The sequence below is a fragment of the Pinus tabuliformis genome, chromosome 7 (genome assembly GCF_031772625.1).
Source record: "Pinus tabuliformis cultivar Carrire ecotype Pingquan chromosome 7, CPIR1, whole genome shotgun sequence".
In the NCBI taxonomy this organism is placed as follows: domain Eukaryota; kingdom Viridiplantae; phylum Streptophyta; class Pinopsida; order Pinales; family Pinaceae; genus Pinus; species Pinus tabuliformis.
In genome coordinates this window covers 664,695,816-664,767,904 of record NC_142293.1, presented here as the reverse complement: position 1 = coordinate 664,767,904, position 72,089 = coordinate 664,695,816, and the positions used below count along the sequence as shown (strand labels likewise).

General features: G+C 38.7%; 1 protein-coding gene across 1 annotated transcript; it reads right to left on the bottom strand.

Moving 5' to 3' along the window:
* Positions 1–16,726: 16,726 nt before the first annotated feature.
* Positions 16,727–50,046, bottom strand: LOC149249198 (GTP-binding nuclear protein Ran1B-like). The gene is made up of 6 exons (XM_089452288.1): positions 49,844–50,046; positions 47,360–47,458; positions 17,359–17,448; positions 17,070–17,249; positions 16,903–16,980; positions 16,727–16,796 (listed from the first exon to the last, which is right to left on the bottom strand). The coding sequence occupies exons 1-6, from the start codon at positions 50,044–50,046 to the stop codon at positions 16,727–16,729; spliced, it is 720 nt and encodes a 239-aa protein (XP_089308414.1).
* Between the last annotated feature and the right edge of the window lie 22,043 nt (positions 50,047–72,089).

Here is a 72,089-nt window from a genome sequence, read left to right as displayed (position 1 = left end):
ACAAAAGTAAAAAGGGTGACAATAAGAATAATAGAAGAAAATAGTTTTCGATTAACCACAATGAATACTATTTGTAATTGACTATATTCTTATTATTCATATTTCTATCATTCAACACTATTGCATTGTCCCTTTACATTCAAAATTTATATTTCATCATTAAAGTTATTATCATCACAACAAAATGAGGCAACTAAGCAAATTTAAAATTAAAACATACAGATTAATCTGAGACATATTAGAATATTTAAAATGATTATATTAATATTAGATGAATTTATGTATTATTTATAAAATTAATCATATGTTCGTTAGGTTTTCTTTGGCCACACATGACTGAAACCAACCTATATCCATCTTAACTCCAGATCTATCAAGCACCGAGAGGGATCAAATCTCTCGAGGTGTAAACATTTCCTCAAGTTTTTCACTCAAAAAAAAGGTTTGCACCTCAAGAGATGTGATCCCTCTCGTGGCTTGATAGATCCAAAGTTAAGATGGAACTAGGATGGCTTTATTTTAAAATTGAGGAAATTACAAATATTTTTGAAAGTAACTTTTCATTAAAATAATAATTCTTTACTTTCAATTACATAAATTGATATAAAACTAGCTTGGATCTATCTTAATTTTAGATCTTAATTTTGGATTTACCAAGGGAAGAGGGGATCAAATCTCTTTTCACTTTAAAAAAGGTTTTTATATGAAGAGATTTTATGCCTCTGACACTTGGTAAATTAGGAGTAATATGATTGAATTATTAATTATTAATTATAATTATAATTATTAATTTTATATTTCACTTTACTTATTTTTATTTTTATAATTTACCCCAACTTTATTTTTCTTAACGTTTTTCACATTAAATTTTATTTTATGGAGTTTCCTCAAATTAGATGTTAAAATTGATTTTCAGCTAAAACAAATTGGCTATATTTTTTAATATTAAAAGTTATTTTTAATTTTCCCCATGGTGTATATTAGTTGATGATAGAATGAGTTGTTTAGGAATTTCTTATGATGTTATTGGTTTAAACTCTGATTAGGTGAGTGTGCCACGTGTGAGGCAATGTGAGTACACTTGGAAGTGATTGTGGTAGTGGATAGAATCAATCCCTAAGTACAAACATGCTATAGTTGTTTATTCTCTCATATACAAAAAAATAACAATAATAATAAAATCTTATTTTTCTAATTTTATTGAATTAATTATTTATCAAAATTATGTTTTATTAAAAACACATGATTTTATTGGAAGTAGTTTAGGTGATGGAAATAAAGGAAACTAATTATCTTGTAAGCATTTTCTAAATTGTATCTCCACTCAAACACTCTCATAGAAAAAAAAGAGTCTTGACCCCAACCATCAAGCAAGCCACCCAATGTCACCTTGGTGGTCTTCTCTCACTCTTTAGACTACAAGAAGGATATCCTTATCTAGGGGGTAACCCTTAAATATCAATCTAAGATAGGTCATTGAGTAATGAAAGGAAGTTCCTTAACGATGATTAGTGATTTGACACTACTCACTCTCAAAGTAAAAGGTCAGGAATATGTGTGCGAATAGTCAAACAAACCATGAATTATTAACAAATTTTGAATGATTTTAATTACACAACTATGCTTATTCATGCAACCAAATTATAATTGTAAAATGAAAGATAAAGCTTGCTCAATTAATCGTATAGCATGAGATGCTACTGAAGCATATATATATAATGGCACAATAAAAATAGAAAATGAATCATAAATTGTTTATACAAGTAAGGCATTAGATCATTCATTCATCGTATTCATGAGCATTGGAGATTGAGAGTTCGTTATCATCATCAAGAGACCATTCCATAATTAAGAGATCATACACCAACAATATTAACTATGTTTGGGACAACAAAGATATATGTGTTTGCGATGATAAATAAAGGAAATATTCAAACTTGTCGTTGTTACTAAGAACAATGAAAACAACAAAGTTGAATGTGGACTACGTTTGCATGAAGGAAATCTGGTAGTGGCACTAAGTGAACATTCTTTGATCAAAGTTCATACCCTCTCTTTAACACTACCACTTTGCAAGATGAAGAAGAAATGTGAAATATATGTGCAACCAACTAAATAAGTTGGAAAGGTTGCAACATATATGGGTGGTCATGTCGTGTTGCAAAAGGAGGTGTTGGCCCACTCACCTTTTCGATAATTTGTCAACCTTTGAATTTGATGCCCTATGAATGTGATCAAATGATATGACCCTAAATATTCTAATAAGCTCCATAATTTTAATCATCCTTTGATCCAATAAAGAAGTGTACAAGGAAGTATAACCTTTCACCAAATCTAAAACAACCTTTGAATCCCCTATGACTTGTAAGTTTAGATTGTTGAAGTGACACAATTAAAATGACTAACATAAATGACTAATTCATATTATTGTATTTTTTGTTAGGTAGTTAAAAAAAAGTTCCTAAACTAAGTAGTCATTTATGTTAGTCATTTTTAGTAGTATTACTTATTAGCTATTCATATATTTTAACTAGTGATTAAAATAGTCATTTATGTTAGTCGTTTTTAATTGGGTCTCTTAATATTGCTAATTTTTGGTAGTATTTCACTTGGAAAAGTTGTGGTGACTAATTTTTTTAGTCACCTAGTCACTAATTTCACCATTTTCTACTAGTGTAATCAAACATACAATTTCAATGTCTTACCATGTAAGCTACATACTTGAGTTTTATTTTACCTTGTGTTAGGGTCCTATAATAGGATTCATAATTTTTAATTGGCTATGGTTAGTCTTGTAATATTGTACATACTTTTGCTTTCTGCAAAATGTTTTCCATATTAAAAATTAAAAAAATGTAAAGAGGGTATGTCCTAAAAGAATAATCAAAGGACAAAAAGAAAAAGAAAAGTGAAAAAAAAATGAAAAATATGAACCACAAACATAAACAGATCATGAAAGTGTGCAAATTCAAGTGCCACTACTTTTACTTTTATGTGCAAAATAATGGTTGTGTGCAACTTATCATAAATGCCACAGCCCATGATAGTCAAATAGCTTAATCTTGACTAATTCATGATTTAAATTGCATGTTTATAGATAGAGAATAAAGATCTAGCCAAACTTTTTAACCTTGGTAGATCAATAGTTAGGTAGAGAAATAAAAATGTGCTCATAAGCTTAATCTGATCCATTGGAAGTTATAAGGTTAGAAGTAGATAGTTTACTTGTAAAAAGAAAAGGAAAGAAAGGGTCTGCTAGCTTAAATGCACCCATTAAAATGAAGAAAAAATGTTAAGATAAGTAAAGGGTAGGTAGAAGAAAGGTTGCAGATGTACAAGGTTGTTAAATCACAAGCACATTTATCATGCTTAATCTTATGTTGCAGTGTGTAGGAGAATTTATGAGAGTGAAAAGATGTTCACAATCTTACTTGATTAACGTCCCTCATTTCATTTCACCCCCACATATTTGCTTACTAATTTCCCCATTATCCCATCATTTATTATGAAAATATCCTTTTCCCTTCATTTTGACCCTTACTCCTTGGTTTCATAGATTTTCCTGGAAAATAACCCTTCAAAGGTCTTCCCCCTACTCAAAACCCCTTTTCCCTAGTGTGAAACCTATTCCCCATTGAAAAAATCACCTTCCCCCTTATTAATTTCCATAGTTTACCCCAAAAAAACCCATAAAAAAAAACCCCTATTATAAGTTTTTATCCCCCCCACATTATTTAATTAACTCCTCAAAGTTATATTTCTTCAACATAAACCCATTAACCCACCAACCCTTGGTGCAGTTAAAGACACTACTACATGTAGGGGGGCTTTAAGACAATATTTGAGTCAATTGTCTTAACTTAAGACAAAAAGAAACTTGTGTATTGTCTTAAATATTGTCTCTAAGCGGGTGTCTCAAAATATAATGTATCAAAAATTTGTCTCTATTAAGACAATATAGAACACATATTATTATTGTCTCTATAAAGACAAGAATTATTGTCTATTAAGAGACATTTTGATTTGTCTCTCTAGAGACAATTTCATTTGTCTCTCTAGAGACAACTTTATTTGTGTCTCTTTAGAGACAATTACATTTTTGTCTTTTTAGAGACAATAGCCGAGATTAAAAACATATTGTCTCTATAGAGACAATATGTCCATAATTCAAACTATTGTCTCTCTAGAGACAATATAAAAAACTATTTAAAAAAAATAAATGTCCATAATTGTCTCTCTAGAGACAAGATAAAAAATTATTTAAAAATAAATAAATAAAATCATTTTGAATGTTCTTTCAAAGTAGTTTCACATTCAAAGTTCACAAATAGTACTCGTGTATAAGAGAAACCACCATAGAAATTGATGTCTGATAGAAACCAGCGCATATGGGTTATTAATTACGCCGTAAGGCGTTCCCCTTTGAAATCAACTCTCCTTTTTCCCACCTGTCATTATTGTGGACCATAAGATTATGTGTTAGACGATTGAAAGAGGTTCAACCGTTCGATCAGGGAAAGTAGTTAATTAGTTGTTCGATAAGGGAAAGTTGTTATAACGGCTCATACTGTAAGGGTTGTTATAGCCCAGGTAGCCGACTGAGCTTATGTTATTTCATCTTTATATTCCCTGTCCTCATGTTATTTAATCAGAAATTCCATTTTGTTGGCCTTGCGGTTGGCCCTGCAATCACGATGCAACAAAGTTCGAGTACAAAGAGGGTCCCAAGGGGCCTGAAAACTAGTGGAAGCTCAACAACAAATGCTGGCCCTACGGTCACGAGATGCAGTAGTCTCCAATCGATGTTTCTCTCAGTCTCCGATCGATGTTGTGAAGAGCAACGCCACATTTTGTTGGGAGATCAGCCCGCTACAGAGAAGCTATGACCTTGCACTTGCAACCTTCGTCAACAAGGGCCATGACATCATGGTTACTAATGCATATTTCTTTTAAATATTTTGCCATCTATAGAGGTTTCAAGTTGATTCACTCTTACACCTATGGTTCTGTTGCATTCGATTCACTCTTACACCTATGGTTGTGTTGCATCAGGTGAACAGGACGGAATACCCAACAGACAGATAAATGTTGAAAGATGCATACTAAATCAATGTCATTTGCATACGAAAAGCTTCACATTGTATCAATGCCATTGGCACCACCTGACGGAGTACACTATCGATCAATGGAGAGTAGTACAATCTCAAAACCCTCTTTTCGATCATTTCTACACTAAATTATACTCTACAATTTCACGGTTTCTCAACAGTTTGGAATTGAAACAAGTATCCACTCGAAATCCATCTGGTGCACAACCAGAGGACGGAAAAATTGCTAATTGATGTTTAATGAGATGTAGAATTTAGAAGATTCCTAATTCTAATAATAGTCAGATGAAATGACTTAGTTAGAGAAAGAAACTCTGAAAAGAAAGGATTCCTTCAAGAATTAGTGTTACATTTATTACAGCAAATCTCTTGCATGACAATAAGAATATAAATGTCATTGCATTAAAAATGGAGAACCAGTGTGTATGTAATTAAGTGTCAACTTAATTGTAGATGTATTAACACAGACAATAACAGAACCTCAAAGACCGCTAAACAAGAACATTTCAAAAAAAGCATCAAACTGCTGAAACAACATCCTCTTAGGAAACCTAACTGAGGAATTCGGGCAAGAGGGTGTTGGTAATTTGGATGGAACATCATTCAAAGGGTGTTGGTATTTTGGATGGAACATCATTCGAAACTATCAGGAGTGATCTTAATTCCATTGCAAGCAGAGTATCTACTGGGAATGGACCCAAACTGGAGGTCAAACCCACATCCGACGAGGGTGCGACTCATGGCAGCAACCCGCAATTTGGGGTTGAGTCCTTTAATGACCACTAAATTAAAACAGTGTTGAAAGCACAGTAGTTAGGGAAGGTAGTTATTACCTTGGATGGGGAAACCTGGGTAAATTGTCTCAAGCCGAGCCAGAGGTATCAAGACAGAGGGTTAGCAGACTCGACCCTAATAGCAAGGGAAAAACTGCCATCAAACAGAAACCCAAAAGAGTAAGAAATAGTCTAAGGGAAGTCATTACACAATACCATCCTAAGGTGGTATCAGAACGCCATTCATCCTCTATGAATTTACCAAGCAACTGGTGGCTTTACCCAGCAACATAATTTATGAAATTAGGAAACATATACACATCTAAACAACCCTTGTGACAAATAGTGTCACTATCACTCAAACAATTAAAGTGTTCATTCAATTATGACCAAAGGGCATAAAAGTCCTTAATAAATTTGACCTCAGACAGTTCTGGTACAAACCCTCATCAGACACCATGTGTGTGGAGCTGTAGGGTTAAAAAAAAAACAAAGCGCAGCAAAAGAATTAACTAGATACAAGTCAAAGGGATTGGAGATAATTCTCCCATGAAACCGACACAGGCACATAGCTTCTGAGGGCCGTCAATCAGTCGAACTGTAACAACAAAACAAATCCATATGGATGCCACCCTGGGAGAGTGGAAGCAGCTTGACTGAATGACTACCTGAGCTGGCAAGTTGGTAGTTGCCCTGCTAACCTAAAGATGCAAGAAGGGTTGCAAGTTAGATAATAGAGATATATCCAAAAATAAATAAAAGAAAAAAAAAAGCTAGATACGCAGATACCAATGAAGGCAACTGCTAACCCCATTACTTGTGACAAGCGGTATTTGAAGAAACCGCATACAGGAAGACAATGTATGAGGGACCGCAAATTGGCTCTCAAGTGGTATCCAGAGTGAGGAAGAGTGGAGGGATCGTGGTGTATCAAATGAACAGAGGCCTCACGCTCCTCCCACCGGAGGAAAACCACAATGTGACAAGCAGGTTGCAGAGCCTCAATACGCAGTGAGGAATTGAGGAAATGAACCTTGTGCGCAGCAATTTGACCTCGGACAGTTCTGGTACAAACCCTCATCATACACCATGTGTGTGGACCTATAAGGTAAAAAAAAAAACAAAGCGCAGAAAAAGAATTGACTAGATACAAGTCAAAAGGACTCGAGAAAATACTCCCATGAAATTGACACAGGACCATAGCTTCTGAGGGCAGTCAATGACATGAACTGTAACAACAAAACAAAACCATATGGATGCCAACCTAGTAGTGTATGGTTGCAAGTTAGATACTATAGATATATCCAAAAATAAATGAAGGAACAAAAGAAGCTAGATAAGTATATACCAATGAAGGGAACTCTGTTAACCCCATTACTTGTGACAAGTGGTATTTGAAAAAACCCCATACAGGAAGACAGTGTATGAGGGACCGCAAATTGGAGCTCAAGTGGTATCAGGAGTGAGGAGTGGTGTATCAAACAAATAGAGGCCTCACGCTCCTCCTGCCGGAGGAAAACCACAATGTGACAAGCAAGTTGCAGAGCCTCGATACACAGTGAGGAATTGAGGAAATGAACCTTGTGCGCAGCAACCCGGCAGCCAAGACTCTAACTCCTTTGCAAATGGTCCTAGTCATCAGATGAAGGTAGAATGAGGCCATCTTTGGATCATCTCCGCGTGGCGGTAACAGAGGTGCACACCTGGGGATAAGCAAGCCTCGAGGCGCGAGGTTCACCCAGTACAATAAGGGTTAATACGACATTCATATTAGACTGTGAACGCAATAAAAACCAACGTTTAAATATTAAAATAAATCAATACAATAAAAACCAAATTTTAAACACTAAAATAAAACAATCACATCTTTGCTTATGGAGCCAATCTGTGTCTAACCCATGAATATCAATGTCCTTTCAAAACTTGATATAATTCAATGTTGCAGTACAACGGGCATGACTCACCATATGAAAAATCCACGTTTCGAAAATGGAATCGGGGAGGCTGCCCAAAGTCTGAGTGCATTTATCACACTAACTGTTCACACGCCTTGGTTGGGGAATATAATACAGCTACATAGGAGCAGTACGCTAACAAACAATGTTATACAAACTTCCCGCAGCTATTATCATTCAGCGTATGATGTAAATTTATACATTTAATTATTCTTTCACTTACATAAAATCACCAACTCACACATTGTAATAAATAAATAGATAAAACTTAATTTTCTTACATAATGCGTAATATATTTCCCGTTAATTATTAAAAATAGAAATCTATTTTTAATAGATCATATTTAAAAAAAAAGTTTGTTCATATTATTGTTAAATAAATTTATCATATTCAAAATGGATTGTGAGTATTGACGTTGATTATTAAAAATAGAAATCTATTTTTAATATATCATATTTTTTTTTAAAAAGTTTGATGATATTATTGTTAAATAAATTTATCATATTCAAAATGGTTTTAAAGTTTGTAGATAGTTTTACTCTTATATGAATTTATATTTAATATTTGAGAAATAAATTTATGGATATGTGGACATTTAGGTAGCAAGATACTTGAAACGGTTTTTTTATATTTAGATTTTTGAGATTTTTTTATTGTAAATAATAACAAATTTTATATTATATTTTTGTCCATCATGTAATAATAAAAAATTCATATATTATTTTTTTCAATATTTTTTTATGACTATTTTAAATTAAAAATGGTTATAACATTTTAAGTACTATAGATCAATGTTAAAGAATTTGTGTGTTTTTTTTCACTTCCAAACAAAAAAAAATTGAATATCTATAAGATGTATACTTCCAAATAATTTCCCATATTAGTTTTTAATCCAAATTCGAACTTGATAACTATGCTTAATTTAATACTAATAATAATCCATACACTCATAATCATGTGTTTGGTTCATTAATTTTTAAGAAATCTAAACTCTTCTGACGATAAAGTGGGAAGTTACCTAACAAGATTCTTGGTGTTAAGAGAATCAATTTTATTATAATATCAAATTTTAAATTCACAAAATTATTTTTCTTTTCAATTTTTTTTTCAAATTATTTGGTTAAACTTTAAAATAAAGAAGATTCTCATAACATTATTCAATTCATACATTATTATTATTTTATTTTAATAATGATAAATCAACATATGCATAAATAAATAATTATTAATTATGAACACCAATTAATTGTTATTGCAAATTAATTAAAAAACTATTTAATTATAATATTTCATCGTTTTTAATTGTAATAAATTTTATTATTTATAAAACATATTTTTCTTACTTAAAACCATATCATTTTATTAATTTGCAGAGATATCCCAAAAACATTTTCAAGGAGAGAATGAAATTGGGACAAATATATGACCAAACACATTAGCCTATAATATATGATGTATTCAGTGTTTTATTGTTGCTTGAACTACGTGCAACCCCCCTCCACCCCCCACCACCATAGTGCAGTTAGCCAGGGTGTAAGGGTCGATTCTAGGAATTGACCCTCACCCCTTGGGCCCGTTGGGATGGGGGGTTGGGGCGGAATTTTTTTCCTGAAAAATAACATATGATAAAAAATAAACACCAGTAAAGAAACAAAATTGCATAAAATTTTGACTTTTTCCTTCTATGTTATTGTTTCTTATTCCATTACCTTACGACGTTTCTTTTGCAACATGTGGTGCAAATGCTAGTATTACCTTTATTTAGCAAGAGGGGATTCAATTCATTACTAAATTTACGCCCAAGTTTTACTTTGTGTTCCAACAAAACCTGGCACCCCTGTAAATCTGTAGGTTTACTCTGCCAATTAAATAATAACAAGCTGTGTGTGTGGAGCGCTCAGTCCAGCATTCACATTTCCACACCAGTAATTACCAACATCACAATGCAGCATTCCATGCCTGACGTGGTTTTCTTCCAACAGACATGAAGACAAGCAACACTTCAGAAAATATTGCTCGAGCATTAAACATGTCAAACCAACAGCAGATAAAATGTGATGCTCAAGCAATAAAACGGTATAGAACTATTTCCTTCAAAGCCAAAGTTACCCAGCATTGGTGCACTGCCCCGGGAAAACGATGTAAATATTTGAATTACTATGGTAGAAACAAAATGAACTTGTTATTAATATTTGATTAAAAGTTAAATATAATTTGGTGAATTGTGAAAATGTAAAAGTGTTTCCTGAAAGAAGGTAAATCCTCAAGGAGGAAGTTGTCCTCTTGAGGTGGGAAAAAAAACGGTTGCTGAGGAAGAAACGCTAACTACCTTCCCTAACTGGAGGGTTTCCAAGGAAAAGGGGAGAAGAGAGGAAAAATTTTGTGCTGTAGTGACAGGCAAAAGAAGAGACTCTAGGAAAAAAAAAAAGTGGCTAAGTCTGGTGATGACCAGATAGCCCTGCTCGTTGTACGAGCAACTTGGGCAAGACTGAGGTATGGCAAGAAGCAAGGGGGGAGATTCTGGTCTTGAAGGACAAATCTCATGGTTGGGCGGTTTGACAGACGACAGACCCAGTTTTGGGTGACTATTAGAATATGACATTCTATCCAAGGAACTCCAGACCCCGTGTTTTGTTTCGGGAGTCAGCCAGAAACGACATTTCAACCAAAATAATTTCAGGTACGAAGTAATCCCTAGAATTGATACTAACTTGGTAATTTTATAATGTTATTCTTAGCTTTCCTCTTTCTTGTTATATTATGAAAGGAGGGTGAGAGAATTCCTACAGGGAATTGGACTGTGCGAGGGTATAACAGGGAGGGCAAGATTTTATTTCTGTCTTTCATTTTTCTTTTCTCTTAAAAAAAATACATATGGTTCGGGAAGTTAAGTGTGAGCGAGGGCTGCTGGGAAAACCCTTTCAAAGATTACAGAAAACGGAAAACAGTTAATGCAGAGACTCATTATAATTACAGAATTCTTGGAACTAAAATGTCATTGCAATGAAAATGATTATATTTCATAAATCATCAGAGAGTTCAACAGTTATCTGTTCTATGTCCAATTCCTATATAAGCCATGAAACGTAGCAAAACAAGAAAGCTCATTTCCGGAAACTCGAACCCGAAACATTTACAGAGTCAAAATTATAGACAGTCTCAAAGAAAAACACTAAGGAACAAAGTCGTAACCGCGAGGGTATGTCGGCTCCAGGACCAGAGTTACACATTCATATTAGCATGCAGGTAAAAGAATCTTTAAGTCGGCACTGTAACCATAAATATTTATATATATAACATAGCCAGGCAGTTATACAGAAGTCACGGCTCCACAAGGGAACAAGAAAAACAAAGAATACATACAAGTGTGGGCCTGGAATCGAGTTCAGGTAGTACTCCTGTGACTCATGTGAACAATAACCCTGTAGTGAGATGCCAGATGAATATTCTTTGCCCAAATACTTAAAACAGTAAGGCATAAAAATCGTAATTAACATGCGGTAAGCATCTTACTGTATAATGGTGATAAGAAAACGAACAGGAAAACTAAGCATTGTGCAAAGTAGTATATATATTCAGATAAAATTATGGAAAAACATTGTCATGATTATAAGTGACTCCCTCCATAGTTCAGGAACCCTAACCAGGGCAAATGAAAAAGAGGCTCTCACCTCTTCAAACCAACCAAGCTCGGGTCGTAAAGACCCTGACCCTCCATAGAAGAACAAAAGCATGAATATACAAATTGTACTTAGACAGCCTTAGAAAACTGTAGGAAGTCACAATAAAATGGTTCGGGGATACAACCCACATAGTTTGATAACCGTGGAAATAAATTACATAAATGCATGCATCAGCGAGCTCGAAGGCCCGACAAATTCAACAAAAGAAAACAGAGTTATCAATTCACAGCCACATCGCGCGAAGGATTCCCAATCCTTGCATTAGCCAGGCTAAATTATCAGGCTTAAACCCTACCAAAACCCTTATACAGTAACCAAGAGGAGAATCCGTAAGGGGTCTAGGCCAGAGGGCCAAATCTATATGTCATTAAACTCAGAAGAGTAAAAAAAAAAAACCAATAGAACCCTATACTCAGAGTAATTAAATCATCAATTCCTGTAGTAACACACTTATGTTGAAGAATAGTAAGCAGATACAATCGGGTGTGAACTCACCTGTTCGCCGCAGCTCTGAGAAGGCAAGACCCTGAAGACAGGCAGCTTCACCGCGCCTGTGCATAGCGTACTTTGGGAAGAGACCTTCATACCTCGCCACAAACAACAAAAATACGCTGAGGGTAAGTTAGAAACTTCGGATTGTTCATAACACATCTGAATATGGTAAGGGCATAGGAAAAAAAAAAACATAACATATAAACCTTATAGATAGCACATTAAGCCTTACCGCAAGGTAGCCACTGTAAAAGGCTCAATCCAGCTCGCTTTGAATCAGTAGCAGGCATGAGAACCACGACCATGCATCAATTAGAGAAGGTTTGGTATGAATGCAGTGCTCAAAGGAGGATGGAACTGTAACAGGTCGAGGGGGAAATGTATCTGGAACCATTGATATTATGTTTCATCGAGTATGGTGCACACCGAGATAGCTCTGCCCTCGGATGGGAATTCCCTCTTTTCCACCGTCGATGTGGGGAGACACCGGAGGGCGCGGAAGCAGAGGATACCAAAACCTTACCTCCATCACGTGACAGCGTCGGTAGGAGTAAATTCCCAGAGCCAGGTGTATCAAACCAGTGCAACCAGCAATTAATCCGGCAGATAACACTCTGCCCCCACAGAATACTTCCTATTTGCTCACATAAGGACAAGATATCCAATCCATGACCTTCGTGAATGTGAATTTTGTGTGTAGGTGTTAATGGGGTTAGCCTTTTTATGAATAAGGTGCATGAAATAGTATCTTAGATGTGATTAAAGTTTTAAAAAAAAATATTACGTAGATTTACCGTGGATACATTACAATTGGCATGAATATAAGTGATAAATATATAAAAGTGAGGAATGACAATTGATGTCGGAATACTCCTATAAAATCTAAATCACACCAGCATTAATACAGAGCAGAAAATGCTTTCCTCCAAGACCACGTGAGTTGTGATGCCCTGAGATAAATGTAAATATTTGATTTTACTGTGGTAATTGGTAAATTGATTTGACTATTATTATCTGTTTGATTTAATAATATTTCCTGTGGTTATTTTTTCTTAAAAATAAATTTTTTCTTGAAAAGCTGGCAACTTCCCAAGAAGGTGGTTGTTGTGTGTCCCGATATACCCTAACTGCTTTCCTAACGGGGTTTTTTCCAGAGGAAAGGAGGCAGGAAGGGGTTCTGCGTTGTAGGGATAGGCAGAGGGAAAGAAACACACAAACAAACAAAAAGCTAAGTCTAGTGAGGACCAGATAGCCACGCACGAAGGTACAGCAACTTGTTGAGGGCAGTGGTCCGACAAGGGAGCTAGGGGGGAGATTTTGGTCCTAGAGGACGAATCTCAAGGTTGGGTGGCATATTGGAAGTGGGAGAAATAGAGGAGGCCCGACTCTAGAGTACTTGTAAGTTACAGCAGTTCAGGTAAGTGAGTAAACATTTATAAGTAATTTTGTAAGGACATTAGAAAAAGGTAAATGTACTGTATAGAATTAACAACTACTATTAGAAAACTCAAGAACTTGCTGCTGCCACCGAGGTGGTGATAATTGAAAAAAAAAACATACATAGGATGTATTCCCCTGTTGTTTAATAAATGTTTGTTTAAAAAAAAAAATCATAGTAGCAGTGATAATCGAAACCTCCACGAAGGTGGGAGAGTGCTATGGACGCTACTAAGCAGTTGTAGTTGACAACTGTTGTCGGACTATTCCTAAATACAGGGGGACTGTATAGTAGAGGTTATGTTGGGAAAAGAACTGTTACAGCGTCCTTATTAAACACCATTAGCAAATGAGTCATGCAAGATTTAGTGCAATAATTAATAGAAATACATGTTTCATAGAATTCTATAAGCTCCTTGCCGCGAATGAAAATGGAGTTAAGCACTAAGGTTTCCAAAACAAAACAAAACAAAAAGGGAAATAAATTCAGGTTGATTCCTTCCTGGAATCCGCCCTGGGTTTGACAACTTTAGCATTGGAACCCTTGTGAGACGTGTCGGATTGGAAATTCGTGGACTCTGAGAGTATAAGCCCCGGGAATGGGGAGTAAAACAAAAAGATAAACCCTCTGCAAATTAGGACCAGCAGTAAACATTTTACCTACAAAATAAGTGATGTTTAATAATCTGGAATTCCAGTGGAAAAATTCCTCCAAACGAAAAAGGGAAATCTCCACTACCAGGAACGGGTGAGGTCCCAATTCTGTGGTTTACATTGCATGCACCCACATTAAAAATCGTTGGGTCTAGGAGAGTGTTGAACTCATGGGCAAGGGGTCTCGGGTCTTGGCCGCACTGATACATGGTAACCGGAAGATAGGTTACAGTGGTTTTGGGTGGCAGGGCCGTAACCCTCGAAAACCCTAATGTGGGGCCAAACCCCCAAACTGATTAAAAACAGTAAATACATCTGGTTGGATTAAGCAGAAAGCACAACAAATGACATAGTTAACACTGAAAATCAATTCTTCAGGTTGAAACGTAAAGCTGGAAACCGAATAAATATATATATATACTATTGTACAAAGCCACAAATTTAGGAAGTTGAAAACAGCTCTAAACAATCAAATAGAACTAGAATCTGAGCGATAAATCATTTCAATGAAGGCATAATACATGTTCAATATTTCATCAAAAATTTCCATGTTCAGTTCCAAGTCTAGTAGACAAATAAATGGAGCGCACAATACATATTACATTATCAAAAGTTGGGCCATGAAAATGGAGAAACCGCCCAGGGACATAAGTTAATTCCAAGCAGACCTGGTATAAGTAAACAATCAGAATAGCATGCACAGCCAGCGCAGCTCAGAGAAAGAAAACCATGAGGAACAAAGCCTCATATTCATTTAACTAAAAAAACAGAAGCCCTCTCGGGGATAACTTTACCAGAACCTGAAATCGGGCCACCTATCCACGAGCTCTGGCAAGCGGTAGACACAAATCAGGTGCAATAGCCTGTAGACTAGGTCCAGATGCCATTCCTACAAACAAAAGCAAGTGGAATTTCATCATACCGATGGAAGCCAGGATGGTTATCTGCTCACCACTCCGTCCAATGCCATCCGCAACCCAGACAGAAGGTGTGGGGGTACTTGCGTGCGAGCAAAACACTGTGGTTAAAGAATTGTAAATACTTATCCTGTATATGATGGGTCTATCTGCAAATCAAAGGAAACTGTCCAATAATTACCTGGTCTATAAATTCTGGTAGTGGGATTAGGTTCTGAAACCTCGCACACATGTTCTCTGCAACCAAATCATAGAGCCGAGACTGTCAAGCCCTCAGATGAGGCAGGAGGCGGAACAAGTTCCAGGTTTTCCCACAGAAGACTGGGACTACAACCCGGCGCCAAGAGTAGTGTAAGTCGGCAAGCATCCATGGCAGCCATAGGATCGCCTGTCTTGTCTTGTAGTCGTCAATACATGAAGGATCCTGAGGTGGCAGCTAGAGACTGCCCACGCCATGTACCCGGGGTGGGACAGACAAGTTAATGCTCAATTAATGTTAACCCAAATCAATGTGTATCAAACAACACAAAAACCACAGCATCACTAATTTCATAGCCCTAGGGGATTACACGAATCATTGGGTTGAGATCGTGTCAATTGCTAACAGGTTCGAGTCATGGAGATCTGTGTGGGAATCATCGCAGTCCTGTCCAACCAGTTGGGTAGTTGTACAGCTATAGGGCTTGTTTCATGCATGTTTTAAAGTGAGCCATTATGTGAGCGTACATAAGAATAGGAATTGCGGACCTATCAACCGTATAGAGAATAACTCATGTATTGACAATTATGTACACATGATACAGGACCGTCAACCTTATAAAGCATGTCTATGTGTTGGTAATTATATAGCTGTGTATATGTATATATTAAAAAAAAAAATACAGCAGGATATATGACATGAACTTAACATGGCCACCCATATATAAATGCAATGTCCAGCCAGCATATTTAATTATTGTCAACTTTTCAACAGCGTGCCATCTTATAAAGCTTTAATATCTACTTCAAATGGGAGTCAAAAGTTTGGATTTAAGATGCTACCTTAGCTTTGATAAGCATTCCATCTCTCAGTTTTACTATAGTTAAAGAAGAATTTGTAGATTGTTGAATGGAAACGACTTTAGATTTAGACAATGCGAATCTTTATGCAGAAACCAATCGAGAGCCCAATTAATGAAATGGCAATACCTTTATGTGTTCGACAAACAACATACCCACAAGAATACCCAAGCAGGCTTGATAGCCACAGTTATCAACTATGTAAACCAATTTAGAGTTAGAATAAATCCTCAGACATAGCTAGAATTTTCAGAGAAAGTTTTAACAAGCCAAAATATATTACAAGCAACAATCATCGCAACTAGCATTTCCCCCAACAGTACACAATGAAAGGCACTTGAACATTCTTGAAGTATTTGAAGAGTACAAAAAGTTCTTGTGAAAAATTTGCAAGAGTATATAATGGAAAAAACTGTCTTAGCATATAAAAATAGCTTTGTAATGGAGTTGAACTAAGATAGCTTAGCCAACTCCACCGATGAAAACATCTGCACAGTACCCAAATCACATATAGAGAGATGTGATAATGCTATTCTAATCCCCAAATACAAATCAGAATTAAATGTTGGAACTCAAGAGCAAACACCAATGATACAAAACTAATTGAATCTGCCAATCCCTAAATATGCAAAAGCATCTTAACAAAGCTATTCAAAAGCATCATCATCGTCATCTGGAAGGGGTTGGGCCATAGCTGCTACAAGTTCTGCCTCGTACCTGACAACATAAAATATTGTAAGCCAAAGTTTCAATCTTTTAGAAATGGAACAAATTATTTCAATAAAATTTAACAAAAAAAATAAGAAAATAGCATTCTACTTACTGCTGCTGGGTTGCAAGGTCTATCTGAACCTCAGGAGGAGCAAGAGAAGGTGACTCCACAAAATGAAGGTTTGGATCCCTATAAAAATAACCCATTATAGAATCAATGCAAATTTTTTAATATAACATTCATATTAGGGAGCATCAGAAACTAGATTAAAGGCTCACCCTGAGAGCTTCTGTGCCAAGTACAGAAATGGCTTCTCAAAGTTGAAGTTACTTTTTGCCGATATCTCATAGTACTGAAGATTCTTCTTTCTATGAAAAGTAACTTGCTTAGCTTTCACTTGCCTATTTTTCACATCAACCTTGTTTCCACAAAGAACAATAGGAATGTTCTCACACACCCTGAAATTCACAAAGATATTTAACTAATCGGTTCAGGTAGTTGTGCCACCACACAATTAAGGAACCTTCATTTCTACTTAGAGATCCAACCCCTTTGAAAAAGAGATACCTGCAAAGATCTCTGTGCCACGTTGGGACATTCTTGTAAGTCAATCGTGCAGTAACATCAAACATGATAACTTCACATTGCCCATGAATACTACAACAAACAAAATCCCAATCAGTAAATAAGAAGGAAACAAATAAATGTTTAGGCAGACCCGAAATTAGACTAGTGAACGGAATCAACTCAAGACCAGCATTACTCAGTAATGGCTTGCAGCCTTTAGGCCGAGCCCCTTTCTTTAAGAGACATAGGTGTATATAATTAGAAAAAATAAAAATAAAACAACGTCTGCTTGCCGCAAACTGTATCGAACCTAATCTAAGGCAAAGATTATTGCAGGTTGTGTTAAGATGTGGTAGAGAATTTCCTCTGTAATAAGGAAGGCCAGAAAGTGGAGTGGCGCAGCTGGAGACCCGCTCTATGGACATTATCTAAGCCAAATGGAACACCCAAAAAGGAAAACTGGGTTTGGAATAGAATGGAACAGCAGGTTGGTAGGGTTATTATCTTGTCCGTGTTTTAACTCTTTCCAGCATACAAGTATTAATAACCTGGAAGCAATCAGGAATTAATTCAAAAGAACACTGTAATTGAGGGGCAGGGTTCAGACCCTCTCAACAAGGGAGGTTGTAAGCTTAGGGGATAAGACCCTCTTCAGTCAATTACATAAAACATCATATAAACTATATAGGAATGTGCAGCTAAACCAAACAAAAAATATGACATAGATAAAAGTTGTGCAATACTATGAACTCATAAAACAAAAACAAGTACAAATTCTTGTACAGAAAGGCCGTGATGCGGTAACCTTTAAACAAGCACAAATGAGGAAAAAATATTCTGTCGTTAAAATCAGTATACCCTCACAATAAATTATAGTCCAGTAAACAAGGAGCCTAATATGCCGTGAGCAAAATAAGCACAGGTGTGCGTTAAAATATATATACAGTTACAATTGTCCAAGCAGAGGAATTGCAGTCAGACATCCAAATTCAAGAGTCTAAAATTACTTTTGTCATGTCCATGGTAACTGGAGCTTGGAGGGAACGAATAACCCTCCCCACCCTCGTTCAATCAAAAATAAAGGTGAACTAGAGGGTTACCCTCCTCTAAACACAAGAAAAACTCTAAAGCAAAATAGACATAGCCGCGGCCGGTAGGATTCCCCATACCTGGAACTCGGAACAGAACAGGGGTGGGGTTTTCCTTAGTCTTTAGGTTGTGTGAGAAACGGGTGCCTAATCTGTACAAGGAGCAACCCAAATACCACATGTTAGACAACAATAGAAGTAATGCAAACCACAGTAAAAAAAAAACTCAAGGAATTTTTCCTCGTGCTTGCCAAGACACTTACCACTAAAGAAAACTCTAGCCAATGAATGAACAACACTCGTTCCAGTGCTGTAGGAGGACCCCATTGTTGAATAACCCTATAGACGCGTGATATATGAGCATAATCGAGAATTTTATCAATAAATCGAAAAGAACACGTAGCCAAAAGGTTACAGAAGGAACAAGACTTTGTGCAGTTATCTACTTGAAGGGTTTGGAAACGAATCCTCCGGCATTTGAACAAGATCTGCGAGCTAGGCTCTCCAAGATGGAACGCATGGACTGAACCAGAGCAAAGTCGTAGAGAAAGTTCCCAAAAAAATGATCCCATCACCCAAGGCAAGCGTTAGTTTAGGCAGCAACCCGTGGAGACGATCTGTCACCGTTGGATTATGAAGCGTGCCCTCCACCGTTGATGCAAGGCGAAAACACTGGACAGCCTGCTGGCCTCATACAGTACGAAGCAGAGCATGAGATAATTCTCACAGTAATGGATAAGGGGTGCCACGTGATGGCTAAAGGGAAAATGTAAAGTTACCCCCGGAACCATTGTCGCGTGGTTAACATGCATCCAAACCATATTACAGAGGTTTTTATTAAAGTTAAAAAGTAGTACACCAATCCCTTAAACCATACCCGTATGACAATTGATGTGCATAAAGTGACATAAGGTAAATGAATCATAGGAAATTGTATATATAATTCGAAAGGGTAATCCCAGGTATGTAAAACCTTATGTATATGTATATATATATAAATATATATATATATATATTCTTGAGAAATGGGGTTATGACAGTACATCATGAGATTGTGGTCTTAACCAGATGTCTGGTGAGGCCAGAGCCTAGTTTGCCTCGTAACCACTTTAGAGGCCAAAAAAGAAATCCAAACGCTTTGACTATAGGTTTTCCAAAAGCCAATGCGGATAAGGAAACGTCAACATTAAATGCTTTATCCTACTTCTATATGATATTTTCCTGGGGAGCTTACGCTTTCATAATAAATTTTATTGCAATACATGTTTTGCTATGTATCGTCACTCGTTGTTCAGGTTGTGGCGTTGGGGAATTACATAATTCATATTGTGCTGACTAAGATTTTCTATGTGGAAATAATCCTTATACCCTCTCTTGGAGTGTTGTGTTTATTAAATTGGCGAAAACATTGGTTGCATTAGTGGCAAATATATGAAGGCAAATCTAGTTAATCCTCCTCCATATGCTTAAAGCAATCAACGGTGAACATTTTCGCATCCTCAAGATCAACGAAACCTCAGAAGCATCATATGCATGATGTTTATGCTAAGACGAGCCCCAAAATGTGATTTAGTCAAAGTCCAGAGTACTTGCAAAAGTTGAATCAAAACCGCCATTAGCGTCAAAAATAGACTCAACAAAACCACTTATAGGAATTCGCTAAGAAAAAGTAAATAAGAGAGACAAAACTAGTGATAATATATATATATATATATATATATATATATATATATATATATATTGTTGTTTTATAAACCCCGCCAATTTGCTAAATTCCAAATTATTTATCTGGTATATTGGTGAATTCTCCACGTAGAATGATACAAGTAATAAACATCACAACGCTGATGTCATTAAGAGATATATGATAATAAGGCAGAGAGAAAAGAGGTGTCGGGCACATGGGAGAATGTGAAAGACGAGAGACGGAGAGGTTGCTTTAAGGCAAGACGAGTTTTTAAAGAAAAAAACTTAATAGGTTGCATGTGTTAACCTTAATGCATTAAGGTTATTAAAATTAGTGCTTATATTTAACGAAAGTGATAATATACATATACATTAATATTAAAACAATATAATGGACACCATGTAATTCATATAACTCATTAACATAAAGCATATAATGAGTTGAGGTTATAATTAATATTTATGGTTGACTATAATTTTTTATTAGAAAAAATAGGATTTATAGGATGTGTTATTATGAAAATATATTTAAATTAAATTTTAAAATTATAAGTAAAGGTTTATATATATATATATATATATATATATATATATATGAGTGTTATTTTATATTATATAAAACATGTATTAAGTGTAGTATAAAAATGACTCACCAAGTTTTAAGGAACGAGAAGGAAGTTAAATAATGTGGATTTAGTCATTTAATAACTTAGATAATAGAGCTTAAATTTGTTTAATTATTATTAAAGTATTATGTTGAAATGAGTAATAAAAATTGAATTTTTTATTTAATATAAAAATATTATGTTGAAATTGATAAGTTGTTATTTTACTTTATTATTTATTGGAAGTGTGAAATATTTATATTATTATTTTTTTTAATATATTGTGTGTGTGGTATTTTCAGTTAATAAGAAATTTAAGTGTAAATTGATTATCGATAAAGAATTTATTGTAAAACATATTAGGCATACCAAATCATTCATGGATGGTAATGGTGGTAGTGGTTCCAAGCATTTCAAACTATAAACTAAAGATTTAACGAGTGAAAATTAAGGTGGAAGAATCCCTAGTCTAACTTGAAGATGGATGAATCTATTATAAGAGATATCAAGTGGGAACTTGATGAGATAAGCCAAGATTCACAATGAAAATCATGCAAGTGATGGATAAATTAGTAGGGGACAACAAGCACATCATTTCAATTGTGGGGACTTGAACCCAAGCTGCTCTAGTAAGAGCCAAGTATCTTGACCTACTGGGCTACAATGGAAGCATAACAATGGATTAAGCCTTCATGCAGGTGGATTAAGCATAACCTAAGACTTAAATAAGGATGACCTCATGTATGTGTTCCATTTGGATAAGCACAATATTTATAGTGATCATGGAATTTTAACATGATATTGATGATTTAAATGATTGTACAAACGATAATATCTTAACATTGAATTTGACTCAAATGTCCTTGGGGAAGGAAGAATATTCAACAAGAGGTTAAGGCTCAAGATGATGAGACTCATTTGAAATTTAATGATGTACTTAGATGAGTATACCTATGATGTAATGGTTAACTTCCTAATAGAAAGAACAAGAAATGTATATTGAAAAATTAATTGGTACCTTGATGAAAACATGACACTAATAGTACTCATGGGATAACATAATCCTGTTCAGAGTTGGACCACATCCTCACATAGATCCTAGAGGGATGTTGAACTGTTTATACAAGTAAATGGAATTAATCCATGATAAGAATGCTTATAGTGTATTGTTGTTCTATATTTGATAAATATTGAGATGATTCTCATATTAACAATGTTTCGTGATATGATGGTATGTGGTAAATGTATATAGTTCTAATGAGAGGTTAACAATGTATATGTGGTGCTTATTTATTTATTTGTTATGATAATGATGTTGAATTCTCATGATGGATATGATATGCATAGGGATCATGATGTAAATTGACATGTGGTTCATTTATTATGAGATGTCATGATATATCCTTGATGCTAATATGTTGATGTTATAACTTATGAGAGTATTTTATGATGTGAAACATGGGGTAACTGCATGCAAATTTTATGACATTCAAGAGTATGCAGATCTTTACTATTCAAAATGTTGTGATAAAAATCACTTTATGTTATTAGGATGAAATGGAAGTGTTGGCATTTGGACTATTTCTCTGATACTATGATTATAACTAATGCATTGATTGCATGTTGAGATGTGGTGATTGACAGGAAATCCACGAATGGGATGTGAGGGCCGATTTATTTGATGATCTCGTGGGTGCCCATACCTGTGAGGGAGAATATGTAACACCATATGAACTGGGGACAACCGAAATCAACGCTACATATGCTAGTGGTTCTTTTGTATTGTATAGCTCTTGATGGATAGCTCTTGAGGGGCTATGGGATCATCTTGAGAGGGGTAGCTGATGGTTCCCTATGCTAGGTCAAGTTCTTGCAATGGATTAAAGATCAACTTTGTTGGAAATAATACTGAGAGGGGGGGTGAATCAGTATTATCAAGTCAAAAATTGCTTTTTTTTTAAATCAGAGGATATACGCTACTTCAGTTAATTAAACCCACGTGTATACGCAACTATGCATAAGGAAACCCGCGTATAAAAAGCAAACTTTTAATTTACTTTATCTTTCTGATGTTGATTGTTAATCTGTGTTTCAGAATCAAATAACCAGTAACCAGAAACAGTAAAACAGAGCAGAAAGACAATCGCACACAAGAACACAAGATATAAGGTGGAAACCCAATGTGGGTGAAAACCACCTACTGCAATTTGTCTCTATCTTCCTTTAAATTAGAAACTTCTTTTACAATGTACTGGTGCAGTCCTTTACCAGTACGCAGGCTGCAACCTGCAGAGAGCTACAACCCTCTCTCGTTCTCCATCTTCTCTTGGAAGGGAGCTACAACCCCCTTAGCTCCTGCACTAGCCAAGATGCTAGTATGTATGTGTTGGCCTACAGAAGGCTACAACCTTCTCTTTCTTCCAGGGACCATGTTTCATAAATTTTCAGACTAGATCCATGAAATTCAATCAAACATCAAGAATTTCTATGTTGGGTCCCTATAATACTAGTGATTACCCCATTACTATTGTATTTATACCCCTTATTTATATTTGTGTGCCCCTATTACCCCCATATTGTTATTTCTGTGCCCCATAGAATCCCTCTATTGTTATTTTTGTGGCTTTATATTATTATTGTTAGGTCGGTTGGATTATATTGTGACTCCTTAGACTCCTATCTATAGAAAGGAGGTTTTGTCATTTGAATCATCCAAGAATTGTTCATTTATGTAATGTAAAGGAGGTTGCCCCCACGAAGAGGCTGAATTCTAAGGCATTGATCTATCTTTTCTATCTTTTCTTGAGCTGGTTTCATAACATTTGGTATCAGAGCTTTGGATTCTAGGGTTTCGCTGCTCCAAACAGGTCATCGTGGAATTTTCGCTATACCGTTTTTCTGTGACGTTTCATAAGTCACAAAAAAAACCCATTTGAGAAGAAATCGCGTTGAACCTTGGGTCTGAATTTTAGAGCTTTTCGCGTGATATTTACGGAGATATGATCTGAGGAAGTTGGTCTTTTTGTAGACTCCTGAATTACATTCAAAACAGGTGACCTGGGGAAAATCGTCATAACTTTCTCTCTGGGAATCAGATTGAAATTTCATAAGAAGGTACAGAAATAGGACAAACTTTAGTTTCTTGTATACCTTTTTCAGAACCAAAGATCGAAAATTATACACGTGGCACTTCATACAAGTTCGCTCTTCTGGAAAGGTCTATAATCAGGTCATCTTGGGAGATTGTGCATAACTCTTTCTTGGAGAATCCAATTTGAATCAGACTGGTGGCATTGGAAAGAGGACACAGAGAGATACTACAGGTCACAAATTTAGAACTAGATGATTGGAAAGTACAGAGATACATCAGAGGCAATATCGAGCTCCTACATAGTGAAAAACGGTGTGTAGATTTTTTTAAATTTTTGCTTAAGCTTGGTTTGAAAATTTATTTTGAAGGAATTCAAAGGGCATAGTAGAGCATTATTATCAGTAACTGATGCCCTAAGGAAAGAAAATGCAAACACCTAGCAAGGAACCTGAAAGCTCTAGCATGACTCATGAAGAAGAGGAAGAAATGCTACATGATATATCAAAGTTACAAGAACAAGTGCAACAAATGTCACGCTCACAAAAGTTAACAGAAGCTAAGATAAATGGCGTGGAAGCTAAGATGAATGGCATGGAAGCTAAGATGGACAATTTGAAGATAGATTTGAACACAAATTTGAAGACAGGCATGGCAGATTTGAAGACAGATTTGACAAATTTTCTACAAGAAATACTTACTAATGGTGAAAAGGTAGTAAAGGAAACTCATGATGAGAACAAAAGAAATGTTAATCATGATTCCATAGACGCTAATGTTGGATCGAAGAATCACCATATTCCAAAAATCGATATGAGGAAGTTTGATGGCAAGGATCCCGCCACATGGATATTACAGATGGAGCAATTCTTCGATCTCAATAATGTGCAAAACGCACAAAAGGTACGTATGGCAACTATATATTTGGAACCAAATCAGTTTATATGGTATCAATGGCTTTGTTCTCGTAAACAATTTATCATTTGGGCAATTTTTTACGGAAGAATTGATAGCACATTACGAGGATACAAAAAGCAACACTTTTTTTAGCCAATTGATAAGTCTCAAACAAAAGGGTTCAATAATGGAGCACATTGAGGAGTTCCAAAAATTGAACATAAGGGTAAAAGATATTCCAGAGGAGCATAGGATTGATGTGTTCATAGGGTCTTTAAAGGATAATATCCAACATGATGTTCGCCTTTGGGAACCTGATTCATTAGAGAAGGCATTCAGGTTAGCAAGAAAAATGGAAAGCAAAATTATGGCAACTAGGAAGCATACCACTCAAAACTATAAAGACGGAAGTGTTGTTGCCCCTAGTCTTCCACAACCTACAAGGTTGACACCACAACAATTGGAAGAAAAAAGAGCAAAAGGGCTTTGTTACAATTGTGATAGAAAATACACAAAAGGTCATAAGTGTGCTGAGAAGAAATTATTCTACATAGATTGTGGAGAGGAAGAAGAAAAGGAGCAAGAAAGGTCAAAAGAAGAGGATATATCCGACCATATTTTGTAATGCATTGGCGGGAATTACCACTCCTCAAACCATCAAGATAGAAGGACAAATCACGAAGAAAAAGGTAATAATGTTGATTGATTCAGGAAGCACCCACAATTTTATTCATTGTAGGGTAGCAAAAGAATTGAATTGCTTCCTATATCCAGCACCAGAGTGTCAAGTGATGATTGCAAATGGAGGAACAATAAATTGCTCTGGAAAGTGCCATAATATCAAGCTATCCATGGGAGAATATGTATTGACTAGCCCAATGCTTTCCATTCCAATGGGAGGTGGTGATGTTGTACTAGGAGTCCAATGGCTACAATCCTTGGGTACAATAGCTTTTAATTTTCAAGAACTTTTCATCAAATTTTCTACGGAAGGAAAGGAAGTTGAATTAAGGGGTATTGCAGGAAAACCAGGAAAGATAATCAGCGTTAATGGCAAGACAAAGCTTCTAAAAAAGGAGCAAAGAGGTGTAATTGCACAATTATGTTCTCCAGATTTTTCCACATTGGAATAATCTATTTCTCCAGATCTCCAAAAAGTCCTGGACAATCATTCCAAGGTATTTGAGACTCCCAAAGGTCTCCCACCTATGCGTGATCATGATCATGCTATTCATCTGATTCCAGGAAGTGTTCCTCCAAACATCAAGCCGTACAGATATCCCTATGTCCAAAAAAGTGAAATTGAACGTATGGTTGCAGAAATGCTAGAGGCTGGTATAATTCAACCGAGTCAAAGTTCTTTCTCAGCTCCAGTAGTATTGGTGCACAAGAAGGATGGATCATGGCGCATGTGTCCGGATTATAGGGAGCTCAACAAGCTCACTATTAAAGATAAGTTCCCCATTCCTGTCATTGATGAATTACTAGATGAATTGCATGGATCAATTTACTTCACCAAGTTGGATCTTCGTTCGGGATATCATCAAATCAGAATGAAGATTGAAGACATTCCGAAAACGGCATTTAGAACTCATGAGGGTCATTATGAATTTTTGGTCATGCCTTTTGGCCTTACCAATGCACCTTCAACATTTCAAGGTTTGATGAATTCAATTTTCAAACCATTCCTTAGAAAATTTGTGTTAGTATTTTTTGATGATATACTAATCTACAGCAAGTCTTGGAAGGATCATGTTGAACATGTTGACAAGGTGCTACAACTATTGGAGGAGAAACAATTATATGCAAAAAGATCCAAATGTTTCTTTGGAGTCCAGGAGGTGGAATATTTGGGTCATATTGTATCTCATGAAGGAGTTAAGGTAGACCCTAGAAAAATTAAAGCCATTAAGGAATGGAAAATCCCCACATCCATAAAGCATCTGCGAGGATTTCTTGGGTTGACAGGGTATTATCGCAAGTTTGTTAAGAATTATGGGAGAATAGCAGCACCTCTAACAACATTATTGAAGAAAGATTCATTTTCATGGACTCCGGAAGCAACAAAGGCCTTTGAACATCTTAAAGAGGCAATGTGCCAAGCACCGGTCTTAGCTACACCGGACTTCACAAAAACCTTTATTGTGGAATGTGATGCTTCAGGAAATGGAATTGGTGTTGTTCTAATGCAAGATGAAAGACCCATTGCTTTTGAAAGTCGTCCAATCAAGGGAAAGTTTTTAAGCAAAGCTATTTATGAGAAGGAAATGTTGGCAATACTCCATGCACTTAAGAAATGGCGACCCTACCTAATGGGAAGACACTTCAAGGTAAAAACGGATCATGATAGCCTTAAATACTTTTTAGAACAAAGATTATCCTCTGAAGAGCAACAAAAGTGGGTCACAAAGATGTTGGGTTATGACTTTGAAATCATCTACAAAAAAGGGAAGCAAAATGTGGTGGCAGATGCACTCTCAAGAAAGGATGAGGATGTGGAAGCATTGTTGTGTGCCATTTCTATTATCCAACCAGATTGGATAAACGAAGCAAGGGAGGAATGGAAGAATGACGAAGAAGTGTGGGCACTTATTCGAAAGCTACAACAAGATTCCAGTACTTCTGATACATTTAGCTGGAAAAATGATTCATTATGGTACAAAGATCGCTTATACCTCTGTAAGAATTCCCAGCTAAAACAAAAGATTCTTATGGAATTGCACACTTCTCCCTTAGGAGGGCACTCAGGATTTTTAAAAACTTACCACAGGGTTAAGAAGGAATTTTTTTGGGATGGCCTTAAATCAGATATTCAAAAGTTTGTGGCGGAATGTTTGGTTTGCCAACAAAATAAAGTTGAAACAATTAAGACACCGGGTCTATTACAACCTTTATCCATTCCAAGCCAACATTGGGAGGAGGTTTCAATGGATTTTATCACAGGTTTACCCAAGTCTGAGGGAAAGAGTGTCATCATGGTGGTAGTTGACAGACTTACCAAGTATGCACACTTTTGTGCATTATCACATCCATTTAAAGCCAGTACAGTTTCTACTGCATTTATGGAAACAATTCAAAAGCTACATGGAAACCCAAAGATTATTGTAAGTGACAGAGATCCCATTTTCACTGGAAATTTTTGGACATAATTATTTTCTTGTCTTGGTACTCAGTTAGCTCATAGCTCATCTTATCATCCTCAATCTGATGGGCAAACTGAGATAGTAAACAAATGTTTGGAAGGATATCTTCGTTGCTTTGTATCTGATAAACAGACACAATGGGTCAAATGGTTGCCTCTGGCTGAATGGTGGTATAACACTTCCTTCCATACAGCAACAAAAATGACCCCATTTATGGCACTTTATGGGTATCAACCACCATCCATCACATCATATTTAAGAGAAAATTCTAAGGTTCAGGCAGTGGAACATCACATCGAACATCAAAAACAAGTCCTCCAACTCTTAAAGGATAACCTCGTGTTGGCACAAAATAGAATGAAACAACAGGCAGATCAACATCGCAATGAAAGAAGTTTTGATGTAGGTGATTGGGTATTCCTATGGCTACAACCATATAAGAAAATGTCCCTAAAGCAAGCTAAGAAGGATAATAAATTATCACCAAAGTATTATGGTCCGTACAAGGTGTTGCAAAAGATTGGTACTATGGCATACAAATTGGAGCTTCCTGCAGCTTCTCGATTGCACCCAGTTTTCCATGTTTCATGTTTAAAGAAGGTTATAGGCGACAAGCTCCCAATTCAAATAATATTGCCAGAACTTGACGAGGAAGGAAAAATTATATTGGAACAGGAAGCAGTCACAGAAACAAGAACTCGACAGCTACGAAATCGATCAATTTCAGAGTATCTTATCAAGTGGAAGAACTTATCCGCTGAAGATTCCACATGGGAGGATGAGAATTTTATGCAGAAGTATCTAGAACTACTCAAGCGTTGAGGACAACACTTTTTTTAAGGAGAGGGGCATGTTGGGTCCCTATAATACTAGTGATTACCCCATTGCTATTGTAGTTATACCCCTTATTTATATTGTTGTGCCCCTATTACCCCCATATTGTTATTTCTGTGCCCCATAGAAACCCTCTATTGTTATTTTTGTGGCTTTATATTATTATTGTTAGGTCGGCTGGATTATATTGTGACTCCTTAGACTCCTATATATAGAAAGGAGGTTTTGTCATTTGAATCATCCAAGGATTGTTCATTTATGTAATGTAAAGGAGGTTGCCCCCTCGAAGAGGCTGAATTCTAAGGCATTGATCTATCTTTTCTATCTTTTCTTGAGCTGGTTTCATAACATTCTGCATCAAACAATCTCCTTTTCATCAATTAGCGCTGAATCAAGTAGACACTTCTTTGACAGTTGTACCCAAATCACAGTAACACCAACTACACACCAAATTCTGAACCCAAAAAACTGCAGCAATAAACAGAAGCAGCAAGATCACAACTCAAAATATATACGCTACTTTAATAGCCTGAAACCTGCGTGCATATGCTTCTTCGTATGGAACAACCTGCGTATACGCTGTTTTCATTCACTGAACCAGCGTGTATATGCGCCTTTGCTTCACTGAACCTGCGTACAGATCTATAAAGGATAATTCGCTCTTTCAGATATTCAAACACTAATTAACCCAGATTATCAGATTTATAGATCAAGCAAGCGCCACATATAACAAATCAAAATCATTCAAAGATACTATCATTCAAGCTTAAAGATTATGATCCATCAATAGAACTTATCCTTCTCTTTGCGCTCAGGTTCCTCCTTCATTCAGATCCAGATCTACACCATAACCCAATTACCAGTATTCTAGATCTAGCACTTTATCATATATTCAATAATAATTTAGATGATCCTTTGCCACATGATCTCCTTCCTCTTTTATAGTCTTAGGCCTTCCACAATACCACGATCCAAAACCATAATAAACAATACCAAGGACCCAATACCTGGGGTCAACACTTCTGATGAGATACCATGGTCCAAAACCATAGGTTCAAATACAAAGGACTAACTACCATGGACCAAAAGTAAGTTCTCCAACATATACGCACTTTTCCGTGCATGAAATTGTGTGTATACGCATACGTGCCTTTGAAATGTCTAACCCGCGTGTATACGCGTCTTCATCTAGATGAACCTGCATATATGTCTTTTCCTTCATTCTGAAAGCCTAAACTGAGATCTGTTACCAAAGAGAGTTGCCATCAAGGACAACACCTGTGCCATAGCTCCAAACCTGTCCCATAATGCCAAAAATCTCCCCCTGTGGACTTGATTGCAACCCCAAAATCCTCAAAGTCATTCTCCCCCTTTGTCTTCAAGGGAAAAGGGTTGTGCTCCCCCTGAGTACATAATTTCTGCCCAGTTGTGCTGACCATGCTCCCCCTGACTGTAGGCAAGATCTGCAAAAATATGTTCTTCAAGCAGAACCATGACTTATACATCATAAAAGACCTTCCTATCACCAAAAGACTCAATACATACATCCATCACCCAACCAAGTGGGGATACATCAGAAATTTACATATGACAACCAAGTTCATTACATGTTCATCCCAGCCACAGTGGGGAAACCAAAATAGGTTGTTACATGACCTTGACACCATAAAAGAGATACATGACATAGAGACAAAATATCTAGAACAAGACTTATAGCAGCAGCATCTATCAATCACCATTCAGATCAGCAACCAAGATTTCCTTCTGTTCTCCCTCTGCCTTTGTTCCACCTGAACTCAACAATAGTTGTGAACTAGAACCAAAAGCTTCTAAGATAATGCCAACAATGCATCATTAGAAGTTTATCTGCTCCCCCTGAACCTGTGTCGGATGGTCTCTATTAGACCCATATCAAAATATCTTCAACCAGAGCCTGTCCCTACTGATATCCATCAAACCTCCATATGCGCGACTATCTCTGCACAAACCGGCGTATGTACGCAGATCCTCCTCATGAAACTCGCGTACACCCATTTTTCTCTAAAAACATACAAGTTTAACAGCAAGATTATGCATCAACTACTCCCAGCTTCTGTCTGAGATATTCAAAATTTTCCCTGGGCAGTGGTTTAGTGAGAATATCAGCAACTTGTTCCTTAGAAGGAACATACTCCAATTTGACCTTTTGTTTCAACACTTGTTCCCGGAGAAAGTGATACTTGATCAGTATGTGCTTGGTCTTTGAATGCATGACTGGGTTCTTTGAAATGTTGATTACACTTGTATTATCACATAAGATGGAGATAGGTGGTGTACAAGTGATTTGAAAATCCTGCAAGGTTTGCATCATCCAAAGGAGTTGAGTGCAGCAAGATGCATCAGCCACATAATCCGCTTCAGATGTAGATAAAGCAATCGAACTCTATTTCTTGTTGAACCAAGATACTAATCTGGAACCCATGAAGAATGCACCACCACTTGTGCTCTTCCTGTCATCCACACTTCCAGCCCAATCTGCATATGTATAAGCATGAAGTGTGAGATCTGTATCTCTAGGATACCATAAGCCATAGTTTTGAGTTCCTTGAAGGTACTTGAAGATTCTCTTAACTGCCTGAAGATGAGTTTCCTTAGGATTTGCTTGAAATCTTCCAACTATTCCCACTGCGTGCATGATGTCTGGTCGGGTACCTATCAAATAAAGTAGACTTCCAATCATAGATCTATAGGTTGGTTGATGCACTGCTGCTGATTCATCATTTGCACTAAGGCTGCATCCCGTAACCATGGGGGTCTAGTTTTGCATCTTCCATGCCATATTTCTTTAAGATCTGCTTGAGATACTTGGTTTGAGACAAAAAGATACCACCTTCATTTTGTTGGATTTGCAATCCAAGAAAATATGACAGTTCTCCAAGCAAAGACATTTCGAATTCTTTTTGCATCACCAAGGAAAAGCTTTGACTCATAGCTTCTTCATTGCTACCAAAGATAATATCATCTACATACACAACAAGTATTAGCAATTTTTCATTTTCAATTTTTATATAAAGATTGCTATCTGCTGACCCTTTTGAAAAACCTTGTTGATGAAGGTATTTGTCCAAACGATAGTACCAAGCCCTTGGAGCTTGTTTAAGACCATAGAGGGCCTTCTTAAGTCTGCATACAAGATTTGGATCATTCCCAAGAATGAAACCATCTGGCTGCTCAATGTACACTTCTTCTTCTAAGTCTCCATTCAGAAAGGCGGATTTCATGTCCATTTGAAATACCTTGAATTTTTGAAAGCTTGAGAGAGCAAGGAACATTCGGATGGCCTAAAGTCTAGCAACGGGAACAAACATTTCTTCAAAGTCTATTCCTTCTTGTTGAGCATACCCTTTATAGACAAGTCTGGCTTTGTTTCTAATAACTTCCCCATTTTCATTCAACTTGTTCTTGAAGATCCATTTTGTTCCTATGACATTCTTATCCTTTGGTCTAGGGACCAACTCCCAAGTGTTGTTCTTTTCGATCTGCTCAAGTTCTTCATCCATTGCCTTGACCCAGCATTCATCTTTGCATGCCTCTTTTACATTTTGAGGTTCAGTGGAGGAGAGCAATGCCAAATAGCTTGAGGCTTCCGCAATTGTTCTTCTTGTTTGTACACCTGCCTCTTTCTGCCCCAAAATCTGAGATTCTGGATGATTCTTCTGAACATACCTGGATGGAGTCTTCTCTTCTATCCTTATCTGTTCTTCTGGTGCATCTTGAGGTTCTTCTTCATCATCAGTCTGATTTGGAGAGTAGTCTTCATCCTCTTCGATATTTTCATAATTTACTTGCCTAGGAATGTATCCTTTTTCATCAACCACTACATCAATGTTGTCAACAATTCTTCCAAGCCTTTTATTGTAACACTTATATGCTTTGTTATGGGGAGAATAACCAAGGAAAATGCCTTCATCTGCTCTAGGTTCAAGTTTGCCAAGCTGTTCATCATTATTCTTAATATAGCATTTGCTTCCAAAAATTTTGAAATGCTTTACCGAAGGAGTCTCACCATACCAGAGCTCATGAGGAGTTTGAGTGTTGTTCACTCGGACATTTGTTTTGTTGAGAATAACAACTGCAGCAAATGCAGCTTCACCCTAGAAGGTTGCGGGAGTTCCAAACTCCTCAAGCATAGCACGATCCATTTGTTGAACTGTTATGTTCATCCTTTCCACCACTCCATTTTACTGAGGAGTCCTAGCTGTAGAGAATTCCCTTCTTATTCCATGTTCTTCACAGAAATCGAAAAATTCATTTGAGGTAAATTCCCCACCTCTGTCAGATCTGAGGCACTTAATTTTGTGATCTGATTCGTTTTCATCCAAGGCTTTGAAAGATTTGAATTTTTCGAATGCTTTGTCCTTGTGTTTCATAAGTCCTAACCAAACCATCCTGGAGAAGTCGTCAATGAATAATATAAAGTATTCTTCTCCTCAAGGTGACCTTGTCCTAAATGGACCACATACATCTGTATGGACTAGTTCAAGAGGCCTGCTGGATGATCCTTCCTTCTCAGGGAAGTTGATTCTAGTTTGCTTACCAAACTGACATGATTTGCATATGGTGTTGTCTGGAATTTTGATATCTGGAAGACCACGAACTGCTTGGTATTTGCATGCTTTCCTTATTTGTGAAAAGCTTAGATGCCCCAACCTCCGGTGCCATAACTAGTGTTCATCATCCTTGCTCAAATAGCATTGTTGTTGTCCTTCTTCAAATATGTATAAGTTATTTGGAGTTCTTCTGCCTTTGATCACTGTTTTTCCTGTATCAAGATCACGAACACTACATCCATTTGATCGAAATATTACCTCGATTCCTTGATCACCCATCTGACTGACACTCAGAAGATTATGCTTCAAACCATCAACATACAAAACATTTCCAGCTTTCACCTTTTCTTTCAACTGAGCAGTGCCTTTTCCTTTTATGACTGCAGGGGTATCATTTCCAAAAGAAACTTTCTTTCCCTTTTCTAAAACACTATATGATTCAAGTTTTTCTTTATCATCTGTCATATGCTTCGAACATCCATTGTCGATGTACCATTGATTTTCTTGTCCTTCTGCATATAAAGCTATCCCACATCTTTCCCGTTGCAGTTCCTTCATTCTCCATGTTCTGGCACTTGAGGTTTGTTCCTTCTGAGTTGTCTTCCAAAACCTGCTCCTGCATTCAGAATCTTCATGACCGAAGTTATTACAAATATAACATTCAATTTAATTTTCAAGGTCTGAAAAGTTGTTATAGGTCCTTTTCGTGATTCCAGTCATACTTCTTTGTTTTTGAGCTTCTCTAGTCATGATTGTCTTATAGGTAACACATTGAGCAGCTTTGTGGCCAAAGTTATGGCAAGAGAAACATTTCCCATTGAAGAAACTCCTGTGATTTTCAAATCTACCAACCAAATGATTGTAGTTCCTATTGGCATCCATTCTTGAGGAAAATTGAGAAGGTTTTACCTGTGGCTGGTTGTAGCTTCTGTTTGTCCTTAAAGTAGATTGTCCCCGATTTTCCTGATAGTCTTTATTCATTCTTGAGGAAAATTGTCCCTGATTTACCTGATGATTTCTATTAGGCCTTTGCTCGCTCCTCCTTGCTGCATCAAGATAACTTTTGGAAGTGTATGCTTGTGATGCTTCTCCATTGTATCCCAGACCTGTCTTGATTAGTGGAGAACGCTGCACATTGATAATCTCATCCAGAGTTTTAGATCCTTTAACGAATTTAAGATTAAGAGCTTTTGTTTTCTCAATCTCTTTTCTAAGACCAACAATTTCACATTCCAATTTTTCATGATGTTTTTCCCTTTCAACTAGTTGACATTGTAGAGAATCAATAATCATATTTTTCTCTTCTAAACAAACTTTGAGTTTAGAGATTTCTTCATAAAAACTTCGTCATCTATAGCATCCATGTAATCATCATCTTCAAAAGCCATTAAAAGTTTATAATTATTACCTCGTTCATCTTCATCACTATTTGATAGTCCATCGCTATCTTCATGAGTGTAATAGCTTTTCTTATTTGCATTTTGTTTCTTGTTCCATCTAACAGGTTCCTTCCCCTTGTCAATCTTATCCTTATGAGGACATTTGGCAGCATAGTGACCTACTCTTCCACAAGCAAAGCATTTGAAAGGTAACTTACCTCGGAATCTTCCACCGCCCCGTTGAAGGTTCTTGACAAAATTTGATTCTTCTTCTTCTTCTGACACATGTCTTGATTCATAGTAGTCTCCTTTGCCTAAAGCCTTGAAAGTAGCTTCTCTCCTATCTGATGGCCCTCCTTTCTTCATTTCATAAGCAGTTAGAATTCCGTGTAGCTGTGACATTGTAAGATTTTGTAGATTCTCTTTTTCTTCTATTGCAGAAACTTTAGATTCAAACCTAGGGGACAAAGATCTTAGAACTTTTTCAACCACAACAGCCTCTTTTATTTCTTCACCCAAGTTTTTCATACAATTAACAATCTCATCTACATGAATGAAATAGTTAGCCACACTTTCATCATTGTACATTCTGAGATTTTCATACTGAATTCTGAGGGTTTGAAGTTTTGCACGTTTTACCTAATCATCTCCTTCATAGCTTAGAACAATCTTGTCCCATATTTCTTTTGCGGATTTATATTGCATAACCTTGACAAATTCCGATTGAGATAGACATCCTAATAGAGTATTGACCGCATTTTCATTTGTTTCATATTTCTTCTTCTCAACCGGATCTGTAGGAGTTGTTGATGGAAAAGTATACCCTGTATCTATGATATCCCAGACTTCTATACCAAGAGATTGAAGATAGGCAGTAACTCTTACCTTCCAATATACGAAGTTTGTTCCATCAAAAATCGATGGCCTGATTGATGCTTCCCTCTTGTAGTTGCTCATGATGAAAGATCTTCCTTCAAGCGATCAAGCTTCTTCTGAAGGACCTGCTCTGATTCCAATTGTTGGAAATAATATTGAGAGGGGGGTGAATCAGTATTATCAAGTCCAAAATTCCTTTTTTTTTTAAATCAGAGGATATACACTACTTCAGTTAATTAAACCCACGTATATACGCAACTATGCATAAGGAAACCTGCGTATACAAAGCAAACTTTTAATTTACTCTATCTTTCTGATGTTGATTGTAAATCTGTGTTTCAGAATCAAATAACCAGTAACTAGAAACAGTAAAATAGAGCAGAAAGACAATCGCACACAAGAACACAAGATATGAGGTGGAAACCCAATGTGGGTGAAAACCACCTACTGCAATTCGTCTCTATCTTCCTTTAAATTAGAAACTTCTATTACAATGTACTGGTGCAGTCCTTTACCAGTACGCAGGCTGCAACCTGCAGAGAGCTACAACCCTCTCTCGTTCTCCATCTTCCCCTGGAAGGGAGCTACAACCCCCTTAGCTCTTGCACTAGCCAAGATGCTAGTATGTAGGTGCTGGCCTACAGAAGGCTACAACCTTCTCTTTCTTCCAGGGACCACGTTTCATAAATTTTCAGACTGGATCCATGAAATTCAATCAAACATCAAGAATTTATGCATCAAACAATCTCCTTTTCATCAATTAGCATTGAATCAAGTAGACACTTCTCTGACAGCTGTACCCAAATCACAGTAACACCAACTACACACCCAATTCTGAACCCAAAAAACTGCAGCAATAAACAGAAGTAGCAAGATCACAACTCAAACTATATACGCTACTTTAATAGCCTGAAACCTGCGTGCATACGCTTCTTTGTATGGAACAACCTGCATATACGTTGTTTTCATTCACTGAAACAACGTGTATATGCGCCTTTGCTTCACTGAACCTACATACAGATCTATAAAGGATAATTCGCTCTTTCAGATATTCAAACACTAATTAACCCAGATTATCAGATTTATAGATCAAGCAAGCACCACATATAACAGATCAAAATCATTCAAAGATACTATCATTCAAGCTTAAAGATTATGATCCATCAATAGAACTTATCCTTCTCTTTGCGCTCAGGTTCCTCCTTCATTCAGATCCAAATCTGCACCATAACCCAATTACCAGTATTCAAGATCTAGCACTTTATCAGATATTCAATAATAATTCAAATGATCTTTTGCCACATGATCTCCTTCCTCTTTTATAGTCTTAGGCCTTCCACAATACCACGGTCCAAAACCATAATAAACAATACCAAGGACCCAATACCTCGGGTCAACACTTCTGACGAGATACCATAGTCCAAAACCATAGGTTCAAATACCAAGGACTAACTACCACGGACCAAAAGTAAGTTCTCCAACATATACGGTCTTTTCCGTGCATGAAAGTGCGTGTATACGCATACGTGCCTTTGAAACGTCTAACCCGCGTGTATACGCGTCTTCATCTAGATGAACCTGCGTATATGTCTTTTCCTTCATTCTGAAAGCCTGAACTGAGATCTGTTACCAAAGAGAGTTGCCATCAAGGACAACACTTGTGCCATAGCTCCAAACCTATGCCATAATGCCAACAAACTTTTGCTGCAAAGTCTCACAAGGAATATGATTATGCAATAACTGCACCTAAAGAATTGGAAGTCAAAGTCTAAGACTCATTATAAAGAAGCGGTTCAACAATAACCACTAAGTTTTGAATGGGATCTAAAATTTGACTTTCTCAAAATTGAATGAAGTTGGAACCACTCTTAAACAACTCGAAACAATTAATGTTAATATCAAAAATTTAAGTAAAAGCTGACGTTATCCTTATCTTTCCTTTTCAAAAAGGAAAGATAAGGAGAATGTCAACTTTTACTTTAACTTTAAAAATTAAATATTACCATTAATTACTAGGGTTAGGTTTTGTAGGGCCCTCGAGTTAATAAATTTTTTTTTCCTTATCAGTATTTTTTATTAAAAAATTATTATTTGGTGGTCATTAGCTATGTTGCATTACATTCTTCAGAATTGGTTAGTTTATTAGAGAACTAGTGAATTTGGTGTTTTAAGTTCAGTAATACAAGACCGACCTTAGCCAATCTGAACCACCAAACTAGACTAGTACAACTCTAAAACCATTGGGACCAACCAATTCCACTAGTTCTAGGCTAGTTCCAATAAGAGTTTTCCCTTTTCATCTTCCTCTGAAGTCGTTTTGTTGGATCCTTTTAAGAATGGTGATTTGGAAAGAACCATAAACTGTCGAATTGTTGTGAGCACCTAAGATCATAAGTAGTTAAGCCTTGGCAAACAGAAATTTACAAGGACCTAGTACAGACATCCCAAAAGATATTTAGTGAGGATGTGCATGCAAGGAACTATTACAGACCTCCAAAGATACTTAGTGAGGACGTGCATGACCAAAAAGCATAAAAAAAAAATATCCACCCTCAAAAACCATGCCCAAAACATTGAAGTGTGGTGCAAAACAAATTTCTGGTAGGCTATTAATGCTACCAACAATCATTCGCTCTCTAATTTCACGAGAAGCTCCTAATCAAGCTACCTCCTCCACTATGGTTATACAAGTTCTTGCAACTGTGTGAGCTACAAGAAATTAAAACTACCTTCGAATATCCACCAATTTAGGGGACTTGACTTCTCTTCATGCCCCAACTATTTTGGGTTGATTGATCAGTTAACTAGATGATCACCAAGTTTGACTAAAGTCCCACTGCTTAAATGACCTTCCACTAGTTCCTCCAAAAGTTAGAACTAGTTTAACTGAAAACAACCTGAGATAATTGACCTTTATTGCCACAAGTTAGCAATCGCATATGTAGAACTGAACTCTAACTCCTCCAACTCGAATTTATTGAGTAAACTAGGTGACACAAGCCATGTCACAGAAGTTAACATCATCCAAGTTGTCTGTTGATGTGGAAATTTGAATTTTTTCAATTTAATCAAGGAAAAATCAAATTGAGAATTTCTTGCTGCATTTTTCAACACATAGTTCATTGGAATGTATCACTTTCACTATGAACTTGGCATAGTTCACAGGTTAAGTTCATAAGGTTTTGGGATGATGTGGTTCTATGTGTTGTGTATATAAATAATAGGTGTCCAACTCTTGCTATTAGAAACAAGACTCCCTATGAAATGCGGTATGGCCACATTCCTTCTGTGAGGCATCCCAAGGTTTTTGGTTCCTCATATTATGCCTTCATACCTAAGGAACAGATAAAAAAACTCAGTGCAAGGAGTCACAAATGTATCTTCTTTGGGTACTCATACCTCCAAAGCATACCATCTCTATGATGAAGTGAATAAGAAGTTTATAATATCTAGAGATGTGATCTTTCTTGAGTCTTCCAAGATTGACAATGTTGTTGAGTGGTAGCTTAATTGTTCAGATATATTCGAACATGAAAAGTATTTTCAAGAGTTTGATAGTGAGATTCCACATCTCCTTCTCTTAGCTCTATAATTTCTATGAAGAGCCTTGAAGAAATCAGGTTGAAGGAAATTCCTTCACCTGCTTTGTCAGGAAAGAGCTAAGAGACTATTAGCAGCAGGTAGCCAAATTTGACAATCGGTGAGGGTACATGCAAGATACAAATCAAGGATTAATGCAAAGGAGTAATGTAGAGGGGTGTATTGACTACATACATATCATCAAACATCTTTCTTCCCACTTAGGATGCCTTGCATTGTGCCTGGTTAGTCATAAGATCATGTTGGTCACAACTTCAGTAGCTTAAATAAACAAGTGGTAATACTCTTCATCTTCTAAGCTATGTAATAAACAAGTGAAAGGGAGCAAGACACATAGATAAAACACATGAAATGACTGTCAGTTCTTGCAACCATGAATTTCATTGAAGACGGACTGATACGACAATGATAAGAAAACTTTTAAGCTACATTAAGAGGTGTATTTCAAAGACATGCTTTGTTTTCCATACCTAGCCTCCAAAGGGTTATGCATCAGATGGAGTCTTCATGCGGTCCTAATATTCTATCATACCTTGGGTTTCTTAGTCTACTTATTTTTCTCCTCAGCTCCTTGATAGTCATCTATCATGTCATCTTTCTTCGTGGGCCTACTTGGGACAAGGCCTCTATACTGTCTCTGCTGCTCAATGACTTTATTCATTTCCTTGTGGTTTTGTTTTTCTTATAACATAATAATTCCTGGCTTCTGAAAAATGATAAGATCCCTTAGGGCTACTACCTTAGAGGGGTGCCCAAGTCCCCTGATGTTCCAAGATAATATTTTCATCATTGGATATGTGGTATGCGGGGAGGTGCTCGCCCCCCTTGGTCCTTGTTGATTGCTTTTTTGTCATGTTGCCCCAGGATATAAGTTTCTATGGGTGTATGCATTCCCATTGCTATGTCCTTTTGTGCGTTCTCATCCCTGTGCTGCTTAGCAGATTTCCTACCTGGGCCAGATTTCTTGGAGGGTTCACTAGAACCCCCGTGATCTTTAGATGAGCTTCTAATGATTCTGTGTAGGGGAGGATCAAGAAGAGGCTGAGAGGAAATAGTAAGATGCAATGAGGATTCGATAGTGTCTTGGTGTTGGCTTTCAGGGAGAGGGGGCTCCTGGGGATTAGGAGGAGAGTGGGGGGATGAGGGGTCTTCTTCCTCCAAAGATTTGAAGGGGTTTGATGTAGAGGGTAATGGCTAAGTCAAGATGGGAGGGGGGGAGAAGGATGCAGCTTGGATTTCTAGGGGAGGCTTTGGTTTTGGGCCAGACTATTTGGGGTTTGCTTTCTTTTTTTTGACTTGTTCCCATGTGTCTTCACTGGCTTCAGCATTTTCATTCATTTCATTTTCTTTTAGTTTACTACACCTGTTATAAAAATGACCATATTCATGGCATACCTCACATTTGAATGGGAGTTTTTTGTAGTCCAGCTGTTGAATATGGGTCCATTGGTCCACTTTGATCTTGAATGCTTCTGAAAGGCCCTTTCCTAAGTCAATTTCAACACAGATCCTTGCACATGCATGCATGTTGTCCTTTAGTTCGCATCTATCTATGTATTTTCCGACAGCGTTCCCAATGGCTTTGATCGATTCATCTCCCCAACAATGAAGAGGGAAATGGGGTAAGCGAACCCAAACCGGGACTGCATTAGGTATATCCATTTCTGGGTCAAAGTTAAGGGACTATCTGTTCAGATAGAGACCTCTTGAATCCATGAAGTAGGGACCATTTCTGAAGATGAGATTCTGGTCTTCTTTGGTTTCAAAGAGGAATGTGTAGTAACCCCTTCCACAGAATCTTATCGTGATTTTTCCTTGGATGTTCGCGTTCCTGTTGCACTCCACCCATTTTTGTACAGCTTTGGGAGAGGGCCACAGGCCAGTAAATTTTCCAACCAGACCTCTCTCTATTAGAGAGATCACTGCCTTCCTTGGGAGACTAGGGGAAGGGAGATTTCTAGGATTTCAACCAATTCCTTGATGAACTTTGAAGCTTTGGGTTTGTTTCGGATGGTAGCATTTTCAGAAATGAGAGAGGTGAGGATCTCAACCTGGTCTTCATTGTCTTGCATCTAGGAGGAGTCTATCCCAGCCATGGAAAGGCTAGAAGGGAGACAGTTGCAGCACTAGCCGAAGGAGGAGGGCAGAGCCCGACTGCGGGGGTGCCGATGAGGAAGACTAGAGGCCCAGCAATAGGGGTTGCCGGGTGGGAGGCCTGCGGAGGGCTGCAGAAGGCGAGGTTGTAGGGACGTGGGAGCTCCAGTTCAAAATCTTGCACATGATCAAAAGGTCGACATTGGAGCTTGTACATTTTTGCGCCTTCTGGTGGTGTGAAATTTCTCCATGTCTCTGTTATCAGGTTATGAAAATCAAGGTGATTCAGCCAAAAGGCTTCAAAGCGAAAGGGCCTGCGAACATTGTCTCCCAGTCTTTGCCAGTGAAGCCTAATAGGCCAATGGTCCGAGCCAGAGAGTGGCAATATAGAGGCCAAGAGATCCCCGCCAAGATGTATTTCCTTATCAGAGATCAAGAATATGTCTAACTGAGATGCAATTTGGTGGGCATCTGCACGCTTGTTGTTCCAAGTATAAACTCCATTGTTGAATTCCATATCTATAAGCCTGTTGTTATGAATGTAGTTTTTGAAGTGTGTGCTTTCACAATCTAGCTTGATTTGTCCTCCTCTATTTTCCTCCAATCTTGTAATCATGTTGAAGTCCCCTCCTGTGATCCAAAGTGGGTGGGATCTTTCTAAGTTGATCTGAGTTAGGGTGTTCAGTGTGTCTACTTTATTTGTTGCCTCCTGGGGGAAGTAGACATTAGTTAAGTTTCCATGAACATTTGTCCCTGTTAAATGAAACTTGGCCTGAATAAAGTGCTTACTGGCATGTATGTTGGTAAGTGTTATAGCTCTATCATCCCAAATGATGGCTATCCCTCCTGAGGCTCCTATGGCTTCCACCGCCACTTCTTTGCTTCCTGGCCACGCTTTGTCAAGGATCTGATCCAACGTTGTGGAATTACACTTGGTCTCCTGCAAGAAGAGAATTTGAGGCTTTTCCTGTTGTAGCATGTTCTTTATTAATCGTCCCTTCCCAGCGCTGTTCAGCCCTCTGATGTTCCATGAGATGAGCTTCATGATTCACGATTGGGAAGGGGATTATAGTATTTGGTGAGCTTGGAGTATCTTCTAGATTCCACCAGCATCTCCCCTATGCGGATGGTTCTCTGAAGATCAGTTTTCCGTCCTCGTTTCTTGTTGTCTTTGAAGATATTTCTTCCATCCCACTAACTACCAATTTAGATGCCTAATGATCTTTGCTTCTGTGCTCTTGAGAGAATTACTTCTAAGTTCTCTAGCTGTCGCTCAAGAATTTTGTCATATTCATTTTTCTTACAAGCCTGTTCAAGTCCTAGTATATCTAGATCTCCGATGTCGAAGCTCTTTGGTTCCTCTTCCATGTGTTGTACTATTTCCTGATCTGCCTCTAAATCATCTACAATCGTGAGCTGCATCTTAGTGCTATCTACCTCCATACCTTGAGCAGTCCTTTTCTGCATGTTACTGGGAGAGGGCGTTTTGGTGTCCGTGGGTTGCTTAAAAGTGAGGGATTTCTTTGAGCTTGATGGAGCAGAATGGGTGAAAGTCTTAGGAATGGCTTCAGGTTGTTTCTGATTATCTAAAATATGAACCTTCAGCTGGAGCAGGATTTCAAAGCTATTGCTTGTTGAAGGCAAGGAGGTGCTGGTGACATGTTTTTTGACTAAGGTAGAGGGCTTTTATGGGTCTTTTTGCGATTGGAAACTTTTGTGAACCCATCCAGGTCGGATTTGTCCATTGAAGGGGTGGTCGTGGATTTCATATTGGGGACAATCTCGGAATAAATGGCCCAGGGCATGGCATTTTCAACAGCGGAATGGTACATGCTCGTAATCTATTGTTTGTAACCATTCATAATCATCATGGTAGAGGCTTACCGCATCCGAGAGAGCTTTGTTGAGGTGCATGTATACACAGATCCGTGCATAGGAGGTGTATCGCTTCAGCTTTGTCTCCTCTGCCACTTTGATGAATTCGCCTAAACCATTCCCAATGTCTCGCAAAGAGTCTTCGTCCCAATACTCCAGAGGGAGAGAATAAAGGCGCAACCACACCGGGGCCCAGCTCAAATCTTCTTTGTCCAGGTTAAAGCATTCGATCCATCCTCTTAGGTACAACCCTGCTGCGTTGAAGAAATATGGTCCTCCATCCAATACCCTGTTTCGATCCTCCAGACAATTGAAAATGGCAGTAAAGAAGCCCTTAGGCCCTAACTACAGTGTTATATGCCCTTTTGGCTTCCATTTGGCTGCAATCTAGCCGTGCAAAGCTTTCTCCGTTGGCCAAAGGCCTATGAACTTTCCTATCAAATCATGATCCCTCATAAATTGGATTTGAGTGTTGATGCGCTGACTTGGGAGCTCGATTTTGGGTCTGTCAACTGCTACCGGCTTGCAGGTGTTTGACGTCACTCGTGGTTCTTCATTTTTTTTTGTTATTCGTTGGCGTATTTTCATTCTCTATTGATGTATCTTCTAGATGGTCCATCCTGACATTTTCAGTCTGTCGCAGGCCGTTTTCCGTATCAACAGGGTGACGCATCATGTCCTCCCCCTGAGGGGATTCCATTGCGTGATAGCTGCCTTATGGCTGAAGGTTAATGGCAAAACGACGCAGTCTGTGAAGGTCTTCCAGTTGCAGAGCAACGTCAAACCCTAAGCGCTCCGCTCTCCATTTTATTTTTTTTGACATAAACGGTTAGTTTTTATTTAAAATTCGGCAAATCAGCTGCCGAGGACTTTAACACTGAAACCCTGTATTTCCTTGTTACATTCAGCGGGGAAAGAAGATTTTGCCTTTGAATAGTCCGTTGAATGAGTTACACTGTGAATCCAAATAGAGGCTTGAAAAAGAACTTGATTTGGTTTCATAATGGTGCCTTGAAATTCCGCTGCTTTTGCTTTTCGTGACGTAGCTCTGCTTCCTAGCTTGCAGAGAGGAGATCCAACGCGCCGGAGTGCCAGATCATCCCAAGAATCACTACGTTTTCTTTTTGAAATGTCTGGCGGAGTGTTATATAGTGTTCAAGAATGCCAAGAGCGGTAAATTGGCCTTGAAGAGGCCCTTGTGAACTCCCCAACACCTACCCAGACGCAGTAGTGAGTTCCAACGACGAACAGAGATTGAAAATGACACGGTTGTGTTCTAAATTTTCCCTTGTGGGTGAGTCCGTGTTTCCTAACAGCAGCCAGCTCAAAATGTTTCAGTCCTGAAGTCTGGAGAATCTGAATCAGCGAAATGCTCAAAGGAACAGAGGCCCAACAACTCCAAAATTAAGGAATGCTGCAGTCTGATTCAACATCATTCACTAACAGAGATCTCTTGCTCCTGAGAGAGCCTAGGTTGGCTGCCAAGTCCGCCTGTGAGTTTAACTTCCTCAGAACATGATAGAAGGGTATTTTGTGGAACTTGGGCAACAGTAGTCTGATTTTTTTGAGGATGGGGGCTAACTGCACCTGAGAAGGGATCTTTTGAGAGTTCATAGCCTATATAATTAGTCTGGAGTCTCCAAAGACTGAGATGGAGAGGAGATTCCTCTTGATAGCCAAATTTAGACCCTGCCACAGAGCAAGAGCCTCTGCTTTGTTGTTTGTTTCATGCCCCAAACCCCAAGCAAAGCACAGCTCAGTTGAGCCACCTGGGCTTAAGATAACTCCCCCGCCACCTAGGTTACCTTTAGAGGCCCCATCGAAGAATAGGTAGTGATCATACAAAGAATATCTCCATTTGATGAATTCCTATTCTTCCAAATGAATTTCCCAATGAGAAGGGGCTTTAGTAGGAGGAATGGATATATTCTAATGATTTGGAACAAGCTCTTCTAACCATTGATCTTCTTCGTTGTCCAGAATCATGCCATTGCTTATGGTGGGTTTGGTTTCTAAGGCCTCCCCCAACAGAGCTTTGATCTTAGTGATAATTATGACCGGGTTACAACTCTCATCCCTAAATATTCTGTTGTTCCTCTCCAACCACAATTTCCATCATGTGAATTTGGGGATCCACATCCAGCCAGTCTTGAGAAGGCTTTTTCTGGAGAGACAGAACGGGGATAACTTGGCCCAGTTTCTTAGTAGGTCTTGAATATTTCCTGGAAGCTCTATTTTGTCAAGTCCTAACATCAGGACACCCTTCCAAACTTCTTGAGCAAAGGGGCACAATAAGAACAGGTGGTTAGTTGTTTCTTCATCCGATGCACAAATAGGGCACCTGGAGGGACCTTCCATTCCACGCTTCCTCAGGTTATCTCTAGTGAGGATACTTTTATGCGCCAAAGTCCAGCAAAAGAAGTCAATTTTGGGGAGAGCAGGAAAAGACCAAATAAATTTCCATTGAGTTGGCTCTGGGAGGACGCTAGGGATAGCCATCATACTTTTGTAACCTTCTACTACTGAGTAAGAGCCTGAAAGATAACCCCACCCTCTTTTGTCCTTAGAAGGGGCCTTTACGGGAGATTTTCCTTGGAGAAAATCCAACAATAAATTGGCTTCACCATCCAGCTAATGAGGGACCTCCCGCAAATTCCAACCATCCCATAGACTTTCTGCATCATTTGTCCAATTGGAGATGTCCCAAAGGGTTTCCAGATTGCTGACTTGAAGCCAAGCTCTGATATTTTCCAGTTCTTCCATCTGATTCAAGGGCTGATCTCCAAGAATCGAATCTTCCCAAATTTTTATTTTTTTCCCATTACCTGGGATCCAATAAAGCTTATGACTGAAATGTTTCAAAGCTGTGAGACAGAGTTTGAAAACTGGTGATCCTTTGGAAATTCTAGGAGGCTAGTCCAAGCACCTCAAATTTTGCCCATGAAAATATTTTTTCCACAGATTTCTCTTGCTCCAACTAGGATTCCCAGAGACAATGTTCCAAAGGAGCTTGGAGCCCAGAGCAAGATTTTGGGCTGCCAGATCCCGCATTTGGAGACCTCCTTCCAAGAATGGCTTCTTAATAGTGTCCCAATTAACTAAATTGAGCCTTCTTTCATTATTTTTCCCTCCCTCCCACAGAAATATTCTCAGGAGACCATCCACTTTACTAATAAAGGTTTTAGGGGCTAGTAGAATGGAGTTCTGATAAACTGGGAGACTTATGAGAACAGATTTCATAAGGATTACCTTCCCAGCATTATTCAACCATGAGGCTCCCCAAGCTTGTATTCTGAGTTTTATCTTGTCTAGCAGGGGCATCCATTGAGCTACCTTAGGATTTGATTTGAATATTGGGATCCCAAGATACTTAAATGACTCCCAGGTCAGGGTTCTTTTCCATTTCTAATAGCCTTGTTATGTCTGTCAAATCTTTGATCGAGCAATTCCAGCCATAGATCGTGCTTTTTAGATAGTTAATCTTACTACCTGAAACCTCCCTATAAATGTCCAACTCCTTCTTGAAGGTTCTAGCAGAATTTATGCTAGCTCCTCCACGCAATAATGTATCATCAGCAAACTGGGCATGATTTATGTCTTTAACATTGTGAGCCATTCTCAGGCCTGGCAGAGTATGGATCTGTTGACAGTAGTCTAGCTAGAAGCTGAGCACCGAAGCTTGAATGACGTAAAGAAGTGGGGACAAAGGGAAACCTTGTTTTAGCCCCCTCGAGGCCTGGAAAAATTCCGTTGAACGACCATTAACCAGAGGTGCTATCCAAGGGGAGGAAATGCAAGCTTTCACCCAAGTTATGAGAACTTTTGAGAAGCCAAATTTCTCCATCACAGAAAACAGGAAATCATGTCTCACCCTGTCAAAGGCATTTGTCAAATCTAGCTTAATCACCATGCCTTTCTCTTTTCAATGACATCTTGAATGAATTTCTTCTTACACCAGCACAATATTGTCAAGAATGTTTCTCCCTTTTATGAATCCTCCTTGGTTTTCAAGGATGATGACCGACAGAATTTTCTTAATACGGTTGGCTATTATTTTTGTAATTATCTTATAACTTGTATTACACAAAGAGATGGGCCTGAATCTGCTGAAATCGGTGGCACCTTTGTCTTTCGGAATCAAGGCAAGGAATGTCGAGTTGGTACTGCCTCCAATCTTGGTGCAGGTCTGATATTTATGGATCATTCTCAGGTCTTTTTTAATTGTAGGCCAGCAAGTCAAGTAGAACCTTGTAGTGAACGTATCAGGGCCCAAGGCTTTATCCGAATCCATGTAATCCAAAGCTTCTTTAATCTCATTCATACTAATCGGAGCAGTCAGCATAATACTGTCAGAATATTGAACACAGTGAGGAATAAGATCAATCGGATAGGCTTGAGAATCAATAGTAGGGTCTTCCGAGGCAGAGTAAAGATCTTTGAAGAAGGAGTGAGTTGCTTGCTTTATGCCTTCAGAATCTTTAACCACAGTGTTTTGATAGTGAATTTCATATACTGTTTTGAAGTGCTTGTGTGCTTCAACTTTCTTATGGAAGTAGCTTGTATTTTTGTCTTCGGCCTGTAACCAAAGATTTCTGGACTTCTATCTCCAGAACTCTTCTTCATCCCTACTTGCTCTATGGAGATATTTTTGCAGCTCTACTTCTTTTTGAAGAAGGATTTGAGTTACATCGGAATTCTCCATTGTTAATTGATGGCCTGCTAAACTATCATGCATCTCCTTTCTTTTGGTGGTGGGCATTTTCAACCTTTTAGCCCACTCCTTGAGCTCCCTTTTAAGTCTCCTCATTTTTTCTTCCCACACAAAGAAAGGGGATCCTTCATGAACTTGCCGGTTCCAGGCGGAGGAGACCACCTCCTGGAATCCTTCTTGATGAAACCATAGAGAACTAAATCTAAAGGGAATGGGGCCAAGATTTCCATCCAAGGAGAGCTCAAGCAGAATGGGTTTATGGTCAGAGGTGTAGTTCCAGAATTTTAGAGGTGACCATTAGACCACAAGTCAAGAAGGAGGATTGGACTAGAAATCTATCCATATGAGCAGCAATGTGGTCGGGGCCTATCCTTTTTTTTGACCAGGTGAATTTCCCATATGTGGGCTTCATATCTTCCAATTCCCAATCTAAAATGAGGTCATCAACCCATTCTCTAGCTGGGTCCCTGACCAGCGAACCCCCAATTTTCTCTTCTGTAGCTAGCGTAACATTCATATCACCTGCAATAATAATATTTTCTGGTTTGTGCAAGAAAATATAAGACTGGAGCGAGTCCCAACAAATTTTTTTCTCAGATGGTAAGACCAGAGCATAAAGATTGAACATACTTACTTGGTGGCCAGATTCTTTATGGAGGAGCTTAGTGAGTAGCCAATGGGGGCAACATTCTTCATGAATTAGATCATATTTGGAGCTATCCCAAAAGGAGGCAATCCCTCCAAAGGCGCCTCTAGCACTCACTTCTCTCCCTTGGCCTTTATGCCAGAATTCTTTGCTTGCTTGGAGGAGTAGAAGGTCCTCCAGTTTTGTCTCCTGGATGAGAAGGATTTCAGGCGAGTACATCCTTACAATGTCTTTTAGAGCTTCTTCTTTCAACCTACTGCCTAACCCTCTGCAATTCCAGGAGACGTATTTCATTATTTACTGGCTTGGAAGGTTGTGGCTCCTTTTGGAGCCTGACCATGCTTGCGCCTAGATCTGGTATTCATCATTCCTTTGAGAGTTTTCTAAGATCCTTGGAGAACATCCAGATAAGTTTGTTCCTCTATCTGTTTCTTCTTGTACTTTCAACCCCTGGTCGACTTGATAGGAGTGACTTGCGAGCTGTCTGAATTTGAGACTCCATCTTCTGAATCTCCCTCGGAATCGGAGCCCAAACTGATGCGCTCCTCGTTTTCTTCTTTTTCCCCTTGTTCATCCTCTAATGGAGGAAGATTTGACTTTGCCTCTGCTTCTTTCACTTTCTTCGACGGGTCTTCTGGTTCCTCTTGGGTTCCAATGGTATCTGTCTTTACCCCAGAGGAAGAACCCTCTTTTGGAACTTCTTTGGCTTTTGGTTTAGGCCGGGGCTTCACCAATGGCCCTGAATTTTTCTTCTCAGTTGGTTTTGGGACTGCCTTGCCCTTTTTGATTTATGTCCATCCTTCTTCATCCACTTTGTCCCCGGTTGGAGCTTTTGGGCAATTTCGTTGGAAGTGTCCATGTTCGTGATACGTTCTGCATTTGAAAGGCAGTTGCTCGTAATCCAATTTTTGATAGTGATGCCATTCTCTGACTGTATGTTTTACTGCTTCGGGCAGTCCAGCTTCTAGATAGACTTCCACACAGATTCTTGCGCAGGTGTATTGGCCCTTGTTATCTGCTTTGTCAATGAAACGGCCTAGGCCATTTCCAATCTTCTGCAAGGTGTGATAGCTCCAGCAATGGATCAGAAGATTGGGAAGCCAGACCCAGACTGGGAACTCTTTAGGGGTGTCAATTGACGGATCGAAGTCGAGGGTCCACTTATTAAGATACAAACCCTGATTTCCCATAAAATATGGACCGTTTTTGAAAACCAAATCTCGATCTTCTTTGGAGGTGAACTAGAAAATGAAATACCCTCTTCTGACAACATAGCAGATCACATTGTTTTCCAACTGGGGCCTCTAGTTGCATTGGATCCAGTCATCTGTTGTTTTTGTAGAGGGCTAGCATCCCATAAATTTTCCTACCAACCCTCTGTCAGCTAGGGCTAGGGCGATTTTTATCGGTTGGTCTTCTAGCAGGGCGATCTTAGGAATTTCCTCAAGTTTTTTGATGAATTTCAAGAATTCTGGAATCAAATGTTTCTTCCCTTTCTGCGAGACAAATCTTCTGAATGCTTCTTCTGAAGAGATTGTTAGGGTGGGAGAAGGCTCCCCACCCCCAGGCGCACTCATGGCGGCGGCTACGCTCCTCTGCGATCGCAAAACCCAGACGCAGACGCTGTGCCAACAACAGCACTAGCCGGAGGAGGGAGGCAGAGCCCGATTATGGGGATGCCGGGAAGGATTGAGAGCCCAGCAGTAGGGGCTACCAGGCAGGGGGCCAGCGAAGGGCCGCAAGGGCCGAGGAAGCAGGGGCGCGGGAGCTCCAATTCAGAACGCGCGCGCAAATCACCCTGAAACTCAGCGCTGCCCTCCATTTTCATTTGAAGTGAAATATCATATTAAACATAGTTTTGATCTAAAGTGGTCATTGTATTAAATATAAAGTTTTGTCTTAAAATATTTTTGTCTCAAAATGCTTTTGTCTTAAATATAAAGTTTTGTCTTAAAATAATTTTGTCTTAAATTGTTTTTGTCTTAAAATAATTTTGTCTTAAACTATTTTTGTCTTAAATATAAAGTTTTGTCTTTAAATTTTTTTCTCAAACTACCTTTGTCTTAAATATAAAGTTTTGTCTTAAAACAATTTTGTCTTAAACTATTTTTGTCTTAAATATAAAGTTTTGTCTTTAAATTTTTGTCTCAAACTACTTTTGTCTTAAATATAGATTTTTGTCTCAAAATATCTTGTCTTAAATATAAAGTTTTGTCTTAAAATATTTTTGTCTCAAACTACTTTTGTCTTAAAATATTTTTGTCTTAAATATAAAGTTTTGTCTTAAAATATTTTTGTCTCAACCTATTTTTGTCTTAAAGTCTATATTTAAGACAAATCAATTGATATTAATTTTTAATGTAAAATAACTAAAATAAAAAATGAGTTATTGAGACAAAAGATTCCTTTTGTATTAAAAAAATGTCTCAAAAGTGCCCTTGGTGTAGTAGTGAGAAAACCCCGCCACATTTAATCCTGGTCCCACTCCATTAACCTGCTCATTATATTTTTAACCCCCACTTTATTAATTAATTAATTACATTTAGTTGTAATTAATCCCCGGGCCCCGCAAATCCTGACCCAGATTCCCCTCCGTGCATCTTGACTACGCAACAGTCGTTAGATCTCCCACCCCCAGATCTAACGGCGTGCATCCATATCGCGCACATTCCCTCTCCGACCTTTCCCATTCTGTTATGTGGAAGCTGAGGGTGAAATCACGTGCTCTCAAGGAAATACCGCCTGCTTGCCAAAAGCGATGCGATGGCACCTCAAACTACTTCCCCGCCAAAGGCCAAAACCAACCATTTTTCATCTATGAATTCCATGCCAAATTCTAACCGTTACTAGTTAAAACGCCGAAGAAGCCCATTTTGACTCTTTTGCTCATTTACACTATGAATGCTGCCTAAGCCTTCTTGTGCCACCTTGAGCCTCTACAACTGAAATTGACCACCGATTACCTCCTAAACAAGCTCCGGACGACCAATTCAAGCATCCAGTGCATAGCTAAAGCAACCATACCCTCTATAATAACCATTGAAACCAATTTGCAGACTAAACCACTAATTTCCAGGTATTTTGAGAAAAAACGGCCTTCTCAATTTCAAAACGTACAGTCAATTTAAAGATTAATTAATTGAAATTAATTGATACATTCGCCTAATTGAGGGTATTTCCACCTGAATACCCAAACCCCTCTTTTGCAAACTACAAATTACCCTCTCACAGTACCAAACTTACTCAAACCTCACTTCTACAGCCTATACAAGCCTAATTCACACCTTTCCCCCTAGAAATGGCTTCCCATACCTCTCTGGATGTGAGACCTATGTCAACCCCTCACCTGGTGTTAAAATTGGCAACCAGGGAAAAACTTCATGTGGGTCATCTTATTCATGGCTGATAATATTTTTATTAGATTCCTCTCGTCGAGAGGTGTAGGATTGATATAAAAATCATCCAATTCCGATAAGTATTCATGGAGATATGAATTTATTTTGATTATGGAATTATTATCAAGCCGACCTACAACTCATGTAGGCTCAGAAGCCCAACAGTCGAATCTATTCACCCACCAACGTTGTGTATAAATATAAGAGGACTTTTCCTCATTTAGACTCACTCATCTCATCACATCTCTCTCTCTCTACTGCGCAGATATGAGTCTCTTCTCTATTGCGCTGAAATGGGTCTCTCTCTCTCACACATGTGAAGCTGGAAGCTGTTGAATTTGAAGCTGCAACTGCAGAAGTAAAGATTGAATTGTGTGGCCCAGAAGATCTCCTCTTTGGAACTGCGCTGTAGGTTCATCTGAACCTCCTCTGAAAGCCGCAACTTTTGGTGGTGGAATGAAGTCAATCCGACGAACGGTTTGCAAGATATCGACTGCCCTAGTTTGAAGCCAGAAACTGCTGAAACTGAAGCTGCAACTGTAGAAGCAAAGATTGACTTGCGTGGCCTAGAAGATCTCCTCATCTGAACTGCGTTGTAGGTTCATCTGAACCTCCTCTGGAAGCCTAACTTTTGGTGGTGGAATGAAGTCAATCCGACTGTCGGTTTGTGAGATATGGTCTGCCCTAGTTTGATAATGAAGCCGCTAATATTGATGCTACTGATCTAGGGTTTGCTACTGTTGATATGAATCAGATTTATTGTACTATTTCTCTCTGCTGAATTATTGAAGATAAAAGAAGATTTGATCAAAGGGTTTCCCCACACATTGTGGGGTTTGTCCCTGGCTAGCCGCCACATCTTGTGTCTCTTGTCTTGGCTTGTTTTCTGTCGATCGTTTAATGTTCTATATGCACTTTACTTTATGTACATGTGATTGCTAATTGGTGGAATATAATAAGAAAAAGAAGTAAACTGTCATAAGCATAGAACATACCATAACTTAACATGGTATCGGAGCTGAGGTGAAGACAAAGCCCGAGCAAGAGCAAGAGCAATCATCGAAGAGAATATTGGCAAGGCTATCCTAAAAGAACTTTGGGGTCCTCAACACTCTTTCCTGCTGAAGACAAGCTCCGTGAGAAAGCTGACTATCACAGATGGAAGATGTCTATCGATCTAACCCTTGAGAATCAAGGAGTGTTGGATCATGTGAGAGGCAATATTGTTGAGCCTCCATCAAATGCATCCGCTGCTGCCTGGAACAAATGAAAAAATGGAGAAGTCAAAACAATAGAAGATCATCCGGGACTCTATCAACAAGCACTTGGTGGCCTACATCTCTGAACTGGACACCTCCAAGGAAATCTACGATAGACTGGTGAGTTTATTTAAAGTTAATGATTCAAATCAAGTTTTGTTTCTTAGAAATAAGCTGAGGGAAATCAAGAAGGGTAAAGATGAAAGTATGCAAGCATACTTCTTAAGAATCACAGAGATCAAGAACAATCTCCTATCTATTGGGGAAACTATTACTGACAGAGAAATGGCACTCACAACTCTTGGAGGATTGCCATTTGAATGGTATGTGTTCAGGACTACTCTTTTGAACTATAATGTAATTCCTAGTTTCGAGGAATTAATGGCTAGATGCATTCAAGAATAAACAAGGGAAGAAGTGCAAGAAATGCCCATACCTAAAGGTCCTCCTGCTGCCTTTTCTTCTTATGCAAAGAAAAGAAATAATTCCGGGACTAAATCAAAATGGAAGGCTGGACCTAAGGCTAGAAGAAAATGACGATGTTACATTTGCTATAAAGCAAGTCACTATGTATGAGATCATGAGCATCATGATGAATGAGATCATGGACATAAAGGGAAACATGAGATCATGGACATATAGTATAGCATGATGATGATGCACACTAGTTTGAGCAGCATTATGATGGATAAAATCATGGACATGGGCAGCATGATGATAATCACGATTAGAGAAGCATGGTACAGTATGCAGTGGTGCAACTCGAAATCCCTCTGATGGCAATCAAAGGAATGAAAAATTCAACAGCAAAGGTAAGAGGAGAGCTGGGAATCAAGGAAGAGGACAAGCATTCAAGAAGGCTAGAAATTCTAGGATGTATTAAATGCACCTGACCTCAAAAAGAACCTAGTGTCCATCTTGGCAATGGAAGACAGAGACTACAAGGTAACCTTCAGCAATGGCAAGGTATGTATATGGAAAAATAATGTTAAAGATGCCTTTACTCTTGGGTTCAGTGTTGATTCATTATATCAGGTCGATGGAAGTCCGCTAGGTGTCATGTCTTGTGACACAACTCTTTAGTCCGAACTTTGGCATCGAAGGTTTGCCCACCTTCATTAAAAAGCTCTACTCGATGTAAGACAGATGGTAACAAGGATGCCTGAATTCCAAGTAGAGAAAGAAGGTGTATGTCCGGGATGTGCCAAAGGAAAGCTCAAAAGGGGACCATTCCCCTCAAGCCAAAGCAAGACCTCCGATATATTACAATTGGTTTACTCAGGCATACCTGAGGTTGGCATTAAGAGGGAGACTACTACACCACATACTCCTGAGCAGAATGGTGTGGTGGGAAGGAATAACCACACGATGATGGAAGCTGTCCGGGCCATGCTACATGATCAAAGACTTCCAAAGTTTCTATGGGTTGAAACTACAATCACCGCCGTATATGTACAAAATCGATGCCCTCATCAAGCATTGGGTTCCTAAACTCCTGAAGAAATGTTCACCACTGGTCAAAGGGAAGTCATGATTAGTCATGATGTCACCTTTGACAAAGATATGGCTCTCAGCAAGGTGGACAATCTACTGACTTTGAGTAGCTCTCAAGAAGCCGACACCAGGGAACCGAAAGAAAAGGATGATGAATCAATACCTGATGTATAAGAACCCATGGATCTGATTGATCCTCATCCACATGAGCCTTCCTCTTCTAGGAAGAGGCCTTCGTGGATTAGGGGGATACTTGATGATGCTGAAGGACATGCTGCACCCTGAGGAACCTTCCATCAAAGTAAGAAACTTAACAGGTATCAGGGATACCTGACCATCATGAGCACGATCATGCAAAATGAACCTTCATCATTCTCAGATGTCATCAAGCATTAACTATGGAAGGATGCTATGACCATAGAATATGAGTCTATTATGGAGAATGATGTCTGGGAAGTAGTTCCCAAACAATTTTTACTTCAAAATGGCTTTACAAGATAAAGCATGCAGCAAATGGAAGTATGGAAAAGTATAAGGTTCATTTTGTTTCTCATGGTTTATCCCAGAAGGGAGGTATAGACTATGATATTTGCACCTATTGCCAGATATACGACCATCCGCTTGATCATAGCCCTTGTGGCTTCACAAGGATGGAACCTACATCAGATGGATGTTAAGATCGCGTTCTTGCATGGTTCTATCAAAGAAGAGGTCTATGTGGAGCAACCTGAAGGATTTGAGATTTATGATTGAAAATCTCATGTATGCAGGTTGAAGAAGGCTCTCTATGGGTTGAAGCAAGCACCCCGAGCATGGTATGAGAGGATCGATAGCTACTTGATGAAGTTAAGATTCACTAGGAGAGAAACTGATCCTAACCTTTACTTTAAGGTTGAAGATGACAAGCCTCTCATACTGGTGTTGTATGTGGATGACCTCTTTCTAACAAGTGCAAACCCTCTCATTCACAAATGTAAGAGGGAGATGGCTTCTGAATTTGAAATGAAGGACTAAGGACTTGAAGTGTGGCAGAAGCCAAGGGAAATTTTCCTATCTCAAGGAAAATATGTGGTAAATATATTGGAAAGATTCGGTATGATGGACTGCAAGCCTGTGACTACCTCGAGGATCTTAACTTTTAGAAGTTATATGGTAGTGATGTCAGACCAGACTTGGGAAATGCCTCTGAGTTTCAAAAACTCATTCACATTGATGTTCTTAGTGAACCTCCGTCTGAGCATATGTTTTGCAGTTAGCATTGTGAGCTCATATTTGGTTGAGCCTCAATGGATTGATGCCAGGAATCTTTTGAGATGTCTTCAGGACACAATCTCTCATGGATTAAGATACACTGCCGGAGATGTGAGACTACTTGGATATACTGATGTTGATTGGGCAAGCAGTGTGGTGGACCGTAAGAGCACTTCTGGGTACTGTTTCACCTTGGGATCTGCTTCGATATCCTGGATGAGCAGGAAGCAAAAGTCGGTGGCTTTGAGCCGAAGCAAGATATACTGTTGCTAGCATAACCTCGTGTGAGGCAGTCTGGTTGCGAAAGCTCTTCAGTGAGCTGTTTGGATTTACATTGGATACCACTGTGATTCTCTGTAACAACCAGAGGTGGGATTCGATTATTGAGGAATCTCGTATTCGTCAATTGCTCCAGCAGATAGACATCATCTGGGATATGGTAATTCGATGAGCAAGGAAGCTCCATCACATTAAGATAATGTACAGGTTGATACACCTTGTCAAAGCCCCGAGGAAAAATCTAATCTGTGATTTTCCCAAACGACTTGGAGTCGGCAAGAAACCCTTGTACAAGGGTCTTGCATGTTGCATACATTGAGCTCTGGGAGCTCTGAGGGCTTGCGGATCCTACTGGAGCAACATATGACCACAGGGTGACTCACCCTCCCCTAGTGGTGCACATTGGAACAAGATGATTCGCTCTATTGTGGGACAAGATGATTCGCTCTGTTGTGGAACAAGATGATTCGCTCTCCTATGTAGCAGGATGATTAGTTCTCCTATGAGGCCTGGATTGATGTGTTCTCCATGGCAGCCTGAATTGATGTGTTCTCCACGGCAATTGTAGCAGGATTGATGTGTTCTCCTGTGAGGCCTGGATTGATGTGTTCTCCATGGCAATTGTAGCAGGATTGATGTGTTCTCCTGTGAGGCCTGGATTGATGTGTTCTCCATGGCAAGTGTAGCAGGATTGATGTGTTCTCCTGTGAGGCCTGGATTGATGTGTTCTCCATGGCAATTGTAGCAGGATTGATGTATTCTCCTGTGAGGACAGGATTGATTAGTTCTCTTGTCGAGGCATCCTACCCATGTAGTCTGGGACTCATGGGAAGTACCTCTCATCTGATCAATGAGCAGGGAAATGAAGTTAGGGACCATAGTAGTACCGATGGACGCATCGTTGTAACTACCGTACTCCCTACGCTAGGATGACCTCCATTGATCTGGGATTAATGATACTGGTCTGGGACCAGTGGTAGGAGTTGTACCATACTATGACGCTGACTTCGGGTCGGTTGAGACTGGTCTGGGATCAGTGGTACATACTCTGAGACTGACTTTGAGTCAGTGGAGGATGATATTGGTCTGGGACCATTGGAGTTGTACTCACTATGACGCTGACTTTGGGTTGGTTGAGACTGGTCTAGGATCAGTGGTACATACTCTGAGACTGACTTTGAGTCAGTATGATACATCCTCAATCATTTCTTCTTCTTCATAATTCGGACAAAAGCAGAGTAGAACAGAACAATGCAAGAGTAGAGCAGAACAAAACAAAACAGTACAGATCAGTGCAGGGCAGAACAAGACAAAGCAGAACAGGAAAAATAGAGCAGATCGAGGCAAGGGTCAGGCTATACAAGGCAGTGCATTTGATGGATGAATAGTAACGACCGATAGACAGATTGCAAATGAAGTTCTCCATGGTTGAGAGGGAGTGTTAAAATTGGAAACCAGGGCAAAACTTCATGTGGGTCATCTTATTCATGGCTGATAATATTTTTATTAGATTCCTTTCGTCGAGAGGTGTAGGATTGATATAAAGATCATCCAATTCCAATAAGTATTCATGGAGATATGAATTTATTTTGATTATGGAATTATTATCAAGCCGACCTACAACTCATGTAGGCTCAGAAGCCCAACAGTCACATCTATTCACCCACCAACGTTGTGTATAAATATAAGAGGACTTTTCCTCATTTAGACTCACTCATCTCATCACATCTCTCTCTCTCTACTGCGCAGATATGAGTCTTTTCTCTATTGCGCTGAAATGGGTCTCTCTCTCTCACACATGTGAAGCTGGAAGCTGTTGAATTTGAAGCTGCAACTGCAGAAGTAAAGATTGACTTGCGTGGCCTAGAAGATCTCCTCTTTGGAACTGCATTGTAGATTCATCTGAACCTCCTCTGAAAGCCGCAACTTTTGGTGGTGGAATGAAGTCAATCCGACGAACGGTTTGCAAGATATCGACTGCCCTAGTTTGAAGCCGGAAACTGCTGAAACTGAAGCTGCAACTGCAGAAGCAAAGATTGACTTGCGTGGCCTAGAATAGCTCCTCATCTGAACTGCGCTGTAGGTTCATCTGAACCTCCTCTGGAAGCTGAAAATTTTGGTGGTGGAATGAAGTCAATCCGACTGTCGGTTTGTGAGATATGGTCTGCCCTAGTTTGATAATGAAGCCGCTAATACTGATGCTACTGATCTAGGGTTTGCTACTGCTGATATGAATCAGATTTATTGTACTATTTCTCTCTGCTGAATTATTGAAGATAAAAGAAGATTTGATCAAAGGGTTTCCCCACACATTGTGGGGTTTGTCCCTGGCTAGCCGCCACATCTTGTGTCTCTTGTCTTGGCTTGTTTTCTGTCGATCGTTTAATGTTCTATCTACGCTTTAATTTATGTACATGTGATTGCTAATCGGTGGAATATAATAAGAAAAAGAAGTAAACTACCATAAGCATAGAACATACCATAACTTAACACCTGGACATCGACCATTTGGCACTGACAGACAGGGATTTCCAAATAAAAGGCACTGCTACCCCAGCCAACCTTCTAAAGCTCCACTGTTGGAGTAAGGACATATTCCTGAACCACGTTGATGACATCCACCTTTGGGAATCCAATTTACCCAAATATCTATTCCCAGAATTCCACCGATTCCCTGATATCATGCATTTTTGTCATGCTTGCTATATCCCTATCCAAAGAGCTATTGTTGCTCCAAATTAGCATTTGTTATTCACCATTACACCAGAGTCCATCAACCAAATTCTACAAGTCTAGCCTAGCTCTAATCAGGCCCCACTGTCCATTGGAGAATTATTGGACCTGTATATCACCCTAGACCTGGTTAAGATAAGGCAAATCTTCTAGACTTTCATCATTGAAGATTGCCATACTCCTATAGATACCCCACCCTATGCTACCACTATTTTTTCAGAAATAGACAGACATATAATCACCATGCTCTCATGAATCCTAGGATACACCACAGATTAGCATGTGGATGAGGTCATCCTAGTTTTCCTATCCATTTTCACCCCAAGCAAGCCTCCTGCTATCATGTACAATTATTCTCAGTTCATTGCAGATAGATGCATGAGCAATTCACCAGTCTACCCACTGAAAGAGTTTTCAAATACTCTTCAGTGTCGTTTCATATTTTTTATATTACCAAGCAGATAAGTTCCCTGTAAGTATCCAGAAGTTGGATGCCAAGGGAAAAGAGAGATCAGTGGTCTACTAGACACCCTTGGTCCAAAAAGTTTCCACAGCATTTACCTACAAAGACTTTATAGACTCTTTTGTATACCCAATCATGAAAATGCTGACCGGTAACACTCAACCTAGGATCAGCCAAGAGATCAAGAGAGTGTTACAGCTGGCTAAGAACAGCAAGGTAGGATACTGGTACCTGTACTAGAACCACACTAAAATTAGGGTTTATGGCTGCCAATTAGCCCCTTACAAGTTGCCCAAATACCTCACTATGAGGATATTTTCACTTGAGTATTTCAGAAAAATCATCAACTCTGATGAGGTCCACTTCCTATCTTCTAGGAAGAAAACCCAATTTAAGATGAAGAACCAATTGGCCCATTCATTTGCAATAACAAAGAGGTTGGACCAGAGGCTGACAAGATACTACAATAAATGAAATTCAGCAACAGCTTCATCTGATAGTATGACCCTCATGGGGTCATAAACAAGCTGAGGCTCAAGGTCAAATTGGGACCTTACATCCACCATACAAGACATGACATTGAACAGTTTGCCAACCAATCTGAGTGGTTGGAAAACACATTGATTGACATGGATAGAATACTTGTGGATGTGGAGAACACACTCATTGATCTTGAAAAGCAACTTGACCAGAGCTCCTTCCTGCAGGTTCGAGAATTAGGAGAACCAACGAATGTTCATCCTGTGTTACAGACCCCAGCCAATGAAGAGAAGAATCCAAAGAGGAATAGGGAAGAGGCATCCAGTTCTTCCATGGAGACTACAGATGAGCTGTTTGAGCTCAAAGAAAGGCCCAAGTTGAATCTTGTGTCTGAACAGGAGGAGAACATTGAATCAATGGAAATAACTAACACTGAAACAATGGGGCATAGAAGCAAAGGCACAACTGCATAAGGTGAAATACAACAGCCATCAACCTCCAACACTCAATTGATTGAAAGACAACAAAGTGTTGAGGTTTCTTCCTTTGTCAGGCCAACTAATATAGAAAAATACATCAAAGACAGGTACAAAGAAATAAATATGAGGAATGAGAAGTTGAAGGCAAAGACATATGCCCAATACTTCAAACATACACCAGCCAACTAGAGTAGGTTAATCTCAACCTTTGACATTAAAGCAGGAAATATGCAGGTGTCTTTTTTGCAGCCCATTGTACATAACCAAATACCTCAGCTGACTATAAGAAGACTAATTTTGAGGTGACAGTCGGGGATGTTCATCCCATTGACCAAATAGAGTTCCACAAACAAGCTCGAGAAATGATTTACTCCACCCTTACAGGAAAGGCCATGGCTGCCCACAAGCTGCAGGATTCACTGGATAATGTGACAGACCAGTACAAATTGGAGAAGGCCTCCTCAAAGGCCAAAGGAAATAGGATAAAGTCATTAGAGGACTTGGTCATTGAACTGGGTCATGATCCAAGTGACATTAAGGCTGATAAAATGCTGATCAAAAAGAAAAATGAGGATATAGCAGCCCTCAAGAAACAACTTAAGCTGCCTCATTTACAACAACCACAGACAAACGAGGTCCTGGAGAGCCAAACCAATCATGAAGAGATGATGGATCTAGTGTTGCAACTGAATGATCAATTAAAGGAGATGGACAAAGAATCGGATAGCTTGGTTCAACTAAAACAAGATAGTCTTGATGATGCCCCTGCAACTATCATCCCAACTGTTACCATTGTTATACCTTCTACTTTGGCAGCATCCTTAGCTCTCACAGCTCCAATGGCCACAGCACTACCAGCATGCACACCGTCTACATCAAAAAGGGGGTCTATAGGTGATGAAGCAAATAGGTTGGTCAAAGCAATGGAAGAAATGTCCATTCAGACCACTAAGATGAAAAGGCTTAAGGAAAAAGTAACCAGCCTGGAAACAGACTACAATTTTGCCCAAATCATGCACAAAGAAGAATAGCAGAAGTCTACAAGAATGAATGAACGAGTCAAAAGCCTGGAGAAGGAGCTGACATTGAATGAACCTCTAGGTCAGGCTAAGGAACAATTGTGGGCCAATATCATTGACTCTGTCAATCATATTTGGCCATCCATATAGGTTATTTTTGAACAAATTGATCTAATAAAGTAGGCTACAAAAGCCATTCAAAGAGTCAACGCAGAACTTGGAGACATGCCAGAGGAAGCTACAAGGATCATTCACTTCCTCAACTCCAAGAACAGGTATGAGTTGCAGGAACTGGAGATACCTGGCAGAACAGGTACAATTTTGGAAGTAAAGAGGGTCCTCACCAAGAGGAATTTGATATTAAACATAGAGAATAAGTGCCAAACCATGCAGTTGGCCATTTATAGATTCATGGTGAAGTTCGAAATTTTGAGGCAAAAGGGTTTACCAAATCCCTTGGTTATAAATGAAAAATTAATGACCCAAGAGGACTATAATAAAAAGATCAGATAAGTGGCCATATATCAGGTAAATACTTCATCCATGAAGGGCACACCTACTGGAAAAGTATTGTATCAAACTTTTGAGAATTTGTTTTATCTCCAACATGAGGTAAAACACCTTTTTGTCAATAAGCCTACTTTTTCCAAGTATACAAAGGCAGATGAGATCTATAGGAAGATGCTCAATATCCAATTACTAGATGCTAAGACATGGGAAAAACTAAATGATTTACTGTAGAAATACACAGTAAAAATGTAAAATTTACAGTAAAAGTAAAATGGCACAGTAAAAGGATATTGACAGGTCAGTCAGGTCAAAGTGTATCAGATGAAAGTGTATCAAATGAAAGTTTAGAGTAAATAAAACATCCAGTGTGAAGACCAAACAACAAAGCAGATTAAAGTGAAAAATATCAAAAGATCAAAGCTAGCAGAACCTAAATAACAGGGACAGCAAGCAGCAGTTCAATAGTTGTCTCTATCTTCTTGCATGAATATACTTCTTTCTCCTATATTAGTTCCCAAGATAATTTGGGATATTTTGTATAATATTTTTGTATAAACACTTCATAATTCGAAGTATTGAGGGTGGATTGCTATACATTTGTAGAGTTATTTTGATCTTAAACCTAAGGGTTATTGTACCAATTTTCAAGTCAACAGACTGGAGCAAGTAATAAAAAGATTGCACTACAGGATTCATGAGATGAGCTATTGCAGTGAAGTATCTTCTTTGTCTGATTTTGTTACTTTCTTATGTGTTTCATAAACTTAAATGTTATCTAAATTTGAATGAATTAACTAGAAATTTAACTCAAAATTTGTTTAAGTACACTCTGTTTTGCACAGTTAATCATTTATATGTTTTCCTCTGATATCCGGATTTGAGAACCCTTAATTGCTCTCCCATCCCGGTTGACCTCTTTCATTTATCTTCATAATCCGGCCTAAGGAACCCTTAATTTCTCCCTAGATCTGATTGGAAACCATTTCACCATCAAGCCTTTGAGATCTATAGTAACTCCTCTATCTTGCCCTGTAGACACTGTTTTTAGAACTTGATCCAGTCCTATTTGTCTGCAATTTTGACCCCATAGCCCAATGGTAAAAGCAACCCTCTGTTCATATAAGTAAGTGATCCCACCACCCAAATTCAAATCAAAAACCCAAGCATAATCATAACTAGCCTAAAATCAAATCATTAAACAAAGTTAAATCAAAAAGAGAGAGCCCTCTCTAAGATTAGGAAGGTTAGATCCCGATCTCCAAAGTTGGTTTGTGGTTACCTCTATCATTTCTTTTTCTGACAACTTAGAAGAAATTTTGGAGTGATAACATAATTGGCGACCATACTAGGGACTTTGATCCTCAATCAAATAAATCTTTAAGGAAACCATAAAATTTCATTTTGAGCCCCTTAAGGCCATTTTTATAAGTTGTTCTTAAAAAGTTTCATAAAAAACAATTAAATGTTAAAATTCTGGCTCCCAAGAAAACTCACTATACCAGGGCAAACCCAGATCCAAACCCTGCTAATATAGTTAATGACCCAGATAGAATTTTAAAGAAACCAAACAGGTAGAAACTCAGTCAAGTAGTATCCAGTTAGTTAAAGCAAATTCACTCCCTAAGGAGTTGTCAACTTTGGAGGAAATTCCATTTGATTTGTCATTTGATCTCTCATTGTTTAGAACTAAAGCAGAGAATGCAGTTCATGAAATTGTATTAGACCCTAGTTTTATTCAACTCATTGAATCGAAAAAGGTGCCTGTACATCCAAATTTAGATAAACTTTTGTTGGATACTTTTGACAAGTTAGAAGCTTTAACCTCTACATTGATAAGCCATATAGATGATGCTTACCTTCAATAATCAGTTGAACTAGCTACACTTACAGCTGCTACCTCTGAAATTTATGCACAATCTTCAATCACTGTAAATACACCTTCATTTACCACCACCTCACCAATAGTATCCACCACAGTCCATTCCCCTAAACCAGTTATTCATCATCCAAATACCTCATCCTCATCTAGTTCATCACCATCCATTTCAAGCCCTTCCTCAAGTACCAGCACCTTACCCCCTAGTCAAGCCAGAATCCAAGCCATTGCAGACCGATATGCACCTCTGGTGTTACCTGCACAACTCCATGCCATGCCCCAAGATTATCAAAGAAAAATCTTTTTGTTTGATTCTACTAATCAGTACATTGCCCAACAGCATGTGAACAAAATGACTGACTATTTTGAGTTGCATGAGATAGATGAATATGATGTCCAGATGAGGTTGTTTGCCCAAACATTAACTGGGGATGTTAAGAAATGGTTCAAAGCTTTACGAGCTAATAATATTGCAGATTTAGCTTCTTTTTATAGACTATTCATTGATAGATGGGAGAGAAAGAAAAACCCTCTGCAAATACTTTATGAATATGATAACATTAGAAGAGCTCCTAGTGAGTCAGTTCATGATTATTGTACTAGGTTCAGTAGCATCTACAATGAAATCCCTACTAATCTTAAGCCTCCACCAGACCTGGAATTAATCAAATTCCCTGATGGTTTTGACATTGACATGTCATACCAATTAAGGGAAATAAACCCTGAACCATTGGAACAAATGCAAAGTAATGTTGTTAGTTTAGAGGCCAACCTATTAGCCAAGAAAGCTAGAATGAGAAATAAAAAGAGAGTTGTTATTAAAGAGGAAACTTCCACTTATGATGGTAAAATAGATAGTTTAGAAAAGAGTGTAGAGATAATAATGGATAGATTAGAAAACATGGAAAGAAAAACTCAATGGGAGAACCAACAGCCACCCCCAATAAGAAACCCCAACTTCAGGAGAAACCCTAACATTGGAAAGAATGTTATACCAGATCAGCAAATTAGGCCACCCTTCTAGGAAAACTATGTTGAGGGTTCACAGAGCCATGAAGGAGAGGATGACACCCAGATAAACTTATTAGGAATCAAAAATGAAGATGTTATTTTTCTTACTCAAGAAGAACAGGAATTGTATATGCTGCAACAATTGCAATTAGAATCTGGGGAATCCTTCAACTTTAAATAGGGTTATGAGTCAGCTATATATGAGGTTCACAAACAGTATAGCTTAAGAAGTAAAAATAACAATGAAGCTCCCACTAAAAGATCAATCCAGACCCAAACTAAAAAGATAATAGAAACTCTTGTCACTAAAATTTTACAAATCCTTCCTAGGGGAACACAAGAGACTTCTAGCCCAAAAATTATAGATATAACTTCATCCAAAACTCAAACCGAAACAATTATTCAAAACATTCCAAATAGGAGTAATCAAAACAAAATTGCTGAAACACAGACTAAAATGCCAAGTACTGAAAAACAAGATAAAAACACACAAATTGCATTTGTTAAGGAAGATCTCATCCAAACAAACAAAGCTCAACTGCCTTTCAACCTCAAGATTGAAATAGAAAAATTGAAAATATCAATCCCTTTGACTGAGCTAGTGAAAAATGAATCTTATATATCACAGATCACAGAAACTTTAAATGTAGGTGAAGGGAAGATGTAGTCAATTTGAATGATGATCAACCTGAGTTATTGTTTGACCCTGAGGTAAATGGAACTCATCAACAAGGAGGAATCCGTCCTTTCTACATTAGCCCGAACATTCATGACAAGATATTACATAATGTTATGCTAGACTCAAGGGCATCCCATAACTTGATGCCAAAAGCAATCATGGAGAGACTAAACATAGATATCACCAGACCATATAATGATTTGTTTTCCTTTGACGCTATTCAAGTTAAATGCCTTGGCTTGATTAAAGATTTATGTGTAACTTGAGTCCAATGCCCAGCAAAGAATATTTTGATGGACATAGTAGTTGTAGACATCCCACCCAAATATGGAATTTTTTTATCTCGCTCATGGGGAGAAAAATTGCAAGGATCCTTGCAATTAGATATGGCGGATGCCACCATATCTATTTTTGGTCAACAAAGAAAACTATATAGAGAGACCTTAATGAAATACATGGTGAGTAGTGTAGAAAAACCACAAAATTTCCCTATACTCCATGCATTTTGATATGGACTCTTTCATCTTGTACAATTCATACCATGAAAAAAAGGAAATCACAACTGAAGAACTGAAATAAAAAACAGCTAACAGTGAAAACATCTTTCATGAATCCCTATGGCATTTGGATTTTTATGGAGCTGTGAATAGGTTAGGGGCAGGAGCAGGAGTGTGGATCCACAATATGGAGAATAATCATGCCGAAGGTCATGCATTTAGGTTAAATTTTAAATGCACAAATAACATGGCAGAGTATGAAGCTCTGATCTTAGGATTACAAATGGTTAGAAAACTTGGAGCCAAGAGAGTTTCTATATTTGGAGACTCGGAATTGATTATTAAAAAAATTAATGGTGAATACTCTGTAAACAGTCCCAGACTGAGTCAATATAGAGAGATTGTCCTAGATTTGATCAAATACCTTCTAGAAACAAACTTTGCTGCCATTCCTAGAAAAAAGAATATGCAAGCCCACAGTCTGGCTACTTTTGCCAGTACCTGCAAATTGGCCTTTCATCCCAACCATCAGTACACTGCAGAAGTGAGACATAGGCTTGTTACACTAAAAAATGTCACCATGACTATTTACAGTTAGTATGGCTCAATCAACAGTCATGCTACCCTCTTAGGCAAGTCTTATGCCTCTGCTCTCCATGTCAAACTCCAAAAAAGAGAGAAAGTCTTGTATAAATGTATTTATCTCTGGGGACGTAGGTTCTCTCAACCTTACCTGCGGGGACGCTCCCAATGTTCACAAAAGCTGCGTCCAAAGACGCTCTGTATGTAAAGGGACAGGTGCGTCCCCCTGTAAAGGTTAGAATGCGCAAGTTTCATCTTTAAAAAGTTACTTGTGGTCATTTCTAGAGCATTCTAGAAGGTTGTTCGACGTGTATTGGGCGCCTCCAGATGGTTCATGCACTCCTATCAAAGAGGAACGTATCCCATCAATAAGGGAGCTATCCCACCCAAAGAGGGGATTATCCCATTGATGGTGGACCTGATTAACCTCCTCTTGAGCACTATAAATACAGGCATTGGGCCAGAAGGAGGAGGGGGTTGAAGCTATACATTTTCTAAGGGTAAATGCTGCAGGAATTAGGACTCCCATTTAGAAGCTTGTGAGGAGAGATTGCCATCTTTGCTTGTTCTATTTGGAAGTGGGTGTGCTTTGTCAAAGTAAAGGAGAACTCTTGATGGACCCTGGGAAGGACTTGCACAACACCAAGGCTCAGGTTGTATTTGTTCTTTTTGTTACCTATTAATGCAAATGAGTCCATTCTTCTCAATAACTTGTTGTTTATGAGTTATTTCATGTACTCCTTGGTCTACATGTTGAATATGCTTTGTTTTATGTTATAATCAGGTGCTATTTAATTGTTTGACTATTGGTGATTACAAGTTTTGGAGAAAAGGAGGAGCTCATCCAGATCAACAAAGCTTGGACTTCTACAACAGCGTTTGGACAAAGGTAAGAACAAAACACTTGATATCTCATATCATAATGCATGTTTAGAGAAGGATAGATCTTATTTGTCTTGTTTGTCACTAGAGAGTCTTAAGCTCCTAGGGAGGTTGGTTGTGTCCACACAATCGACTCTTTCCGCCTGACAAATTGGCGACTCCACTGGGGATTCCATTAATGTGAAAAGTCTTTTCCTTTGTATGAACTTTGCTCTAAGAAAATTAGTTTATTTTTCTGGTTTTTGGCTCTGTGACTTTGTCTTTGGGTGGGTTAGCTTAGAGTTAGAATCCTTTTAGTTTTTCTTGAGTTTTTCAGTAGGACGCACCCTCTGAGTGCTGCACAGTGCGTCCCTGGACGCACTGTTTCTGTGTGCACAGAGCGGGCCCGCACCTGTTCTAACGGGTCGCCTGCGTCCCCCTGCTAAAAGTTGAGAAAACTCCATTTTTTGCTTTTTTACTCTTAGATTTTGTTTTTTCTTAGTTTTTACTGCCCAGATTCATTAGTCCCTTGTCAAAGATCTTCACCTGAACTTGTTTCTATAGCATTGAGTGTTTTAGTGGATTTCATAGAAGTTTAAGCCCTAGGGTTTGATTTTTGAGTAGGTCTTGTAGTGACTTTGGCGGTAGAAGTTGTCAAGCCTTAGATCTCTCTGGTTTTGTCAACATTCTTAGAAGTCAGACCTGTCATAAAGTCTACCTGTGTGAGCAACTTACCATTGAGTTGTCTCTTGGGCCAATTTCGGAGTGCTTGTTGTTTAAGTCTTGAATTCCATTTTACAAAAAGAACAAAAAGATTTGAGTTTTGTTTTGACTAGTCTTTTGATTCTGCATTAGCTAGTCCTTGATTTGATTTTGATCAAGTAAAACAACCTAGAATCATCTTTATGAGCTTTTGCCTTGTTAGGTTTGTTTAGAGTAATTTCTCTTTTGATTTGCTTGTGAGTCAAGTTTTCATAGTTTTTGTAGCTTTTGAGATTGTTTTGTGTTAAGATAGGTTTATATGCTTTATTAAAAAGAGAAAATACAAAAACATCTCCTTTGAAAAGTTTTGTTTCAAGTAGCTTTGAAAGTTTTGAAAGAAAAAGAGTTTTTCGTGCAAGTAAAGAGTAGTCATGTTTGTGTGCTTGAAAAGAAAAAGAGAATTGTTTCTTTGATTGTCTTTTCTAAGGAAGTTGTTTTCTCTAAAATTTGCATTCTCTCAACTCTCTTAGTTAAGAATTTCATTGAAAAAGGAAAGTAGCGTAAATCATCTTAGGTGCATCTTTGTAGTGGTTGGAGTCGAGTCTACACACCATTGGTTTCACTTCCACTACCTTTTGACTTTAAAGAAAAACCATAAAAGTAACGCTTAAAGTAAAATCGAAATAGTAACTTTTATTTACTAGGGCTCTGAAGCACCAATTTAGATCAGGCTAGTGTCTTGGAGTAGGTGAGTAATTAACTCTCCAAGACAACAAAACCAAACAAGTAGCTTATCTTGTGATAGAATAAATCCAATTGTCTCACTTGTACTCTGGGAAAGCTCCTCTTAAAGGAGAAGCACGAGCTCGTGTCTGAACCAGTGAGGGGATCATTCCCCCCTCATTGGGAACGACGCCAGACACGCACGTATTACAAACGGTAAACCTCGGATTAACCATTGTCGAGGAGCCAGGGGTCACTTGTCGGTAAACCTTGGATTATTGTCAAGGAGCCGGCAAGGGGATTGAGCTTGCTACTCTGCCCTTGCGTGCTGTCGGAGTTTAGACTGTTCCCCCAGGTGCATTTGTTGTGGTTGGTAACCTTAGTGGCCATTATCTTTAGGATTCTACCGAGGTGACGGTGGAGGGAAGGTCCCACTGTACCTGGAGCAGACGTCGGCTATACTCACTTGGATTTTCTGGGGGGTTCACTTCACTCGAGACGGTTAAAGTGGAGGAACTTGGTCCAGTCTATTCATTAAGCAGGTTGTCAGGGTAACTGTTCCACCTGCCATTTTTGTACTGAATCCAGCGAGGTTGGGCTTCATCACCAACTAGCGCTTTTGGTCCGGAAGACTACTGTTTGTGTTTGGTTTGACGCCCTAGATTCTTTAGGCGTGTGATTCAAATTTGTTTGGTTCTTTAGAGACTTTAGGTGGTTTGATTTGAAATTTTATTTTGTTTTCGTGTGTAGTAGTTAAAAGATTTTAGCTGTGGCGGAATTACCGAGACAGTCCCGTAGACTTCGGGGCCAGTCTCCTGAAGTTGTTTATGTGGCCGAATTGTTGAGAAGATCCCATAGACTTAGGGGTGAACCTCCTCAAGACGAGTCCAGTCATTTAGAAGGTTTAAAGGTCCTTGTAACTCCTCCTAGTGGCAGTAGAGTAGGTTCACCTGAAGAGGGAGAATCTTCCTTGGTGGTCCATCCAGATTACCAAAGTTTAGAGACAGGTTATAATCCCGAAGCTGTTACAGTTTCTGAGCTTGTTGGTAGTTTTTCATCTGCTAGTGATACAGGCGAAGAACCAGAAATATCCGAACCTGTTACTCCGACTTCTAGTGTTCTTGATTCACCGAGAATAGAAAGAATTATCACCGAAAATCTTCCTGTTGGTTTGATTGCTATTGAAGAACTGGTTCCAGAGGAAGAAATAGGCGTCTCTGATCCTGAAGATCAAATTACCCTTGATCTAAGGGAGCGTGAATCTATCTTTTACAGTCCTCCTAGAAGTACTACTTGGTACCTTTCGTTAACCAATTATCTAGACAACTTTGGGCTAGGTTTTTCTACACCTCATACTCCTTTTCCACCTGGAGGTATTCATACTCCTGTAAATATGTCTGGTTAGTCGTCCGTGTTTACACAAAGTCCTGAATCTTTTTTACATGGCGGTCCTTCTGTTCCTACTGGGTATCAATCTCTTTCTGGTACCTTTGCGGGAGCATCTCCTCAACCCGTTGATCAGGGGTTATTAGTTGGAAACAGTGGTAATGTACCATTGGGTGTAGGAGACATTTACATGATGTCAGGTTCAGTTCCCGTTTCCCAACCTCAAGGTGGCCAATTACCGCCTGGGGGGCAGCCTCCGTTAATGCCTGGGGGGCAACCTCAAGGTACTTCATTCGTGTCTGGGGGGCAACCTCAAGGTCAGTACGCTCCTATAGGGCAATACATACCTCAAGGTCAACCCCAGCCTCAATATGTACCCCAAGGTCAACCTCAGTATCAATATCAACCTCAAGGATGGCAACCTCAAGGATGGCAACCTCAAGGGTATCAACCCCAAGGTTATCAACCTCAAGGGTACCAACCTCAAGGTCAAGGTCAACCCCAGTATCAGTATTTACCTCAAGGTTATCAACCTCAAGGTCAATACTCGAGTCAAGGTTATCAACCGCCTCAAGGTCAGTCATATGTTCCAAGTATGGGAACTGCACCTTACAATTATCAATCCTACCCTCAATCCGGTTATGGATCTCAGTATCCTCAACCTGTTACGGGTCAATACCCTGGAATGTTAGTGTGGGATCCATCACAGGGTCAACAGGTGTTGCAGCCAAGTATACAGATGGTTCCTCAAACTGGACAACCCGTAGTTTCTGGTCCAACCCAGCAACCGCAACCTGTCCAGTCAAATGTTCAAACTTCTGTAACTTTGGTAGTTACTCAGCCGCCAATTGCACCTAGTACTCCATCTCAAACGGCTGCTGCAACTACCGCTACATCTACCATACTTACTTCTGGAGTATCGACGGCTCCAGTTCCTACTGTCCCTATTACCACACCTCAGACATCTTTACCGTTGTCTGGATCTACAATTCAAACCACGGTCCAGATGCCTGTAGGTCAGCCTGGTATAAGTACGGTTGTCACTACTCAACCTCAATTTGTTCAACCTCCGTACCAGGGACAGTACCAACATGGGCAAGCTGTCCAGCAACCGGTTTACCAGTATCAACCGTATCCTGGGTACACTTATCAACAACCTCAACAACCCCAGTACGGTCCGGTTAATCCTGGTTTTCCAGGAGGATATAATATCCCAAATGCGACTCTTGTTCCTAGTTATCCTAGATATCCTCCTCCTGGGGCTGGTATTGTGACCCAGAATTTTAGAGATCCTAACCGGCAGTTACCGTTTATCGCAACTTTGGATTTACCAGACTTGACGTGCCTAACGAACGATCCAATTCAATATCTTCAGTTCTGGCCGCCAATGCCAAATAAGTTGCCCAGTGATATACCCAAGTTTGAAGGTAAGTCTGGAGAGGATCCGTCCAATCACGTGATGACTTACCACCTCTGGTGTGCTTCAAATTCTATCTCGGATGATTCGATCCACTTACGTCTTTTCCAGCGTACACTCATTGGTCTCGCGGCCAAGTGGTACATTGAGTTACCACGGGCCTCTTTTTACAATTTTAGCCAGTTAGCTACCTCATTCTTAACTCACTTTCAGTTGCCGGTCAGATACGATAACGGCACGGAGTTATTAACTTCACTAAAACAATCGACGTCCACGTATATTTCTGATCACATTCATGAGTGGAGACGTCGAAGAAGACTAGTGAAAGTTTTTATCCCGGACCAAATCTTAGCTGAATGGTTTGTCAAATCATTATTACCGAAGATTACTGAAGATGTAGCTAAGGCTGGAGTAGTTACTGAGGAGCAAGTCATTACTCAGGCACAATGCCTTGACTTAGTTTACACTCAGTCGGGTACGTTACACGAGAAGATTCCGGATCTTCCAAAGTCGAATCAAATCGC

Bases quoted from the DNA above. Each gene is read 5' to 3' on its own strand.
- LOC149249198 (XM_089452288.1), bottom strand. From the start codon at position 50,046: ATGAGTGCGCCTGGGGGTGGGGAGCCTTCTCCCACCCTAACAATCTCT. The intron at 47,459-49,843 runs GTTGGTAGGAAA...ATATTCTGACAG, and splicing joins CTAGCCCTAGCTGACAGAGG to TATTATGCTGACTGCTCCGA. The intron at 17,449-47,359 runs GTTCTACTTGAC...TGTTTGTTGTAG, and splicing joins CCTGATACGTTCACTACAAG to TATTCATGGGCAATGTGAAG.